At 33.7% G+C, this 72,089-nt stretch overlaps 1 protein-coding gene and 2 pseudogenes across 4 annotated transcripts; 1 reads left to right on the top strand and 2 right to left on the bottom strand.

Moving 5' to 3' along the window:
- The first annotated feature begins 8,968 nt into the window (after positions 1-8,968).
- Positions 8,969-12,773, top strand: LOC130812712 (UDP-galactose/UDP-glucose transporter 3-like). Of its 4 annotated transcripts, none has more exons than XM_057678283.1 (4): positions 8,969-9,244; positions 10,892-10,995; positions 11,146-11,267; positions 12,429-12,773. In XM_057678283.1, the coding sequence occupies exons 2-4, from the start codon at positions 10,894-10,896 to the stop codon at positions 12,592-12,594; spliced, it is 390 nt and encodes a 129-aa protein (XP_057534266.1). In that variant the 5' UTR covers positions 8,969-9,244; positions 10,892-10,893; the 3' UTR covers positions 12,595-12,773. The 4 variants fall into 4 exon arrangements, with proteins under 4 accessions (XP_057534266.1, XP_057534264.1, XP_057534263.1 ...); XM_057678281.1 differs by having other exon boundaries at positions 8,988-9,244; positions 10,051-10,995; XM_057678280.1 differs by having other exon boundaries at positions 8,988-9,244; positions 9,962-10,995.
- A 12,898-nt stretch (positions 12,774-25,671) lies between these two features.
- LOC130812845 (lysine-specific demethylase JMJ26-like) lies at positions 25,672-37,220 on the bottom strand (annotated as a pseudogene).
- Positions 37,221-37,696: 476 nt separating this feature from the next.
- On the bottom strand, positions 37,697-42,934 carry LOC130812844 (lysine-specific demethylase JMJ29-like; annotated as a pseudogene).
- Between the last annotated feature and the right edge of the window lie 29,155 nt (positions 42,935-72,089).

The following is a 72,089-nucleotide window of genomic DNA, read 5'->3' as shown; positions in this document are numbered from 1 at the left end:
ATCTACTAATCAAGTCATGATGTATGATTTAGAATTTTATAAAATGATTTGATCATATATGATTAATGAAAAGAGGATTTCATGTTAAGTAAAAGGTTAGGATTATGTTATGATAAGTAAAGTTAACGGTAAATCGATTTGGGAGTTGATAACCAACTATTTGTAAGATTCAAGTATCCTCAGGTCTAGGGTGTCTAATTGTAATACGAGTTAAGTGTTGAGAAACTTCGTGCACTTTACTTTTAGGACTTTGTATTTTTGATATTTTACCCCCATTTATGGTTTAAATTATAATAGTTAAACCTTTCGTACATTGCAAGATTTTTACAAAGTACGACCTTAGGTGGTCACGTAGAAGTAGAAAAGTTGTTTAAAGAATTACAATAGATAACTGGACATTTCGTGTTGTTACGAGCTCAAGTGATACACTTTTTAAAAGGCACATGTGCTAGATCCATTACTTTTGTAAACATTGAGGAGAGTTGTCTTACTAAGAGAACATATTGAGACCTAGATACTAAGGTGTGTAGTACTGAGATCAGAGATATTAAATAATTAGAGTTCCATGGGCTACCCACACTATCCCTGCCTATTCTTCGAGGTTAGTGAGTTACGAGGTCGTAACTAAGTTTTAAGGGGGGTAGAATGCGATAGAATTTCGCGCGTTTACACGCATTTTTTTTTTCTTCCGTGCTTTCACGCATTTTCGCGTCTATGATAACAACTTATTACAAACTTACATGCCTTTGATTGATTGTTTGAACCAATTTGTGTGATATCTACATGCTTTTGATTGATTTTTTGAATCAATTGGTGTGATATTTACATGCTTTTGATTAGTTGTTTGAGCCAATTTAGGTGATTATAATACTCGAAATGAGATATGTATGAATATTCTGATAGATTGAGTATCCTTTTGTTAATAGTGTCGATGAAGTCACGATCCTTGAGTCAATTCTAGAGCTTAAAATCATCAAAACACCTTCATGAGTTATTAGAAATACAATTTTCATGAATTATACTTTTATTACTCTAGTTTCGGGGAGGAAACTCCTTTTAAGGGAGGTAGTTTGTAACATCCCGAGATTTTCTGACGTCATTAATTAATATTTTAATGACTTTTGGGTATTTTATAATTATATTAAATTAATTTTTAAGTAGTTTTAATATAGTCCTTTCATATACGAATTTAAATATTAACATATATTATATTAAAAATACAATTACGATTTCTAAATAAAGAGGTTCGAATCAAAATAATTATTTTTTTATTAAAATGTGTGAGCAATCGGAGGTGAGTTCTTGATTGGGCCTCGCAAGAAGATGAATCCAGATAAATAAATAAATAAATAAATAGATAAATAACATAAAAGGATGGGTTAGGGTTGTGAGTACTCCTTCCCTCACTCACAAGAATTACGCCGCCCACCCCTCCTTCTCCTCTTTCCCTCTCTAAACTCCCTCTCCCTCACGGCCCAAAAAAAAAAGCAGCTGCCAGCACACCACACCACCGGCAGGCCACCTGCTTTCCTTCTCCTCCACCATGAGTAGCCGCGGCAGACTAAGCCGCCTCCCCCACCAGCAGCTAGGCTGCGTTGTGCAACCAGTGCACAGCAGTTTGGCTGCATTGTGCAGCTTGGGGACAGCAGCTAGGCTGCGTTGAGCCCTTCAACCACCACGACAGCCTCGGTTCACCACCACCACAACCTTCACTTACCCTCTTCACCATTTTTGCTAGTTTTAACATTGTGAGCCATCTCCTCTTTTCTCTAATTTATTTTTCTAGCTTTTAATTGAAGTTTTATTAAGTGTACTGAGTTTGAGGTTGGTTGTGTTAATTTCATTGAATCTTTTTGTGGCTAAGAATTTGATTGATGAATTGAACATGTTTACGACTTAGGGTTTGAAGTGTGATTTGAAATTATGGGTGATGTGTTGGTTTTGTATTAGTTTCTTTGAATCTTAGTATGGGTACTAATTAAATATGTTATCTTTGAACACGAATGACTAGGGTTTGAATTTAGAAATGAAATTACAAATGATGTGTGTTTTATGCTATATTTTGGTGATGATTGATTAAATAAACTTAAAAGTTGTTTTAAGACTTAGTCGATTGGTTATTGTTGTGATAATTAGTAATGGTGATGACTTTAGTCGTGTATGGAAGTGATTTTGGTTGTTAAATTGGGAATAATAGTACTAATATGTTGTGGTTTGATTATTGCGAATTACAAGTACTCTCATTAGATTGTTATTGAAGTCATAATGCATAATGTTAGTAAGCCAAGAGCATAATGTCAACTTATGGTTATTGAAGTCATTAGATGGTTGCTAACGTTACTTGTCGTGTTGTTTTGATTATAGTTCTTCCTAGCTTTGGAGAATGTAACAAATGATATCGCGATTCGATAACTCTAAGATTTGCCTTATCTTTGAATAAGTGTTATATTAAAATTTTAAGGCTTAGTTGTGATTAGTTATTTATGGGTAGCACGAAGTGATATACTCAAAATTTGTTGATAAAAACGAACGATTCACTTATGCTTTGACTTTTAAATTGGTGAAAAGACTTATTTTGTGTTGAGTTAATGATTTTGACTTGTATTGAATGAGTTGTGTACGTGCTAGAGTAATCGAAAAACTCATGTTGAATAGGTGATAGTGGTTACTTTTGTATTTAGTTGGTATGACAAAGTAGTTAAGGGGATTTATTAGTTTTATTCCTAACTTGTATAGGTTTCCAGCTCATAAGAGGAAAAAAGAACCTTAGTTGGGTGAATTTTGTAACTTTTGGTCGTGCAGTGACGCTTACAGGTACGTACACGCAGTAACTAACCCTTATATGCAAATTTCTTTAAGCTATTATTGTTTATTGTGATAATATGTATTGTATGGAAACTATGAGGTACTAGTGAATACACTTTATACGAAGATCTATCGACTAGTTATAGAGAATGAGAGTGTTAGTAGGAGGCGGGGACCACCCCCTTATTTATTTAAGAAAATGATTATGCCTTACTTGGAGTTAGAATGACTCCTTTATAAGTGAATTTCATATTTTGTTGAGTGGCTCAGTGGGTTTTGGCGTGCTGCCATCCCAGGGCGCTCATTAATAGTCGAAAGTGGGAGTTATTCCCATCTGATAAAGTATTAGATTATGATTAGCTGGCGTGACTCAACTAGATTATGTCCGGTTGATTTAGTAGTCCCCTAGGTGAGAGGATCATAGACAGGCGTAGCAGGTATTGGAGCTTCTTTTGCATTGCATTGAATTGGGGGAGAGTGGTGAGGGCGAAGAATAACCTGTGTCATACCATTATCTTTCGATCTTGTAGCTCTTGTTATTTTTGTAAACTTTGGTTGTACATGTTTTGTTATGAGGCCTTGTGTCCTCCCTTGTATATTTGTATTTCCGCTGCGTATTTTATAACTCTTTATGGTTTTAAGGAGTTAAGTCATTTTAATACGCAAGCGTCGACACTGGAACCACGATCCACGCTCGGCATGTCGATTTGAGAAGCCGGCAATGAATCATTCCGCCGTGGTGTGAGATTTTAAAGGCAATGATGCCTTAGATTAGTTTAATGTTTTTATTGTGCTAATTGCTCCACCACATGTTCAATTTTTTAGAAGAGATGCTGCCGAAACTTCCACTCACCTTTTTAAAGTTATTATTTAACGTTTATCTAAATTCTTTTCCTTTTTTCTTTTATGTAACACCCGAATTTCCTCCCGTCCTTTACGGTTTTGGTTTAGGGGTCGGAAATTCAGGGGTGTTACAATACATCGATTATTGACTCAAATATAACAATTATGAAACAAAGCAAAACTATCATGCATTAGTCAAAACATGTTGAGCTTATTTCATTTCAGTTTTGATATTAAAGGTATCAATTATTAACAAGAAAAAAGTAAACTAATAACAACATACAAATCAATGCTTATGAAAGTAAGTTTCTAACTTATCACTATCAGTTATAAAGCATAACACAATTATCATGCATGTAAATATTAAACTTATGAGAATCAATTGTATATCTAAACACAATTATTTCATGTTAAAACCTAAAAAATATGAATAGAATACATATAGTCCTTCCTGAGTGCAAACCACAGCAACTTGTTTTTTCAATCTATTACGTGCTTGTTTCTCTTTAACAACAATCAACTTCTTGGTAGGATCATCGTTCTTCTTAGACTTCTTAGCTATTGATTTTTTCGACGTTCCTTTCTTTTTGGAAACGACAGTTAGAGGCAACACTTCCTCGTGACTCTTTTTTGAAAACTTCATCATTGTTTGAAAAAATCAACAAGAACCTAAAAAATCGCGAAAAATGAACCCTAAAAAACATCTAAAATAAAGATGAACACGAACAAAAAGAAAAAACAAAATCAACATACAAAAACCAAATAAAAAAATAAGAAACAAAATCAACTCGAAAAAGAACAAAATGTGAAAAATAAACAGATAAAAATTCTACAAAAAACGAAGACGATAATATAAAACATAATCTCGACATGCAAAACATAAAAAAAAAAAATCTACAAGAAGAATACTAGTTTACCAGCAATGGAAGAAGATGAGAGAGATGAAGAAAACGAAAATGCAAGAAGGAGAGAATACGAAAAGTTTTAATGAGGGAAGTTATGAAAGAAGGAAAAAACTGAAGGAGATAATGAGGTTACTGAACGAATCGTCAAATCAATCGATTTGAATTTTGATTTAAAAATAAAAAAAAGGAAAAATGGAGCGAAGTAATAGTAGTGCATATCACGCGCGTGAAATTGGGTCGACCCACATATGGTCATAACTTGCGACGGTCTCGTCCAAGTTTTTGTGAAATTATTAAACCTAATAAAAAATTTTAAAAGCTTCAATTGAGCTTTTGATGTAGATCCTAAGCACATTGCGAACCTGGGCAATTTCTTAAAGGGGCGGGGTGGGTCAAGGGTCCATTTGACTCCCGGCCTATTCATATAAAAAAATCTCGTTTTATTAACTAATTATCAAATCAATTAAATCAACAAAAATTCTAACTTGAGATCGTTTTTTGTAAAGACGGCTCTCAAAAGCCCAACCCAAATCTAATTTAAGTTAATTTGAAAAAAAAATGCTGCTGAAATCAAAACGCGCGTGTCAAATGGAATGTGAAAAGTCATATAATATATTTGGGTTTATAAAAACATTTATTTAGGGTTATAACATAATATATTTGGTGTTATACCAGCATATGTTTGGGGGTTAAAACTTCAAATATATTATGTTATAACCCCAAATAAATTATTTTATAACCCCCAAATAAATGTTGATATAACACCAAATGTATTATTTTATAACCCCAAATAAATGTTTTTATAACCTCAAACATATCATGTGACTTTTCACATTCCGCTTGACTCGCGCGCTTTGTTTTTAGCAGTAGTTTTTTTTAAATTAATATAAATTAGATTTGGGCTGGGCTTTTGTAAGCCGGCTTTACGAAAGACGGTCTCTCAAGCGAGAACCTGTTTAATAAATATTTGTTGTATACCCAATATAGTAAATAATTTAAAATTTCAATTATTATATAAATATTCGGAAATTATTCAAGTTCAGTAAAACAAGCACTAGCAGTATAATATACTAGCACTAACGGCCCGTTTGGTTAGTAGTATTAAATGGTGGTAATGGGAATGATTTGTAGTGTAAAATGTAATCAAAAGTTCCATGTCATTACCATTAACACCTGATATAAACTCTCCCAATGGTCATGCATTGAAATTGGTTTTATGAAGAAAATAAGACGATTGAAATTTGACAAGAATAGCCATCAAGGTAGCCAAGAGATTTTTCAGCCAAAATTATACTAGTTTTCATCCCATTACCACCGTCCAATACCACCTATCGAAAGAGCAATAAGTCCACAATGCACACCCAAAAAATGGAACTCTAATTTAAAAAATGGGTGGAATGATGAAATTAAAAAATAAGCACTGTGTAATGTCTAGCAGTATACTAGCATAAAATAGCATTAAAAATAAAGGGATTGATGTTGAGGAGAAAAAAAATGGAAGGAAATAATTGAAGTTGCTGTCTGTGTTTTTTATCTTATTAAGCACTGTGTATAGTGTTGGAACGCTTGGCTTCTCTAAAATTAGCCTTTAACGACACTTTTCAATATAATAGCTTTGACCCTTTAAAAATCTGCTCCGACCCGTTAAATATCTATTAATAAAATGACCCTTTGAAAGCCCCTTAGCGAATTTTGGCAAGTGAGTTGTTACACAATACTTTGCGGATTTTGACTTCCATGACCACCGTCCTACTGTCTTAATCGACCAACACCCTTTGTGGGATCAAGTTAGCGCGCAGTTGGATACCGTAACTCGGCTTTTGGCTCTTCTCGATTCCTTGGCACGGCTCAACAAAGTAGTCGCACCGTCCAACCTATTTAAAGTTTGAGAATAGGTTGAGGGCGTTGCACCCCTGATGCCTCTAATCATTGGCTTTACCTGATAGAACTCGTGAATAAGCTCCAGCTACCCTGAGGGAAACTTCGAAGAGAACCAACTACTAGATGGTTCGATTAATCTTTCGCCCCTATACCCAAGTAAGACAAACGATTTGTACGTTAGTATCGCTTTGGGTCTTCACCAGAGTTTCCTCTGGCTTTCTCCCGCTTCGGCATAGTCCACCATCTTTTAGTTGTTGATAGCTATGCTCTCACTCTAACCCTTCTCAGAAGATCAAGGTCAGTCGGCGGAGCAACCACAAGGAGATCCCGCCAATTAGCTTCCCTGCGTCGTACGGGTTTACTCGCCCATTGACTCGCCCACATGTCAGACTCCCTGGTGCGTGTTTCAAGACAGACCGAATGGAGGCCCACAGGCCAACGTTTGGAGTGCGCAGGTGCTGAGGAAATTACCAAGTGCACATCGTCGACCCCCACCCGCTTCCATTCCGATAATTTCAAGCACTCTTTGACTCTCTTTTCAAAGTCCATTTCATCTTTCCCTCGCGGTACTTATTCGCTATATGTCTCTCACCCGTGTTTAGCCTTGGACAAAATTTATCGCCTGCTAGGATTGCATTTTTAAACAACCCGACTCGGCGTGTAACACCCAGACATTTTCTGTTCTCCATTTTCTTTTTGGCCATCTTCATCACCATCATGCCATTGGATTTTCTTCATCCTTACCAAGTTCAAGTGAGTATCCATATTTGTTTTATGCTTCTTCTCTTTTTATAATTATAATTATAAATGTTTTAGCATTGTGGTTTGTGAATTGAATTATATAAATGTTTTATGTGATGGATTTGTATTATCATGATGTTAGCTTAGGTTACTTTTTTTTGAGTAAAACCTATAACACTTACATTAAATCAAGCTTCACCAAAGCTTGAAGGCTAGTAGGAAAAGGGTCCATGCAAATCTTTTCTTGGACAGAACCTGTATCCTGTCGTGCAATCATGTGGGCTATGGTATTCCCCCTTCTACGAACAAAGCTACAAGTAAAATTGTTAAAACCTAAGAATATACTAAAAGCATAGTCCTATAGAGCATGTGTAGGAGCAATCCCCCTCTCCTTCTTAGCAAAGGCATTCATCACAGACATTGAGTCTCCTTCTAAATGAATATTTTCCACTTCGTATCTTTTTTCCAATTTTAAACCATAGCACGCTGCCGCTAGTTCTGTGGTTTCTACATCCCAATTAGGTGAGAATCTCCGAGTGCCGATGAAAAGGACCACGCTATTGCAGTCCCTAGCAACAACCCCTACCCCTCACTGTAATCTCGTACCAATGTGAGCATCACAATTGATTTTGATCCATCCTTCGTTGGGAACACACCACTTTTGAAAGGAGGGTAAGGTAGGAGATCGATGTACAAACACTTTAAAGGCATACAATTGGTAGTCTTTAATCATATTTGCATTAGCCGTGGAAAGTTGTAATAGGTTACTGAAAAAGCCCAAACCAGCGTAAACAATATAATAATATTGTCTACAAAGCATAGCGGAAGATTATAGAAGTCTAGGCTGAATCGAACCTGTAGCTCGATAGCCGCAGTAAACCAATATCAGAGTATTTAAAACTTTTTACATAATTAAGTAAATATTATTTAAAAGGTATTATAAATTATTACAATTTAATTTACAAATATCTAATTTACATTTTTATTTCAAAAAGAAGTCCTCGCCTCGCACATAACACAAGATACGAGTAGGCATCGTCTCCGCATCAGAGCTAACCTGAAAATTGATCTATCCCCCATAAGGGATAGGCCCCATCAATGACTGTCAACAATTGAATTGTTGAGTAATCCAACAAACTATTATATTTATATACAAGTCATTGTGAGAATAGTAGATTAATTATAGTTATGTAGTCTTATTTGTAGAAAGCTCCGAGCTAGGTGATTTCTAGCTAGTGTGGCCGAGTTTAGGCATTTTTTTTTCAAGGTACGTATGCGCACAAGAATATTTGTGTGTGTAGTATCATGCTAGAATTGTAAAGTATGATTTAATGATGAATTAGTAGCTTGTTTGGTTGATTAGAATTGATGTTGGTTAAGCATGCTACTACAAAAAAGGGAAAAGGGAACATGTATAAAGAGAACTTCTAAATAGAAAAGAGATCTCTTAGACCAAAGAAAACAATGTTTTAACATAGCAGTTCTCTTTGTTAAAAGGGAACATGCATAAAGAGAACTCCTAAATAGAAAAAGAGATCTCTTAGACCAAAGAAAACAATGTTTTAACATGGCAGTTCTCTTTTTTAATCTCTTTGACCCACAACTTGACCAAAGAGAACTCCTTTATTTCCTAGTAGTAAGTTCTCTTAATTTTTCTTAAAAATTTCACACCAAAAAATCGCCAAATTGAAAACAATATGAAAATTTATTTTGTCCCAAAGAATATGAAAATTTTGTTTTTTTTTTTTAAAAACAAGAGAAATTTCGAAAACAGAAGAGTAATAGCCTCACGCCCTCACAGGAACACTCGAATTCCCATTTCCCTCTCAATTCCCTCTCAATTCCCTCTCTTGCTCTCACACTGAACTCCAACCGTTAAAACTCTACACACCTCTTCCTCCACCTTCGTTGCCGCACCCCCGCACCACTCCACCGCCGGCTGCTCCTCCATCACAGACGGACATTCGAACTCGGTGCTGCATTGCTGGCTGCTGCTTCCCTGTGGGCTGTGGGTTGTTCGAATCGAATCGAAGAATCCCTAAAAATCGTAATTTTTGATTTTTTTTAAGGTATTTTCACTCTTTATCCTAGATCCTAATATTAATCTTGTTGGCTTTTGTATTAATCTTGCTGGGTTCATTTTTTTGTGTGGGTGGAATTGTTTAATTTTTGTAATCTGTTGTAAATTTGTTGAGGTAGAAGAAAATTCAACTTTCAGTTTGGTGGGTAGTGTGATTTTGCTTATCTTTGCTTTTTATCTTGGTAAAATGTCCAGTTTGGTGTAGATTGAATTGCTTTATGTTGTGCAATTTTTGTGGGTTCGTGATAATTTGCATGGGGTAACCTGTTTTTGTAGATTGTGTACTGGTTGATTCGATGTCAGATATGTTATGTCAAAGGCAATGATATGTAGTGCAATAGTGCTATTTTTGCAAATAAGATTTGCTTGTTCTTGTACTAATTTGGCTAGGTTAGTCTACATTGAGTTTGATTCAAAATTATGTTGGCAGAGTTTGCAAATTCACATTCCTCAAATCATTTCCCTTCCCCATTTAAACCCATAAACTTAAACTAAAAATACAAAGAAACTAAGATCTTCTGAATTCATTAATCAAACCTATTTAATCTGATCATTGTACTACATTATGGTTTACTGATAACTTCATTGCTTGCTCCATTTTTATTGCTTTCTGTTTGCTGAACATTTCAGTCTCTGATGTCCTAATTGAATTGTGCTACCTTAATTTCATATCATATTAATTAGGATTTGGATTGTTGAATGGCAGTGGAACAGAATACAGTTTTCAATTAGGTTTTTCCTCTGGTATTGTACTTATGTCTAGAATACACTCCTTCTGTTTTGAATGAAAAACAGAAGGTTGGCTAGAACAACTCCAAGGAATGGTTCTTATGCCGTGGATAGAGGCCAATCAATATGATCCAATTATGAACAGCTCACAACACAAGAAAAACCATGAAGAACATAATTGGATCAACACACTTGCTGAACCTACTGACCTTGCTGAACTTACTGACCTTCACATGAAAAATAAGGGAGACTATCTCCAATCTTGAGCAAGCATGAGTATAGACGCATGGCAAGATCAAGGAAGATCAATTGAAAGCTTCCCAACATCAGCCAAGACAGAACAGCAACTACAGAACAAAAACTAAGCAAACAGACAACCCTTGAATACCTTCGACCAGGTGACCTTGCAAGGACTGTCCAGAGCTAACCCTTGCATCTTGAAGGACATGGAAGATAGAAATGGAATCTCACTACATGGACCTTTCTATCAACACCCTAAACTCCTCCTAACAATCACAGGAAGACACCAAGAAAAGAGGTGGAAGGTCACACAGTTGCCCGATGAAACTGTCAGAATTCTGCACCTGAACTTTGCTGACCAGCCCTTCTTTCATGAGTTGTCCAGAGCTGATACTCGTATCCTAGGAAGAACAAAGGCTAGAAATGGAATATTCATACAAGGATCTTTCCATCAAGACCTTAAGTGCCTTTTGCAAATCACAGAAGATACCCAAGAAATGATGCTGAAGGTCGGGTGTTCAGAGGATAGTACAGCTGGATGAATTAAGCATTCTGTTTTCTGATTTTTGTTTTTAAAACGTGCACATGATAGCCACATGATACCCATTCTCGCATCATGTTGATTCTGAAATCACATGTTAATTGTTTTCTACTTTTAAATTTACAGTGATGCTTATGGGAACTCTGGTATATGGCATCAGATACTCATTCTCGGAATATTTGTGCACACTTCTTGTTGCTGGAGGTGTGTCGATTTTTGCACTCTCTAAGGTGAGAATTACACCAAACTTCTAATTGTTGTGAATATCATATCTCTCTCTATTGAATTTGGTATTCTTGGTGGGTTTGTGCAAGTATTGTTAATTTTTATGATACATTTTTTAAATTTGATAAATTCTAACCTGGAATTTTGCTCAATAGACGAGTGCAAAGACCATTAATAAGCTGGCAAGTCCTAATGCACCTCTTGGATATGGGCTTTGTTTCTTGAACCTTGCTTTTGACGGGTTTACCAATGCTACACAGGATTCAATTACAGCAAGGTAATTCTGCAATATTCTCCCCTTTAGTATGCTAGTGCATCTGTATGCAAGTTTGAATGTTGCATGCTTTACAGTGAATTGCTATTAATATCTTGCATATGCTGTCAGTTAAGATGTTCTCGTATTTGTTTTATGGTGATGTCGGAGTGCATTATCTCAACTTTTACAAACGTCGTATGTAGTTAACTCGTCTGGAAAACAGTAACTATCATCTTCTATGTCAAAGGGCTTCAATGATGTAATTTTTAGGAAATAAGATCATTTGGGTAACTTGGTGTCTTGGTCAAGTAGCCTTGCATGATAATAATTACATTGACCAATCTATGTGATTATGATGTTTACAAGCAAGAGTTAAATTTAGAATTACGTCTTTAACCTTTGTTATTACAAGGGTAAGATTGTGATATTCGACCTTTTAATCCCGAACTAGGCGGGAGCCACTTTGCATTTGGGCTAAATAATTACCAAAATATATTAATGGGTACAGAGAACCACAAGTCACCAAACAATACACAAGCTCTAAAACCTTGAAAAAACACTAGTTTAGATGATCCTGCCTCTTAGGAGAAAAGTTTGATCATCTAAACTCTTCATGTGCACTACTGCATACTTTTTCAATATTTTTTCCTCTTGTTTTGTCTAAATTAGTTGATATATTAGAAGTGGGCTGAGAAGTGAGAACTGTATAAAGGAACCAAAGAGCAGTTCAACTGGGATAAGATCAACTCTAGAGCCTCTTCCACGCAAAATAGCTAGGTGTTAACCGTTTGAGTAGATTTAGCTATGGGTTGATGTAGTTGTGGGTAGCTTTCAGATATTTAGCTATCGAATTACTGTATAAATTAATAATGTTCCATAAAAGTAGAAATTATGGTAGCTATTGAAATATATTTTGTTGAAAAAATGTATACTTTTGATTTTGGAATGCTCTAGGTCATAACGTTTTGAAAATAAATATATTTTGTTGATTTTTTTGGGAATATATTATTTGATTATTTATTGAGACAGGTTATGAGGTATTTTATTGTTTCCCAATTTGGGGGTTGTCCTATATACAAAGGAGACTCTGCCGAAATTTTCGCTCAAATTTTTGTTATTTGACACATATTGTTGCAATAAGTTGGGTTAGTAAAATTTTAATGTATTATTAATGTCTTGCAGTTTTCCCCTGGGGCTCCTTCAACTTATTCTCAGGAGAGCATTGATCAAGTTCGAGATTTATGGATTTCTTACGTTGTCAAACATAGGCAACAAAAATCGGAGAAGGAAGCAGAAGATTTGGATGATGTGTTATAAGATCATATCGATGGAAATTATTAAAGATTAGAATTCATGAAGAATTTTGATGACATTTGACTTTTGGAATAAGATAATTGTATAGTTGAATTCTAGTCTAATTATATGATGAACTGGTTTATAATATTTGCTGTTGGTATAGCATGTATGAACGCGTATATTTAATGGTATATATGGATTAGTACAAATTATATCGTAGTGGTATTTGTATTTATTAATATAGGTCTTTTGTCATATAAATGGTGGTTTAAAAATAAAAGGAAATTGCAATTGTACGGCTTTTTTATTAGTAGTTATTGGCAGGGGCAAAGAGAACACCTCCAGTAATTGCTAGTTTTCTTTGGTAAGGGAAACGAGAATACCTCCCTAAAGCAGGTGTTCTCTTTGGTGGGGTGGTAGATTTTTTTACAAGTAGCAAAGAGAACACCTCCATAAGGTGCAAGTTTTCTTTAATGTGAAGAAAAGAGAACACCTATTTGTTCCACATGTTCTCTTTTATTTTACTTAAGAAAACACTAAAAAAGGGGCGTTCTCTTAGGCTAAGAGAACTGTGACATGGAGAACGCTCCTGAAGAGTTCTCTTAGGCATATTTGAGGCGTTCTCTTTGCCCTTTTTTGTAGTAGTAATTGTTATGCAAGCATGTGAATATGTTATTTGAGGCATGATACATGTTGAATACGTATGAATCATAGAAGTATGTTTTATTTTCAAGTATCAAGAAAGCATGTATTTAATAAGCAAGACTTATATATGAGTTAAAGAGCTAAAGATACAATTATTGATCATGATTCGTGAATTTATTTCTCACGCATTTATTATTGGTGTTGAGTCAAGAAGTTAATTTATTTTATTTACTTGTTCATGTGAGGTGATTTCGAGTCAAGGAAGTTTAGTAGTGCATTTTATGCACCAAGGTAGAAATAGTGCAATTTTGTGCACAAAACTAGGCAAGGAACCTGAATTAAAATAAATAGTATGTGCTCACTAATTAATTCAAGAATGAATTGAAAGTACGTGTTGAATGTTGCTATGTTTATTCTTGATTGATTGGTTTGAGTCATCACTGGTAAATCACATAAAGTGTAAGTGGATACGCACCAAAACTCTTGGAACATACATACCTTGAGTATGGACAAATAGGTGGAGTTAAGAGGTTTTATATTTAACCATAGCTTTTACAGGGGTACAGGACGCTGTACTTTCTTTTATTATTAATGCGCTGGAATTCTGTCACAAGTGTGACATAGTAGGTGCCTATTAGGGTAGCTCCCTGATTGGAAGCTCAATAATTAAATAGGCTATTTTCAAGGAAGGAAACACGTTCGATGTGTAATCCAAAATTATTTTTTATAATTAATATTGCTAGTTATGAGTCAAAGGTAAGTTGTCTTGTGAATGTATGACGAGCATGTTTTAATTATTTTATTTTAATGCTAGGATATTCATGTTAGTGTGGTGCATATGAACTCAACTTTGCTGATTTGTACTTTTGTGTTTGTGTTTGTCTTTCCTTTGGATTGGCCCTACTATGACCCATTTATAAGGTGAATAGAGGGTTGAATAAAGAGGAAGTAACAATACTTGAAGCATGATGGGATAGAGTGTAGAGAGTTATTTGTTATATTTCTTAGTTTAATATTTTTGAATTATTGGTTATTGTTTAGGGACTAACAATATTATATTTATTTTTAATTGGTTTTTACCAAGGGCCATGTTTGAATTGGTTCCAACTAGTGACTATTTTATTCTACATTTGTTTTGAGGTTATGAACTAAAGTTTTATTTTTAAAATTTGGTTTTTGTATTTAGACTTTTGCTGTGTGACTTTGAAAATTAGTCTTAGTCTTTATCACGGTGACGGTAATATTTTGGTTATTTCCTAAAAAGGGTTTTATTTAGAGTAAAATGAGTATATTTAAAAGAAGGAAAATTCCAGGGTATTACAAGGTGGTACCTAAGAGCTTTTGTTGAATTTTGCCACTAAAGCCAAAAACTTTTTTTTTAAAAAAAAAGGTCGAAAATTCTTCTCTTTTTTTTAATGGTCCGAATTTTTTTTATCAATCAGGGCCGAATTTTTTTTTTAATAAAATGGGGGTGTCCGAATTTTTTTTATTATGTTTGGACAATTATTTTCAAAAAATAAATTCATTTTATGTATAAAAAAATTGTATGTATGCAGTATGCGAAGGAATTAAGGTATGTAATTATGTGTTAATTGTTTTTGAAAGCATGTGGTGAGATTGGGTTGGAAAAAAAGGGCATATAGGTTAGAATTGTATATCTTCCAATGTGCATATTTATTTATGTAAGATGTTCAAGCATGGTATATGATACTATGTATCTATGTGAAAGCATGTTTATGTGTAATAACCTAAATTGTATGATTGAACAGTAAAAATAAATTTTTGCAAGGAGTTGTATATTGCTTGAAAAAGGAATTTATGCCATTGAGTCATAACCCGAGATACCTTGTAGGATGTTTGATTTACCTAGTAGATTCACTACCACGAGTACTTTAGTAAAGAAGGACTATGAGCATGTGTGGGATTATATTCGCAGGATTATATTCGCAGGATTCACTTTTACTATACTTATAGATCTGATGTGTTTGGAGAGCATCATCTTGACCAACCTGACTATGTCTCTGCCATGATTGTTCAATTTTTGCCTAACTATCCTCCCTATGAAGCTATTAAGAGTCCCTTTCGTGATTTTCATTTGCCTAATGGTGTAGCTAACTATACTAAGTATAAGGACTCTAATGGTCAGTGGGGAGCAAATTGGAGATATTTATACCGTTACATTGCTCACAAAGAATTCATTTACCTTAACCCTCAGTATGCTTCTTATCCTACGCCTTACCATAACTTTAGTGATCCAGCTCCACAACAAAATGCACCTTATTATTCTTCAGAAAACGATGATTCCTTGTCTGAGTCAGAACCTCAGCAAACTTATGAGAGTTGGGGAGCCAATGGAGCAAGATAATGAGTTTGGAGATTCTTCATGTGAAATCATCCCTAATCCAAATCCACTAAGCCTTCCAGTAATCATTAACTTAGAATCTGATGAGTCTGATAAAGATCCTGAGGAAGATCATGATGATGATGATGATGATGATGATGATGATGATGGAAATGATGGTGATAATGGGGAATGATCCTGAGTATAATTCAAAGAAGTACAAGGAGATAAAAGACAAGATTGACAATGTCAACATTTGAAGATTATATACTAACTTTCTTTAGTGTGTTGAGTATTTATTTCATTCTTTATTCATAGTTATAGTTTAATAAAGTATTGCGTGAGTAATAAGTAGCAAAGATACATTTGAGATATTCCAAACATTTCTTTTCATTATTTCAATAAAGTATTAGTATTTCTTATATTTATTTCCATTTTCGAACAACCTTATCAAACGTCATTTATTACCTTTATTTTCTGTAAATGGTATCAAGGGAATGACTCAAAAACATTTTTTTTATGATGTACTAACCTATGTGAAGTGGTTGCATGACAACCAAAACAATATGTTGAATTATTAGTAGGGGAAATGCGTAGTTGCTTGTACCATAATTCAAAATGCCTGCTTGTATGCTTAAATTAAAGTAGCTTGGTTATCGTCTAGTTACAAGAGAGTTGTGACCAACCTAATAGTAGTCATCTCTTTATTCAGGAGGACTAGAATGGCAAGGAGAAACAACAATAACAATGATCTGAATGAGGTAGTAAGGCAATTAGCTACTATAGCTCAACAGTTAGCTAAAAGGAATTGTTGGAACAAGTAGTAATGTGTGTGAATTTTGGAAAAACACCAAAGTCCCAAATTGGTGGGAAATAGAAGTTTCACTCACTTTATAGTATAGAGAGTGAGCTAAAGGGGTGTGGCCCTTGGGCTACCCACATTTTGTGGAGAGGGAAGGACTTACCTCTAAGCCAATCTATCACACACATGCGCGCCGAACGGTTTTACATATACTAAAACATCAGAAATCATTTCATATAAAAAATTATTTTCTCTTCTTCTAAAGTTTCGAGCAGCGTTCATTATTGTTTTCAGTCTCATTTCCGGTAACATTGTTCTTACTGTTTTTTTTTAAAAAAAAATCGTTTATAACAGGAATAACAATAACAATCCTGACCCTGCTAGGGAGTTGTTTAAGAAGATAGCCCAAAGCAAACCTCCTACTTACCAGGGAGAACCTGACCTAAATGTCCTTGAAAATTGGCTGAGAGAGTTGGAAAAATTGTTTGTGGCAGTAGCATGTCTTAATGAATCCAAAGTGAGTAGTGCAGCTTATTACTTAAGGAGTGAAGCATATCTGTGGTGGCAGCAGAATGAACAAGCTGTGAGAGCATTACCTAATTTTGGATGGAATGTGTTCAAGGAGCAAGAAGAAAAAGCTTAATAACCACCTGGGTAATAACTTCCATAATAATAGAAATACAATACCACGAGGGTAAAGCGAATGTAGTCGTAGATGCTTTAAGCCGCAAAGCAACTCATGGAGTGAACGCTTTGGTAGCGGCAGACGTACTTTGTAAGGTAATGAGTAAGTTGAACCTTGAGGTAGTACCACATGGAAAGTTGGAAGGAATGATTAATAATTTGAGTATCCAACCAGCGACATTCGATGAGATTAAGGATAACCAAGTAGGGGATGTGAAATTAGATCGCATAAGGGAGAAGATCAAACAAGGGAAGACCAATGATTTCAGAATCCATGATGATGGGAGTATTCGCTTCAAAGGGAGGTGGTGAGGAGTTGAAGAAGAAGTTGATGGAAGAAGGGCATAATACACCCTATTTAATACATCTAGGAGGAGATAAGCTTTATAAGGACTTGAAAAGGTGTATAGGTGGCCTAAGATGAAAAAGAAAGTAGCAGAGTTTGTAGCTAAGTGTCTAACCTGTTAGAAAGTGAAGATAGAGCATAAGAGACCATAGGGAACAATACAACAGCTCGAAATCCCAACTTGAAAGTGGGATTGCATCTCGATGGATTTTGTCACTAGTTTACCTAAGTCTAAGAATGGGAATGATACCATCTGGATTGTGGTGGATAGACTTACCAAATCGACAATGTTTATACCAATGAAAGAGACATGGAAAATGGAACAACTTGCAAAGGCTTACATCAAGAATGTTGTGAGGCTACATGGAGTTCCTAAGGATATCGTTTCTGATAGGGATTCTAGGTTTCTTTTGAAATTCTAGAAAAGTGTTCAGGAGAACTTTGGTACGACATTGAAGATGAATACAACATTTCACCCTACAACAGATGGACAATCTGAGAGAAATATCCAAACCTTGGAAGATATGTGAAGATCATGTGTTTTAGATTACCAAAATGGATAGGAAGATAGTTGGACTTGGTAGAATTCCCTTACAATAATAGTTACCATGCAAGCATAGGCATGGCACCATTTGAGGCCTTGTATGGAAGAAAGTGTACGTATGATTCCACTATGTTGGAGTGACATTAGTGAGACAATAATTCTAGGTCCTCAATTGATAGAAGAAACAACGAAGCAAGTGAGAAAAATCCTAGCTAAGATTCAAGCTGCTCAAGATTGACAAAAGAGATACGCAGATTTAAAGCGTAGAGAAGGGGAATTTCAAGTTGGTGACAAGGTTTTGCTCAAGGTATCACCAATGAAAGGAGTAATGATATTTGGGAAGAAAGAGAAGTTGAGTCCAAAGTACATTGGACCGTATAGGTTTTTCAAAGAATAGGAAAAGTTGCTTATAGATTGGCATTGCATATGAACCTTAGCAAGGTACATGATGTGTTTCACGTTTCTCAATTAAGAAGGTACATCCCAGACAAGTCGTATATCCTACAAGCTGAAACCATATTACTAAACCAAAGCCTAACCTATGAGGAAAGACCTGTATGACAATCAAGAACTATGCTTATGTACACCACCGAGAACTTCGAGAAACCGATCTTCAACAATCAATGTAACAAGAAGATTTTGTTTGAACTTGATATAAATTCTAGGTGAGACTCTCTTCCTAAAACATCATTTCCTCCCTACAACGGTGCTTGGGAAAATAACTGGAAATATGTTTTGAGATACAAAGAATTACACTAAATTCCGAGCACACGAAAATTAGAACGATGTAAGAGAAACTTAAATGGAAAGAGATACAGAAAATTACAATGAGGATTGCAGTTTCTCGATGTAAAGTGCTCGAGAAGAAAAGAAATCACAAATTACATGTGCCCAATAACACACAAGCCTTCTATATTTATAGAATAGCTCACACCACTTCACGAAGCAAGGTATTACTTCACGAAACGCTAGATTGATTCACGAACTAATGTCGTACTTTAATCAATTCCATTTATCCCAAATAAAACATGGTTAATATAACCATAATAACCGCTGGTAGTAATAAAATAACCGCCAAAAGAATAAACAATGTTGCAAGAACAATCCCACAGACAGCATAGACTCTGCGAGCCGCGTAAAAGGTCGCGGGCCACGCACTTGGTTCTGTGTAGTTTCGCGAGTCGCGGACCTGCTTCTGTTATTTTCTTGCATCTTTACAACAATTTTCTTGCAAACTTACTTTTCTTGCAACCTTGGGATATACTTAATTCATTTATTTAAATTTAATTATTTAATTTAATTTATTAAACTTTTCGATGACCATTATACACTCTAAATTACAACTATTGGTTTATGCTTGGGAATGTATACCGGAAATATGTTTTGAGATACAAAAATTTCACTAAATTCCGAGCACACGGAAATTAGAATGATGTAAGAGAAACTTAAATGGAATAAGATACGTAACATTACAAACGAGGATTGCAAGTTCTCGATGTAAAATGCTAGAGAAGAAAAGAAATCAGAAAATTCATATGTCGAGAATAACACACAAGCCTTCTATATTTATAGAATAGCTTACACCATTTCACGAAGCAATGCATTACTTCACGAAATACAAGATTGATTCACGAACTAATGTCATCTTTCAATCAATCCTTTCATCCCAATAAAACATGGTTAATATAACTATAATAACCGTTGGTAGTTATAAAATAACCAACAAACGAATAAACAACGTCGCAAGAAAATCCCGTAAGACAGCGTGCTCTTTGCGAGCCGCGTAGAAGGACGCGGGCCGCGGACTTAGTCCTGTCCAGTCTCGCGAGCCGCGAGTATTCATGCGATCTACGACTTATTTTTTCTTTAAAACATATTTTTCTTGCAACCTTGGGATATACTTAATTAATTTAATTATTTAATTTTATTAATTAAACTTTCTAATGATCATCATACACTCTAAATTACATCAGGAGTGTTGTTCGTGGCTTTGTTCCAATCTCCATTTTAGTATTGGTAAATTGAATTCAATGTTTGACTTAGAGTTCTTTGCATGTAGAATTTCAATTAATGGCATTTTGGTTCAATAAGGTTATAGAATTTATTAGTTATTTTTGTTTTCATTATTTCATTCTTTTACTAGATTAGGTGGTTGAGAGTAATTTTATTTAGATTTAGTTGAATAATTTTACCGGTGGTTTTAGTTTGATTGTTTATCTCTATATTAGAACTATGATTTATATATATGCCATTGTTAATACTTCAATTCTTAATATGTTAGGCTAGATTTAATAAGGTACGGAGATATATTATACATTGGATTATTGCGTGGTGAGAATAAGAATGTAGTAATTTCACAATACTATGTTTATTTCTTGATTGGATTGGTATTCTGTTTTATTGGTATGAACTGGCAGATTATACTCCCTCCTATTCATAGAGAATGTGACATTTTCTTATTGGGTCAATTCACTGAAAATGTTTCATTTTTTTTGTCATTCTTTTTTACCCCTTTACCCTTACTACAACAACACATAAATATCAATATCCTTTATGGATAAAGAAAGTTTTCCACTCACTTTTAAGTGGTCCCCCATCCCCTTGGTGCAAAAACCAAATATCCCATTCTCTATGAATAGGAGGGAGTATTATATATCGGCCATCTTTAGTATAATTTGTTATTAATTTAATTGCTAGAGTATTACCGTGTGATACGTAATTGTCCGGGTTAGTACTCCTTAGTAGAACTTAGGTGTTTGATAGGTGACTAAAACTTGTCTAATGCCTATGATTATCAACCCTTTAAGTTGCGCGAATCCGAGCTTGTGAGATTTGTGGCTTAAGTTAGTTGCTTCCTAATTACTAATGCTGCTACTTAATCGAGTCTAGAGAGCTTGTTCTAGATTGTTAGTTAGTTAGATAATATTCCAAGAGCTTGTTTGGTTTACTTGCAATTAAGGGAAGCTTTGAATACTAGTTGGTGTTCATTAGTTAACATAAAGATATATGCATGATTTATGTAATTCGATGAACAATCGATATTCCAATGCTATAATTTATCTCCCGATCCCTATTTTGTCATTCTTGATTTTTAATATTTATTATTACTTTTAGTTTTATATCTCCGTACTTAGCTCATTTTCAAGTCCGTAGTTTTATATATTAGATCGTTATAGTCATTTCTCAAATTAGGGGTTTTTGACATACACAAGTAATAATTTGATAATCTAATTCTCTGTGGGATTATATATATATACATGTGATACAATTAGGGTTTCTTTGTAGAATAATAAGTCTAATATATCTAGAATATCCTAGAATAATGATAAGGGTATAATGGACATCCACTAAATACATACATTATATAACATTCTCTCTTGGATGACCATTATCGAATAGTGTGTATCGTTAAAACCTTACTAGGAAAAACCTGATGAGATAAAAACCTAGTAAAGGAAAAAGAGTACAACACTTGCATAATATGCCTTGACATGATGCCTCGTTAAAAACCTTACTAGGAAAACCCAATGTGGGAGAAAACCATGGTTAAGGGAAAAAGAGTGCAGCGCGTATTTTCTCCCCTTGATGAATGCATAACTTGAGATTTTCTAATGTAATGAATCCAATGCCTTAGTAACTTCACACTTGTAGCTGAATAACATTTCTTGATTCTTGATCCTCCCTGATCAAACTTGAATCCTCATTGTAAAGCATCTTCATTTATCCATACTAGTGAGAACAATACCTATGTTGCGTTTACCACTATCTTATATGACTTTTTTGTTTCAAGTTGCCTTACCATCAAACTTGAATCATTTCTTCATTAACTTTACATTGCATGTGTATTTATTATTGCAATTTCCAAAATATGTTCTCTTCTAGAGATCAATATTTCTTTCTTCTCATGTTTCTTATGTGCTGACATATAATAGCCCCAATCAAAAGAATTGGTATACAAGCGTAAATCCTTTGCTTGTAATTCTACTAGGTGGTGATCTTCAATATCTTTGAAGACTTAAATAGTGTATTTGATGAGCTTCTAGTCACTTAATACTTGACAATAATATATAAGTTATTCTGGTGAACTTCTGGTCACCTATTGCTCTTTCGTATATATGAAAATCAAAACCTATTAACTCTTGAAATTTTGATCAACACATATTATTATTGCTCAAGCTCAATGTTATGTGTTGCCATTCAATTCATTTTATATATCTAACATTGAGAGAGTGTCAGCACATTATCAAATGAAACTTCAGGTTTCCATAATGGGTATTTATTGAATACAGATGGCCTAATTTAATTATCACATCTCTGAAATTGAACTCTAGATAGTTTTCTAACACTAGTGATCACTTTATTAAACTTACTTTATGCATGGCCATTACTATGGTGTGATATTAGAACATCAACATGTGTTTCTTTATACAATTGACAAGACAATCAGCTAATATTTTATCCAATAATTGTTCATACTCTGCTTGAGTTTTGACTATAATCTTGATACATGTTAATCTTGTTGGACATTTCATAATCTTCTAGAATCTTTTATATAATCATGGAAAATATGAATTTTACTAAAAGTGATTTCTTCAAGAAATGTAATGTAATTTATCACTTCCTCGAATTTGACATTGTCAATAATGGATCCTTCCCTTTTCGAAGATACTTAATAATCTTTGGAACATATTAATCTATCACGCTTTAGACAAGCTATAGGTTCATCAGCAATTGATGTTGTCCTACTGGACATTAATTTTAATTGGAGCATTTACAACTAGTATATAATCAATGACATTTATTTAAATCCATCTTCAGAATGGTATCATTTCAAAATAAATAATTAACATGTAGCCACTTCTATTAGATAAATCGTTGATATTTAGTTAATGTATGTATCAAACAGACCATCAATATGTTTTGTTACTTATGTGCAACAATTACTTACAATCTCGCCCCTAATCCTTGCATATGGGGGTATGGAATCAATCCAACAACCTTTAAAATCCCTACACATTTTAAATCATAAATTTTATTGGCAATATCATCTATCAAGTAACGTGTTCCTTTTAGCAAAAACATGCTTAGATAAAATTATACTTATAGAACACTTAATCATGTTCCTCTTGCCTAATTACATTCATCTTAAAATAAGCGTTGATCATGTAAAGTTTCCCTCAATGTTATGTTGCATTTATAAACTCATAAACATTATTTCTTAGTCCAATAGTTGATATGTAATCATGTTGTCAATTCTAATTAAGCTTTTCAATGAATTGTAATCACGAAAACATCATGCAAACATGCTTTCTTTCAATCGCATGAACTCTCATTCACTTATGTAGTGAGTAAATCTAGTAATTTATGTATCTTCAATACTCACTTAGAGTTATAACATCATGCAAATATTAGCATCTCACTTATAAGGGTAATTAGAAACAATATAATGCAACATATCATCAAAAAAACCAAATCATACTCATAAATATTAGTTCTTATTATGACGTAAGTATTTTTAAACCTATTATTCATGAAGCCAATGAAATTATAGTGTGATTCAAGTGTAAGTAATATCACTCATAGAAGTACAAATAATATTACAATCATCGTTAAAGTGTTCAACGCGTTACCATAAAAATAATCCACGATGTTTAGTCCATACTCATCATAAACACATAATTTGATCAAAATAACACTTCTTGAGCAGTTAGCTTAGGCATATAATTAAATATGTATATTTGTTAAGAAATTTTCCTCAATTTTTTTCTGCCTTTTTATTCCACTATTGTCTATATATTATCAAGTGATAACAAAATAAATTATCATGATGACGTGTAATAGATAATGTTAGATTATTAATAGTAAACATATCACATAAACATAACAAAATCATGTGATAAAGCTAATTAAGTTTGATAACCCCAAATTCAGCAAATAAAATTATAAATTAGAAAAATTATAATGGCAAAATTCATTTACTATACTTTACATAAAACCAAGAAGTAACCAAATTAATTTATTCAAGAAAACTACGTTATTCTTAAAGTCCACCACAACAAAGCAGATGACTGATCCAACTAGATGTTGTTCTAGTACTTCGTAACGTACTTCTCTGTATGCTTGACACACTAAAAACCGTACATAATTCAAGATACCTTAACTGAATTATTGGAATAGTGCCGACATGCCACAATATTTAACATAACAATTACAAATTGTTAAATAATTCACTGATACTCTATAGAATATAGATATCGGCACAATATTAAAAAAATAAAAATAATAGCAATCATTAGCCAATTAATTCTTACTGCTAACTATATTTAATTACTATGACAATCACAAATCAATAATACGAGTATGATAGTAAATGCGTACCTTACTTTTGAAGTATACTTAACAACACAAAAAACAATTTGGAGTGGAATTTCTCTAATTTGGGGCCCATAATTTCGATTAAGGTCATGGCAATTAGATGCGTAATGCGTTCATATTGCTGACCCCAATTTTCAATACACGTGGGAAGCACTATAAGAAATGATTTTTAGAATAATTGGCATCAATTGCAGCAAATTAGAGAGTCAACAGATTAGATAGTCATCAATTGCTACATAAAAGTATTCTGCCGAACATACTCACCAAGGTGAGTTACACTAACTTTTAATTATAATCAACATTAAGTCAATCCAACATAACAAAACAATACATCATAATAATATAACATGTATAAAAGAGGCACATAACAAATATATTTTGTAAAATTAATGCTTAATAAATTAAAATAAATGAAATTGTGAGGAAACTTCCTTGCTAATCGTATAATAATAAACAAGTTTTTAGGTCCGGGCGATGTCCCAAACTACTACATTATTTCCATGATAGAAATCGTTAATAATATTTAATTTTGATAGAATGATAAGTAATATGGTAATAGCTTAGTGACTAACATGTTAAAATTTAAGCTAAAGGTTAGTTCAAATCTTGTAAGATCCATATTTTTTAGTACTAGGGTAGGCCCATGTGCGCGTTGCACGCAGAGCAACACGCAATAGTACAAGAGTGTGTCTCGACGTTGTGAAATGTGTTGATTTTATTTTCTTAGACGTTTAACTCGATTTAAAATTGGAAGTGTATATATAGCTAATAGATTTTAATAATTGTGTTTAGAAAATACTTTTAGTGATAGATGTTCACAAATTCTTATATATGTGGTTGACATGTGGCCAATCATCATGGAGGTTACTTTGTGAGTATTAAGGTTACTTGGTCAGTATTATAAGGATTACTCAGTCAATAATACACGGGTTACTTGATCAGTGTTATAGGAGTTATTTTATTTTGTTTACAAAAAATCACATAGTGCGGCTAGCCAAACACAAGACGTGCTGATATATTTTAAGTTTAGATTTGTCATTTTAGAGATATATTTTAAATGTGCTCGTGCGTGAATATTTTCGCTCATTGGGTCCAAATTAGGTGGCAATTCTTAAAAGTTAGTCTCATTGACCGATAATAAGGTGACACGTTTCAAACTTTTAGTATTATTTGCAAATCAATTGTAAACCCTAAAAAAATGCCAATTATAACAAATTTGTATAGACACTAACACAAAAGCAAGAGTTACAAAATATGAAAATAAAGAAAAATAAAGCTGAAAAATACAAGGAATTTGAGAAGAATATAAGTGGTGAAGAAAGCTCAGTGTTTTATACCTTAAACTGAAGTTCAATTACATGAACAAAAATGATTTTCGAGCGATTAAGCTAGCTAGGTATTTCCGTAGATTGCCGGAGAATGGAGTTGTTTTATCAGAATCCATGCCCATTCTTCCGCCTCATCACTTAATTTGATTACCCTATAAGAACCAAATGGAAAAAAAAATCAAAATTACAACTAAATAAGTCGTTAAAATCTTTATGGCTCCAATAAGTATAACCTATATATAGTTCAATAACTGATAATTAAATTAACAAAAGTGTGAGACTAAACCCTAGGTATTGAAATTTTCCTTGTTTCTCAACTTGATCTCTTTCTCTTTTCAATATCACAGTCTCTCTCCACTTCGCTTCCTGTTTCACTGCCTCTCTGCCTCTGAAAACTCTTCCTAATTAGTTTCTCCGAGATCGGAATTTGTTTTCAAAAATGAATTTGCTAGACATACAAAGCAGAAAATTAATATAAAAATTGCTATCATAAATGTGTCTAACATGAGAAGGGGGAATTGAAATTTTAATAACGATTACAAAGATATCCACTAATTAAAGTTGCGAATCTTAAAACCTTGCTACAAATATTCACTTGAGTTCAAGCTAACAGTCACCCCTAAAACTATTATCAAAAATTCTAAGTGATTCATACAGTGATATCACCATATCCGGATAATAGTTGTCGCAATACTCAATCAATTGAACATTGTTTTGAAAAGGTACTCTAGTCTGCAAAAGAGTACAAGGTAGATATTTTTCAGCAAATCATGTTCTAATTACATAATCAAATACTTATGTAGTAGTGAAACATACCGATACCGTGCACATGCGATAAAAATGAGAGAAAGAGCCTGACAAAAACTTGATTAAAAAGTCAATTTCCTCACTTGGATTCACTCTTTGTGTTGGTGCAGATGTAACCAAAGTCCTTAGATTTGGATCATTTGACAACTTAGCCCGCCAATTCCGTAAAACCTGTGCATGATCCGGGTTTCTTCCAACAACATTCTTCACGCAATCGACCATCTCTCCAAGTTTGATAATGCTATAAACTCTAGTTTGTTTTGTCCAAAATCTTGGCGAGCACAGGAATTTTGCAATTGAACTAGCCAATGGTTTAAAAAGAAAAATCACAGGTTATTTTATGCGCATTAATTTCACAACATAAAATGAATCATTATAACATTTCACAAATCAGGCTATCATTTTCTTTTACATAACATAAATGCATTAATTTTATAGTTTCACTTGTCATTTCATAAATGTTCTTGCAACAACCAAACCGCTCAATCCATAAATCTAGTATCTAGTATACATATAAATCAGTTTTGTTTGGGAAGTGTAATGCTGGACGACTAGACACAGTCATGCTACTCCTGTTAACAAATGGTAGAGTTTGCTATGACTTACGAATTTGTTAGTTTCTTACAATCAAATAATTCTCAATAATAAATCTAATTATACCATTTATAGCAATGAGGCATTACCACATTAAAAGTCTTTCAAATACAAAGCTTTAAAATAACCAACAACAAATGCGGCAACGAAAGTGAGAAGTCTATTGAAAAAAAATCACAAAAAAGAAAAAAAAAACAAAAAAACAAAAAAACAAAAAAAATAAAAAAACAAAAAAACAAAAAAAAATGTAAGCACTTACAAAATTACAGTCAATAATATTTCTATCTTCAAAAGCAATCCTACTATTGAAATATGTCAACAGATCAACAACATACAATCTCTTATATCTAAACAGCATAAATGAATCATCAAATTAAATATAAACCACACATCATATCTAAGATTAGGATATAATATGTATGTAGTTTATATTATGGACAATAATTATGTATTAAAGAAAGATGTAATATGTAAAATTTTATTTTAATGATGTAAGTTTTATTTATTTTTTTAAAAATACTGTTTTGTTTTATTTCTTTTTTGCAATAATCACGGTTCGATAGACTTTCGCTTAGCATTACTTACTATTATATTCTAATAAACCTATATTTGGAAAAGAACTGTCCTTTTTAAGCACAAACTAATGCATACACACTTTGCACTATTAATTTCCAGCCTTTACGTTTATTTCAACAAAAAGAACAAAGTACTCCTCGTTACAGTGACTTTGAGAGAGTTGAGTGCACCGCCATAATACACCATTGTCCACCACCTCCATCGCCACAGAATCGTCGTCAACTGCTGCAAGATCATCATCCTCTTCCTGTAGTTGCTCCTGAAGGTGTCGGCTTTGTTGCGGGTAACTTTCTCATGCCCCATAGTACCTTATACTAATTGATTTCCGTTGTAGTCTGTTCCTTTTCTCCTAGCTTCACCGTTACTAACTTTAGTTACATATTTAAAAATAAATAAATAAATATATATATATATATATATATATATATATATATATATATATATATATATATATATATATATATATATATATATATATATATATATATATATATATATATATAATTTTTGTATATACAAATCAAAATAGTTCATGGTAAATAAAAATGTTTATATAACAAACAAATAACAAAAAATCCTTAGTCCCAAAATAATTAGGTAAAGAACCGCCTGATATAGAAAAGGGAAATATATATTAGTTGATATACAGAGTCAATAATAACAAACTTTGAGCTTGAAAAAGGAAGTGGAACAGTTACGTGCAAATAGAGGGAGTATGAAATAGTAAACCTTTTTATACACATTATAGGGAATTTCAAATTTTGTATTAATATTGATTGCATGGAGGAACATTCATGCATCATTCAAGGTGCAAATAAATAGATAGATACAGATAAAAATACGTACCACATCAAACATGTGATAGTGAAGCTTGGTGACAGAGTCTCCAGAACCCAATTCTTGAGCACATCCATAAGCAATATAGGCCTTTGGACCCAAGTCTAGCTTCGAAGTTCTTAAAGACCACTTGGCTACTATGTTCAAAACTCCATTCCTAGGATGTGTATACCCCTTAAATGGCAATGCTTTGATAAATTCAGCACTATGACGTGGTAAACGCTGCTCAAATTTATCAATAGCTGGCCAGTCTTTCAACTTCAGTAAGCCAGGCCACTCAGCCCCCTCCAATCGACTTCGTGAATAATCTTTAAAAAATTGGTGAGAGTTGAGTTCAACCTACAGCGAATGGTACCCAATATCGATCACAATTTAAGCAACAGAGAACAAAAAAAGGATTATACAATTGAGAATCACAGCCTTGACAAAAGCAAAAACAATGGAAAAAATAAAACACACTATAAAACCTTAACTTAATGAAAAACAACAAAAAAAAAAAAGAAAAAGAAAAAAAACAAACAAAAGTTAAAATTTTAGAAAAAAAAAAAGTGGCCCTTTGTTATCATCAATGATGGTCAAATAGCTTGCCAAAGTCTTGACTTATGGTGGATTGACTAAAATAGAAAAGACAACTTGGATTGACTTATGGTGGATTCACCTTCAATACCCTATTTCCAACTTCATGAAAAGCACGCCACATGACCATTGGTTCCCAACTTAAACCAGGATTAGTCTCAAGAGTATTCCTGACAATGATTGGTTCTCCTAGGGTCCAATGCCACTGGAAGTGTTTGAGATCTCCATTTTGAATGTCTCCAGCATCTGGGCAATATAAATAATTGTCATTAGAACCTTCTCTGAAAGCACATTTCCGCATGATGCATCCACAGTCAACATCTGAAGCAAGGGATGAACATTCCTCAAGAGCATGGGAAGAATTATCTTGTTCCCGTTGGGACACAGTCTGCTCCGCTTTCTTCAACAATTCTGAGACCCAACCATTTGATAAGATACATTTTAATTCAAGAATTGCACCACCACAACCCTCATATATTGGTGGAGGGCAAGTTATGGCACCATTGTTCTCTGCTTTCCATTCAGATAAAGCCTTATTTTGATCAAGGGGTAACTCAGGAGAAAGGCCGCTAGCTATTCTCTTCACTTGAGCAGGAGCATCTTTGCTCTCTCTGATTGGACATGCGCTCTCTTTCTAGCTGAATCCTCTAAATTGGAAAGAGTGTTGTAGCCTCTAGTAGATTTTTTTGACTGACCACGAGAGTTTTTAGCATGCATAGATTATACATCCCTTTTAAAATATTCCGTTACAGCTTCTCCACAAACCTGCAGCTGTCCAGCACGAACTTCCCGGCAGCAAGTGAGACACAAATCATACATACATTCTGGACAACTTCTGTAAAGATCGACAATCACTAGTGTAAAAAAACGTATTTGCTGCTTATAATTTGCTGCGGTTTTTGTATATACGCAGCAATAAATAGGAAAAAGAATAAGAAAAAAAACAATTAATTGCTGCGGTTATGCTTAGGACTGCAGCAAATAAGTATTTAAAAAAAAATGAAGAAAAAATTTAAAGGCAGACAGACCAGGCTCCGCGCCTCGAGTAATTCTCCGCGGCCCGCGGAGTGCTTCTGACAGCAGCAAATAACACTTACAAAAACCTTAATTGCTCCGGTTATCGTGGCCCGCAGCAAATAACCGTTACATTAATAAATTAGAACCCGCCATTTCAAATTTTTTTTTTCACAAACTCGACTTCTCTTCAATTCATTCTGCGGTTGTTCTCAAAACCCATTGAAAAAACGCTTCATCTTCATCTTCATCTTCATCTGCTTTGTTCCTCTTCTTCATCCTCACAAACGTAACAGCAAAGTTCTTCATCTTTACAAAGTTCTTCATCTTCATCTTCAAAAACGCGGTGACAGTTTCTTCAAAGTCTTCATCTTCTTGGTTCATAAACCCACGAAATTTAATACTTTGGTCTTGTTCATCTTCAAAACCCACGACATTACAGTATTTTTTCTCCTTTTAATTTGTTAAGCATTTAAGTTTTGCAAGATATTCATGAAAAAACTCGAAAGTTATGGCAACCGTTTGTATACTAATTTTGTTTCTCTGTTTTTCGTTGTAGATATATATATATATATATATATATATATATATATATATATATATATATATATATATATATATATATATATATATATATATATATATATATACACACACACACACACGTATGTATGTATGTATATATATATATATATATATATATATATATATATATATATATATATATATATATATGTATATATATATATATATATATATATATATATATATATATATACATACATGTATATATATATGTATATATATATATATATATATATATATATATATATATATATATATATATATATATATATATATATATATATATATATATATATATATATATATATATATATATATATACATACATACGTGTATATATATATATATATATATATATATATATATATATATATATATATATATATATATAGATGTAATTTAGTAGTTCAGTGAATTTTTGTTTGAATTGTTATTTGCAAATGATATGTTTTGCTTTTGCTTGTATGCTAGTTTGTTAAATATTTGTATTATTTGATAAAAATGTGGTTTGTTGTTATAGTTATGTCTTTAACTATTAGAATTAGAATATGATTTTATTTACAATGTAGTGCTTAATAGTGAAGTATGAAGTATAGAATTAGAATATGAAGTATGTATATTTAGGGTTAAATAGATTTTGTATAAATAAGTATATATTTTTTTAGGGTTAAATATGTTGGTTAGAAATAAGTATATATGTTTAAAAGTTGTGTATTAATTTTGTTTTCAATCAATTAATCACACTAATTAGGATGACAAAAGATCGTTCTTGGATGTATAGAAGCATTGAATCGTCGGAATTTATTGATGGCTTATTAGAATTTTGTAGTATTGCGGTTGAACATCAAGTTAGGACGGGGGGAGTTGGTTTTTATTGCCCATGTATCAGTTGTGGCAATGTATCAAAGGTAGATAGTGTTGATATACTTAGGGAGCACATACTTCGACGTGGGTTTAGGCCTCAATATCATGTTTGGGTTTGGCATGGTGAGGAGGGAGTTTACAAAGAGAAAAGTGTTGTTGAGGATGTCAATAATGTGGCCGATGTCAATGAGGATGTAGTAGATCATGTTGATGGGTATGAGACAGATGAAGAGAATGTCGATAAGGATGTGGATCGTGTTGATGAGATGATGGAGGGAGTCGAGGATGAGTTAGGAAAACGTCCTCGTGTTTTTGACTTGTTGACAGAGGCTTCTCAAAAGCCTTTGTACCCTGGATGTACAAAGTTCAACAGCAGTGTCGACAATTTTCAACATTAAGTCAAAGTTCAATTGGAGTGACGCTAGTTTCACAATGTTATTAGAAGCGTTAGGTGAGATGCTTCCTGAGGGAAATGAACTTCCAAAGTCGACATATTATGCCAAAAAGCTCATGTGTCCTTTCGGCTTAGAGTACCAGAAGATTCATGCGTGTCCCGATGATTGTGTGTTGTATCGGAATGAAAACGAGAACTTAGAAGAGTGTCCTACGTGTAGGTTATCGCGCTACAAGCGTAAAGGGGCTCGGGATGCTAAAGGGCCCCCGGCTAAGGTGTTCTGGTATCTTCCAATAATACCTAGATTCAAACGCTTGTTTTCTATAAAGAAAGATGCGTTAAATTTGAGGTGGCATGTAGATAGGGTGAAGAAAGGTCACTTGCTCACACATCCATCTGATTCTCCGGAGTGGAAGAGTATTGATAGGTTGCATAAGACTTTTGGGGATGAGGTTCGTAATTTAAGGCTCAGACTGTGTACGGATGGAATGAACCCATTCGGCAATCTTAGTTCTCAACATAGTACTTGGCCGGTACTTTTAGTGATCTATAATTTGCCACCTTGGTTGTGTATGAAGCGTAAGTACATTATGCTTTCGCTTCTTATCTCGGGTCCTAAACAACCTGGCAATGACATAGATGTATATCTTGCACCTCTCGTTGAGGATTTGAGAAAGATGTGGGATGAAGGCGTTTCAGTGTTTGATGCATATGCTAATAAGGAGTTCACCTATTGCTCTTTCGTATATATGAAAATCAAAACCTATTAACTCTTGAAATTTTGATCAACACATATTATTATTGCTCAAGCTCAATGTTATGTGTTGCCATTCAATTCATTTTATATATCTAACATTGAGAGAGTGTCAGCACATTATCAAATGAAACTTCAGGTTTCCATAATGGGTATTTATTGAATACAGATGGCCTAATTTAATTATCACATCTCTGAAATTGAACTCTAGATAGTTTTCTAACACTAGTGATCACTTTATTAAACTTACTTTATGCATGGCCATTACTATGGTGTGATATTAGAACATCAACATGTGTTTCTTTATACAATTGACAAGACAATCAGCTAATATTTTATCCAATAATTGTTCATACTCTGCTTGAGTTTTGACTATAATCTTGATACATGTTAATCTTGTTGGACATTTCATAATCTTCTAGAATCTTTTATATAATCATGGAAAATATGAATTTTACTAAAAGTGATTTCTTCAAGAAATGTAATGTAATTTATCACTTCCTCGAATTTGACATTGTCAATAATGGATCCTTCCCTTTTCGAAGATACTTAATAATCTTTGGAACATATTAATCTATCACGCTTTAGACAAGCTATAGGTTCATCAGCAATTGATGTTGTCCTACTGGACATTAATTTTAATTGGAGCATTTACAACTAGTATATAATCAATGACATTTATTTAAATCCATCTTCAGAATGGTATCATTTCAAAATAAATAATTAACATGTAGCCACTTCTATTAGATAAATCGTTGATATTTAGTTAATGTATGTATCAAACAGACCATCAATATGTTTTGTTACTTATGTGCAACAATTACTTACAATCTCGCCCCTAATCCTTGCATATGGGGGTATGGAATCAATCCAACAACCTTTAAAATCCCTACACATTTTAAATCATAAATTTTATTGGCAATATCATCTATCAAGTAACGTGTTCCTTTTAGCAAAAACATGCTTAGATAAAATTATACTTATAGAACACTTAATCATGTTCCTCTTGCCTAATTACATTCATCTTAAAATAAGCGTTGATCATGTAAAGTTTCCCTCAATGTTATGTTGCATTTATAAACTCATAAACATTATTTCTTAGTCCAATAGTTGATATGTAATCATGTTGTCAATTCTAATTAAGCTTTTCAATGAATTGTAATCACGAAAACATCATGCAAACATGCTTTCTTTCAATCGCATGAACTCTCATTCACTTATGTAGTGAGTAAATCTAGTAATTTATGTATCTTCAATACTCACTTAGAGTTATAACATCATGCAAATATTAGCATCTCACTTATAAGGGTAATTAGAAACAATATAATGCAACATATCATCAAAAAAACCAAATCATACTCATAAATATTAGTTCTTATTATGACGTAAGTATTTTTAAACCTATTATTCATGAAGCCAATGAAATTATAGTGTGATTCAAGTGTAAGTAATATCACTCATAGAAGTACAAATAATATTACAATCATCGTTAAAGTGTTCAACGCGTTACCATAAAAATAATCCACGATGTTTAGTCCATACTCATCATAAACACATAATTTGATCAAAATAACACTTCTTGAGCAGTTAGCTTAGGCATATAATTAAATATGTATATTTGTTAAGAAATTTTCCTCAATTTTTTTCTGCCTTTTTATTCCACTATTGTCTATATATTATCAAGTGATAACAAAATAAATTATCATGATGACGTGTAATAGATAATGTTAGATTATTAATAGTAAACATATCACATAAACATAACAAAATCATGTGATAAAGCTAATTAAGTTTGATAACCCCAAATTCAGCAAATAAAATTATAAATTAGAAAAATTATAATGGCAAAATTCATTTACTATACTTTACATAAAACCAAGAAGTAACCAAATTAATTTATTCAAGAAAACTACGTTATTCTTAAAGTCCACCACAACAAAGCAGATGACTGATCCAACTAGATGTTGTTCTAGTACTTCGTAACGTACTTCTCTGTATGCTTGACACACTAAAAACCGTACATAATTCAAGATACCTTAACTGAATTATTGGAATAGTGCCGACATGCCACAATATTTAACATAACAATTACAAATTGTTAAATAATTCACTGATACTCTATAGAATATAGATATCGGCACAATATTAAAAAAATAAAAATAATAGCAATCATTAGCCAATTAATTCTTACTGCTAACTATATTTAATTACTATGACAATCACAAATCAATAATACGAGTATGATAGTAAATGCGTACCTTACTTTTGAAGTATACTTAACAACACAAAAAACAATTTGGAGTGGAATTTCTCTAATTTGGGGCCCATAATTTCGATTAAGGTCATGGCAATTAGATGCGTAATGCGTTCATATTGCTGACCCCAATTTTCAATACACGTGGGAAGCACTATAAGAAATGATTTTTAGAATAATTGGCATCAATTGCAGCAAATTAGAGAGTCAACAGATTAGATAGTCATCAATTGCTACATAAAAGTATTCTGCCGAACATACTCACCAAGGTGAGTTACACTAACTTTTAATTATAATCAACATTAAGTCAATCCAACATAACAAAACAATACATCATAATAATATAACATGTATAAAAGAGGCACATAACAAATATATTTTGTAAAATTAATGCTTAATAAATTAAAATAAATGAAATTGTGAGGAAACTTCCTTGCTAATCGTATAATAATAAACAAGTTTTTAGGTCCGGGCGATGTCCCAAACTACTACATTATTTCCATGATAGAAATCGTTAATAATATTTAATTTTGATAGAATGATAAGTAATATGGTAATAGCTTAGTGACTAACATGTTAAAATTTAAGCTAAAGGTTAGTTCAAATCTTGTAAGATCCATATTTTTTAGTACTAGGGTAGGCCCATGTGCGCGTTGCACGCAGAGCAACACGCAATAGTACAAGAGTGTGTCTCGACGTTGTGAAATGTGTTGATTTTATTTTCTTAGACGTTTAACTCGATTTAAAATTGGAAGTGTATATATAGCTAATAGATTTTAATAATTGTGTTTAGAAAATACTTTTAGTGATAGATGTTCACAAATTCTTATATATGTGGTTGACATGTGGCCAATCATCATGGAGGTTACTTTGTGAGTATTAAGGTTACTTGGTCAGTATTATAAGGATTACTCAGTCAATAATACACGGGTTACTTGATCAGTGTTATAGGAGTTATTTTATTTTGTTTACAAAAAATCACATAGTGCGGCTAGCCAAACACAAGACGTGCTGATATATTTTAAGTTTAGATTTGTCATTTTAGAGATATATTTTAAATGTGCTCGTGCGTGAATATTTTCGCTCATTGGGTCCAAATTAGGTGGCAATTCTTAAAAGTTAGTCTCATTGACCGATAATAAGGTGACACGTTTCAAACTTTTAGTATTATTTGCAAATCAATTGTAAACCCTAAAAAAATGCCAATTATAACAAATTTGTATAGACACTAACACAAAAGCAAGAGTTACAAAATATGAAAATAAAGAAAAATAAAGCTGAAAAATACAAGGAATTTGAGAAGAATATAAGTGGTGAAGAAAGCTCAGTGTTTTATACCTTAAACTGAAGTTCAATTACATGAACAAAAATGATTTTCGAGCGATTAAGCTAGCTAGGTATTTCCGTAGATTGCCGGAGAATGGAGTTGTTTTATCAGAATCCATGCCCATTCTTCCGCCTCATCACTTAATTTGATTACCCTATAAGAACCAAATGGAAAAAAAAATCAAAATTACAACTAAATAAGTCGTTAAAATCTTTATGGCTCCAATAAGTATAACCTATATATAGTTCAATAACTGATAATTAAATTAACAAAAGTGTGAGACTAAACCCTAGGTATTGAAATTTTCCTTGTTTCTCAACTTGATCTCTTTCTCTTTTCAATATCACAGTCTCTCTCCACTTCGCTTCCTGTTTCACTGCCTCTCTGCCTCTGAAAACTCTTCCTAATTAGTTTCTCCGAGATCGGAATTTGTTTTCAAAAATGAATTTGCTAGACATACAAAGCAGAAAATTAATATAAAAATTGCTATCATAAATGTGTCTAACATGAGAAGGGGGAATTGAAATTTTAATAACGATTACAAAGATATCCACTAATTAAAGTTGCGAATCTTAAAACCTTGCTACAAATATTCACTTGAGTTCAAGCTAACAGTCACCCCTAAAACTATTATCAAAAATTCTAAGTGATTCATACAGTGATATCACCATATCCGGATAATAGTTGTCGCAATACTCAATCAATTGAACATTGTTTTGAAAAGGTACTCTAGTCTGCAAAAGAGTACAAGGTAGATATTTTTCAGCAAATCATGTTCTAATTACATAATCAAATACTTATGTAGTAGTGAAACATACCGATACCGTGCACATGCGATAAAAATGAGAGAAAGAGCCTGACAAAAACTTGATTAAAAAGTCAATTTCCTCACTTGGATTCACTCTTTGTGTTGGTGCAGATGTAACCAAAGTCCTTAGATTTGGATCATTTGACAACTTAGCCCGCCAATTCCGTAAAACCTGTGCATGATCCGGGTTTCTTCCAACAACATTCTTCACGCAATCGACCATCTCTCCAAGTTTGATAATGCTATAAACTCTAGTTTGTTTTGTCCAAAATCTTGGCGAGCACAGGAATTTTGCAATTGAACTAGCCAATGGTTTAAAAAGAAAAATCACAGGTTATTTTATGCGCATTAATTTCACAACATAAAATGAATCATTATAACATTTCACAAATCAGGCTATCATTTTCTTTTACATAACATAAATGCATTAATTTTATAGTTTCACTTGTCATTTCATAAATGTTCTTGCAACAACCAAACCGCTCAATCCATAAATCTAGTATCTAGTATACATATAAATCAGTTTTGTTTGGGAAGTGTAATGCTGGACGACTAGACACAGTCATGCTACTCCTGTTAACAAATGGTAGAGTTTGCTATGACTTACGAATTTGTTAGTTTCTTACAATCAAATAATTCTCAATAATAAATCTAATTATACCATTTATAGCAATGAGGCATTACCACATTAAAAGTCTTTCAAATACAAAGCTTTAAAATAACCAACAACAAATGCGGCAACGAAAGTGAGAAGTCTATTGAAAAAAAATCACAAAAAAGAAAAAAAAAAACAAAAAAACAAAAAAACAAAAAAAATAAAAAAACAAAAAAACAAAAAAAAATGTAAGCACTTACAAAATTACAGTCAATAATATTTCTATCTTCAAAAGCAATCCTACTATTGAAATATGTCAACAGATCAACAACATACAATCTCTTATATCTAAACAGCATAAATGAATCATCAAATTAAATATAAACCACACATCATATCTAAGATTAGGATATAATATGTATGTAGTTTATATTATGGACAATAATTATGTATTAAAGAAAGATGTAATATGTAAAATTTTATTTTAATGATGTAAGTTTTATTTATTTTTTTAAAAATACTGTTTTGTTTTATTTCTTTTTTGCAATAATCACGGTTCGATAGACTTTCGCTTAGCATTACTTACTATTATATTCTAATAAACCTATATTTGGAAAAGAACTGTCCTTTTTAAGCACAAACTAATGCATACACACTTTGCACTATTAATTTCCAGCCTTTACGTTTATTTCAACAAAAAGAACAAAGTACTCCTCGTTACAGTGACTTTGAGAGAGTTGAGTGCACCGCCATAATACACCATTGTCCACCACCTCCATCGCCACAGAATCGTCGTCAACTGCTGCAAGATCATCATCCTCTTCCTGTAGTTGCTCCTGAAGGTGTCGGCTTTGTTGCGGGTAACTTTCTCATGCCCCATAGTACCTTATACTAATTGATTTCCGTTGTAGTCTGTTCCTTTTCTCCTAGCTTCACCGTTACTAACTTTAGTTACATATTTAAAAATAAATAAATAAATATATATATATATATATATATATATATATATATATATATATATATATATATATATATATATATATATATATATATATATATATATATATATATATATATATATAATTTTTGTATATACAAATCAAAATAGTTCATGGTAAATAAAAATGTTTATATAACAAACAAATAACAAAAAATCCTTAGTCCCAAAATAATTAGGTAAAGAACCGCCTGATATAGAAAAGGGAAATATATATTAGTTGATATACAGAGTCAATAATAACAAACTTTGAGCTTGAAAAAGGAAGTGGAACAGTTACGTGCAAATAGAGGGAGTATGAAATAGTAAACCTTTTTATACACATTATAGGGAATTTCAAATTTTGTATTAATATTGATTGCATGGAGGAACATTCATGCATCATTCAAGGTGCAAATAAATAGATAGATACAGATAAAAATACGTACCACATCAAACATGTGATAGTGAAGCTTGGTGACAGAGTCTCCAGAACCCAATTCTTGAGCACATCCATAAGCAATATAGGCCTTTGGACCCAAGTCTAGCTTCGAAGTTCTTAAAGACCACTTGGCTACTATGTTCAAAACTCCATTCCTAGGATGTGTATACCCCTTAAATGGCAATGCTTTGATAAATTCAGCACTATGACGTGGTAAACGCTGCTCAAATTTATCAATAGCTGGCCAGTCTTTCAACTTCAGTAAGCCAGGCCACTCAGCCCCCTCCAATCGACTTCGTGAATAATCTTTAAAAAATTGGTGAGAGTTGAGTTCAACCTACAGCGAATGGTACCCAATATCGATCACAATTTAAGCAACAGAGAACAAAAAAAGGATTATACAATTGAGAATCACAGCCTTGACAAAAGCAAAAACAATGGAAAAAATAAAACACACTATAAAACCTTAACTTAATGAAAAACAACAAAAAAAAAAAAGAAAAAGAAAAAAAACAAACAAAAGTTAAAATTTTAGAAAAAAAAAAAGTGGCCCTTTGTTATCATCAATGATGGTCAAATAGCTTGCCAAAGTCTTGACTTATGGTGGATTGACTAAAATAGAAAAGACAACTTGGATTGACTTATGGTGGATTCACCTTCAATACCCTATTTCCAACTTCATGAAAAGCACGCCACATGACCATTGGTTCCCAACTTAAACCAGGATTAGTCTCAAGAGTATTCCTGACAATGATTGGTTCTCCTAGGGTCCAATGCCACTGGAAGTGTTTGAGATCTCCATTTTGAATGTCTCCAGCATCTGGGCAATATAAATAATTGTCATTAGAACCTTCTCTGAAAGCACATTTCCGCATGATGCATCCACAGTCAACATCTGAAGCAAGGGATGAACATTCCTCAAGAGCATGGGAAGAATTATCTTGTTCCCGTTGGGACACAGTCTGCTCCGCTTTCTTCAACAATTCTGAGACCCAACCATTTGATAAGATACATTTTAATTCAAGAATTGCACCACCACAACCCTCATATATTGGTGGAGGGCAAGTTATGGCACCATTGTTCTCTGCTTTCCATTCAGATAAAGCCTTATTTTGATCAAGGGGTAACTCAGGAGAAAGGCCGCTAGCTATTCTCTTCACTTGAGCAGGAGCATCTTTGCTCTCTCTGATTGGACATGCGCTCTCTTTCTAGCTGAATCCTCTAAATTGGAAAGAGTGTTGTAGCCTCTAGTAGATTTTTTTGACTGACCACGAGAGTTTTTAGCATGCATAGATTATACATCCCTTTTAAAATATTCCGTTACAGCTTCTCCACAAACCTGCAGCTGTCCAGCACGAACTTCCCGGCAGCAAGTGAGACACAAATCATACATACATTCTGGACAACTTCTGTAAAGATCGACAATCACTAGTGTAAAAAAACGTATTTGCTGCTTATAATTTGCTGCGGTTTTTGTATATACGCAGCAATAAATAGGAAAAAGAATAAGAAAAAAAACAATTAATTGCTGCGGTTATGCTTAGGACTGCAGCAAATAAGTATTTAAAAAAAAATGAAGAAAAAATTTAAAGGCAGACAGACCAGGCTCCGCGCCTCGAGTAATTCTCCGCGGCCCGCGGAGTGCTTCTGACAGCAGCAAATAACACTTACAAAAACCTTAATTGCTCCGGTTATCGTGGCCCGCAGCAAATAACCGTTACATTAATAAATTAGAACCCGCCATTTCAAATTTTTTTTTTCACAAACTCGACTTCTCTTCAATTCATTCTGCGGTTGTTCTCAAAACCCATTGAAAAAATGCTTCATCTTCATCTTCATCTTCATCTGCTTTGTTCCTCTTCTTCATCCTCACAAACGTAACAGCAAAGTTCTTCATCTTTACAAAGTTCTTCATCTTCATCTTCAAAAACGCGGTGACAGTTTCTTCAAAGTCTTCATCTTCTTGGTTCATAAACCCACGAAATTTAATACTTTGGTCTTGTTCATCTTCAAAACCCACGACATTACAGTATTTTTTCTCCTTTTAATTTGTTAAGCATTTAAGTTTTGCAAGATATTCATGAAAAAACTCGAAAGTTATGGCAACCGTTTGTATACTAATTTTGTTTCTCTGTTTTTCGTTGTAGATATATATATATATATATATATATATATATATATATATATATATATATATATATATATATATATATATATATATATATATATATATATATATATATATATATATACACACACACACACACGTATGTATGTATGTATATATATATATATATATATATATATATATATATATATATATATATATATATATATATATATATATATATATATATATATGTATATATATATATATATATATATATATATATATATATATACATACATGTATATATATATGTATATATATATATATATATATATATATATATATATATATATATATATATATATATATATATATATATATATATATATATATATATATATATATATATATATATATATATATATATATATATATACATACATACGTGTATATATATATATATATATATATATATATATATATATATATATATATATATATATATATATATATATATATATATATATATATAGATGTAATTTAGTAGTTCAGTGAATTTTTGTTTGAATTGTTATTTGCAAATGATATGTTTTGCTTTTGCTTGTATGCTAGTTTGTTAAATATTTGTATTATTTGATAAAAATGTGGTTTGTTGTTATAGTTATGTCTTTAACTATTAGAATTAGAATATGATTTTATTTACAATGTAGTGCTTAATAGTGAAGTATGAAGTATAGAATTAGAATATGAAGTATGTATATTTAGGGTTAAATAGATTTTGTATAAATAAGTATATATTTTTTTAGGGTTAAATATGTTGGTTAGAAATAAGTATATATGTTTAAAAGTTGTGTATTAATTTTGTTTTCAATCAATTAATCACACTAATTAGGATGACAAAAGATCGTTCTTGGATGTATAGAAGCATTGAATCGTCGGAATTTATTGATGGCTTATTAGAATTTTGTAGTATTGCGGTTGAACATCAAGTTAGGACGGGGGGAGTTGGTTTTTATTGCCCATGTATCAGTTGTGGCAATGTATCAAAGGTAGATAGTGTTGACATAACGTACTTCTCTGTATGCTTAACACACTAAAAACCGTACATAATTCAAGATACCTTAACTGATTTATTGGAATAGTGCCGACATGCCACAATATTTAACATAACAATTACAAATTGTTAAATAATTCACTGATACTCTATAGAATATAGATATCGGTACAATATTAAAAAAAATAAAAATAATAACAATTATTAGCCAATTAATTCTTACTGCTAACTATATTTAATTACCATGACAATCAAAAATCAATAATACTGAGTATGATAGTAAATGCGTACCTTACTTTTGAAGTGTACTTTAACAACAAATGATTTTTAGGATAATTGGCATCATTTGCAGCAAATTAGATAGTCATCAGATTAGAAGATGTTTTAGGCAATGAGTTGAACAATCTATACGGATTGTCTCTTCTCTTATTGGACAAATTGTGTTTTTCACAATCTATACGGCAATTAGTTGAACAATCCATCAATTTGTAGGATGTTCCTTGCTAATAGTATACCAAGATCTCAATAGCAACCGTTTTCGATTATAATTAAATTTTAATCTTAATCGATCGCTTAGAGCTTTGGTGCTGATCACGTGTTATAAAATTAAAGAGAAAGAGGAAAAGTAGGGAAGAGAGTAGATCGATATTCTTAATACTGAATGATGTGGGTGTACATATGTATATATACATGTGATACAATTAGGGTTTCCTTGTAGAATAACAAGTCTAGTATATCTAGAATATCCTAGAATAATCATAAGGGTATAATGGATATCCACTAAATAAATATAATATATAACACCGTCAATTTTTTATTTACTTTTTTGACAAATTATCTTATGAAGTTTTTAATTCATTACTTGTACACTATTTAACTACTTTATATATACATGCATATATATATATATATATATATATATATATATATATATATATATATATATATATATATATATATATATATATATATATATATATACTAGTAGAAAAAACCTCGTTTGCTGCGGTTTTTTTGCCATTATTTGCTGCGGTTTTGGCCCCCAGCAATAGTGATAGCAGCAAGATGTCCTACTTTAAATGCTGCGGTTCAAAACCGCAGCAAATAAGGGCATTATTTGCTACGGTCATGGGCTAAAACCGCAGCAAATAATGGGTGTTATTTGCTGCGGTCAGGGGGAAAAACCGCAGCAATAAGTGTGTCATTATTTGCTGCGGTCAGGCTTAAAACCGCAATAAGTCTCTTTTTTTTTTTGTTCTTTTTCCGTTTAATCCTTATAATAATGCAATAATATTACAATGTAATAACAGTGATTAATCCAATGATAATCACAGATAATAGACATTAATCTCTTTGTAATAATAAACTCTCGCTCGTATATATATATATATATAATATAATATGTACGTACATATATATATATATACATTAAATAAACTATAAAAAATAATCAATAGTAATTACAATTTATCAAGGACAAATATTAGCAAGATACACGGCAATCTTGTCTTTTAATTCGCGCATCTCTTCACTTCTCAAAGCGCGTGTTTCCCTCGGAATGTCGTTTAAAACCTATATTATAATATTAAAATAAAAGCTATATATATTAATATAGAAACATTAGATTTTACCAATAATATATTTAATTAAGAACGTAACAAATACTTACGGCATCTATATTTTCGACTCCAAATTCCTACACGGAATTTATAATAACGTCCATAAACTTCAGCGCGTAGTAGCCGCAGTCAACGGAAGAAGGAGGTTGTTGAAATCACTAAGAAAAAATAGAAGTTAGTGTCAAAAACGGTTAAAAACGCATAAAATCGCAACTTAACACATAAATTCTAGAATATGACTATGATTTTCAATTCTAACAACTTCTACACAATAATATATACCAAATAGTGTTGTGTGCCAAGTTTCGTGCAAAACAAACAAAGTTTGAGCTACTTTACGCGCGGAATTGACAAAAACGCTTAAAAACGCATAAAATCGCAACTTAACTTCTAATTTCTAGCATATGACTATTATTATCAATTCTAACCATTTCAACACAATAATATATGCCAAATAGTGTTGTGTGCCAAGTTTCGTGCATAACAAACCATGTTTGACCTACTTTACGCGCGAAATTGACAAAAACGCTTAAAACGCATAAAATCGCAACTTAACTTCTAATTTCTAGCAGATGACTATTATTATCAATTCTAACCATTTCAACACAATAATATATGCCAAATAGTGTTGTGTGCCAAGTTTCGTGCATAACAAACCATGTTTGACCTACTTTACGCGCGAAATTGACAAAAACGCTTAAAAACGCATAAAATCGCAACTTAACTTCTAATTTCTAGCATATGACTATTATTATCAATTCTAACCATTTCAACACAATAATATATGCCAAATAGTGTTGTGTGCCAAGTTTCGTGCATAACAAACCATGTTTGACCTAATTTACTCGCGAAATTGACAAATAAAAACGCGAAATTGACAGCATCAAACTAGTGACCAGACCACCTTGCACGACACGTGGAGACCAAACCTATGCATCCAGGACCTAGGCTAAAGTGGAAATGGAATCTTGGTACTTGGATCTAGCTATCAAGGTCCTAAAACCATTCTAACAATCCCCGTGGACTCCTAGAAGCTGAGCCGAAGGAGGGCTGGTCGACAGTTTGCTAGATCAGAATTTTGTTTAAGTGTTTGTGGTTGTTTCGTGTTCTTTTCATGATCATTTGACCAAACCTATACAAAACCCATAAAATCGAATTTGTGTACCTTTCTTGCTATCCATTTTGGAAATGTGGCTCTGGATGTAGATCCCATTTGTCCACGCACTCTTTTCATTGCGCTGAAACGCATGGGAAAAGTAATACCATTTATATATATATATAACACTTAATTAAATCAAATTGGTAAAATAATTAATATTACGTACGCATTCAACAATGCTTTGAATCTTGTGTTGCGAGGTAGGCTGTTAGGTTTTTGTAATGAGTCGAAGACGTGCACGGTGTTCGTTAAAGGACATATGATCAAAAGTATCCAATGCAAACTACAAACACAAATTAAAAATCAACAAATTAGAGATTAGGTGACTTTAAAAATCAAAAGATAAGTTCAATTTCAAAAATAAAACTTACTCTTCCCAATATGGAGCCAGAATGAATGTGTGTTTACATGCAAGGGAATTAGTCAAAGCAGTCTCAATGTATGCTCTGACGACATCTGGATCATTTCTACATTTACTACCCGAAATCGTCTCCGGACAAAACCATCCAATTTTTATTGGAGGTTCGCAAGAATTTACCTCCTCGTAAACCGCACTAAACTCACAAATAAGAGAATTTTGTTCGTAATTCGGTCATTAAAACAATTAAACAACAATGCCTAACTTGTAAGATAATGAACATCACCTCATGTAGACATGGAAAAGAGCTACGTTCAGCATCTCTCCTCTCAAAAATTGCCCGATGTCACTAGGACCAATAATTACATACGGGTCTTCTGAAAAGCAGTATTGCTCCTTCAGCAGGGGCAACATGATTGGGTCCTCCTCACTTATGCGAGATGCACAATAATGCAGCCATTTGCAATCTTGAGAGAGATCTTTTAGCTCCTCATCAGTCAAAATTGGAGTGTTTGGCATCGACTTTGACCCAGTCGACACCTTTGTTGAGGAACCGACCTCTCTACAAGATCCCTTTGGACTCTTTTGCTATTTCAATTTATAAAATTAAATTAGTGTGAGCATGCAATTTAAAAAATAAAAATAAATAAGGTACAAATGATTCTTACCATGTTAGTGAATCGGACCCAAGCATATGGCCATGTGATGAAACTACCTAGGGCATCTGATAGTTTCTCAAGGCTCCATGCTGGCATTGGAATTGGGAGTGAGAAATCTTCAAACCCCTTTACAATAGTCTCCACGGCCACACTGATGTGGCCACTTGTAACAGGCACTGAATGCACTGTTTGGCCCTCTTTATTTGGCTGTGCCATACCATATGCAACCTCAGTTAAGTCGCCATCACTAGCAACACCTAACTGAGGCAGCAAAAGAGAACAAGGAGTCGCCTCCTGAAAATTGTGTCGTTTAGTATAATAAGCATCATAATAAAATTTTAATTACGCGTTGCAATTTAAATTAATAAGTGCTTATATATTTAAAAACTATGTACCTGTAGCACTGGCACCGGAGTTGGCTCCGGATTTTGAGCAACGGGGGTATTAGTAAAGAGCTGGGGTGCTACGGGGGTAATGGGCTCGGGTGTTGGCTCGACCAAAGCGTTAGAATCCCCATGTTGACTTCCCTGATCATCGACAATCAGGTTTGCCAAGTCCACAATGGGTGCACCCATCTTTTGCAACACGGTGGCCAACTTCGCGAGAACATCCTTCGTAATCTCCGCTCGGAGGGTTGCTGCTTCTTCCCGCAGTGCCGTTCGGGATTGAGTAGCAACACACTCTTTGCCGAATGCCTTCTGTAACCCCACGTGGACGCCTCCTTTTCCGACTACCCGCCCACTGTGGTCTTTCCCTAAGACCATATGCAATGCGTCAACATTGCCTTTTGGGGTGAACTCCCCCGTAGCTTCTTTTTCCTTCCAGCCCATCTGTTCAAATAAAAAGTGACATATATAGTAATTAGTATAAGTACATCAAAGCCAAAGAATACAAAACAAATGAAGAATATACCTAATAATTTCAAAACTCACCACAGCATCAGCAACCTTCTTCGTTCCTGGATCATTAATGGTAAATTTACCACTTGCATCTCGGGAATGAAGCCCACAATACCAATCACGCACCCGATCTCCAGCAAGAGTATGTACGGATGCGGAGGTAGTCGTAGATGAGGGTGTGGATGAACTTTGATTGGGGTATAAACCCGCATCCACCCACTCTTTTCGGACCTCATCGTACGTTTTCTGGCCTAAGCGATGGTAAAACTTCCTTTTGCTTGCAGAATCTGAAGCTTTACCACGCTTTTCCTAATTAATCAATAGAAATCGAATGTCATGTATTAGTTTAATGACTGAATCAAAAGAAGTAAATTCAAATTGGTAAACTATAATATAATATGAAATACTTACAACTTCTATGGGAGTTGTTCTTTTGGCAACAAAGGTCTCCCAATCCCTCTTCGATATGTGACCCCATATTTCGTAGGGCATCTTCGAAGGTGCTTGCTCTCCACCTTCGTTTCCCGTTTTGACCTTTTTGGTCGTACGGGCACAGGTCTTCGTAATCCAGCCAGTTACTAGCTTGGATTTGAAATCTCTGAATCTTTCAGCAACAGCTGAAAGAAACACATTCTTCTTGTCCTCATCGCTCTCGACGTGGAAAAGATTCTACAAAAAAAATTTATATTTGTTACTGTCAATTAAATTAATTTTAAAATGAAACTAAATGAGTAAAAATAGTAAAGTTGCTTACCACAGTATCATTCCATAGAGAGTTTTTCAAACCCTCTGGAACCTCGTTCCATGCGTGCAATATGGAAATCTTGCGGATACATAGGCCCACTTGTTTTCCATATTGCCTACGCCATTTTCCGCAGGGTTGACCCAATGCATTGTATTCCAAATGCATTGGTTCCGTGACTTTGAGGTTTTTCGTAGGACCTCGCCCTTTTCTTTTCTTACTGGTAGTGGGAGCATCCATTGGTGGGACGTCTTCAGTCTCAAAATCATTGTCTAGAGGTGGAGCGTCTTCAGCCATACGCTCGAATCTCACAATTTGGTCCTCTTCACTGTCGTAACTACGATGCTCATTATCCGAGGTCTCAATCTCGGGGACAATTTCGTCTCTGAATAGATGCATTATATATCAGTACCTGAAAGAGTATGAATAGAAATATATTAGAACATAAGCTAAGTAATATTAAGAATATGACTATGATTTACAATTCTAATACGTACGTTCAACACAATAATATATAACAAATAAGTGTTCTGTGCAAAGTTTCATGCAAAACAAACCAAGTGCCAAAAAAAATTTTAAAAGCTTTAAATTCATACCTTGTGAATCACTTAATTCAAATGTATTCCTTCCGTGTGATCTACACGCATATAACCAACATCTACATCATCTACATCATCTTGATCCACTGATATTGGATTGATAAAGGGAGGGGAGTCTTCAAAAGCTTCATATTCTTCCTCATCCTCAACATCACCTATACCAAGAATGCTTCTTTTTCCCGGTACAACAATAGACCATTTTTTATCAGACGAGTCTACAATGTAGAATACTTGCTTGGCTTGTGTGGCTAGTATGAATGACTCCTCACTATCACGCAAACGAGCTAAGTCTAAAAGAGTGAATCCACAAGGGTCGTCATTTTTTATGCATCGTCGATTATTATCTACCCACTTACATTTGAAAAGACCAATATTGAAAGTAGAGTAGTCAAGCTCCCATATTTCATATACCCGCCCGTAGTATACCAATTTAGCATCAACCGGCGCTTGATCCTTCGCACTCGCGTAAAATGTAGATGACGCCAAAATAGAAACCCCACTATTCTGTAGATACGATGACTTCTTGTCTTGACCCTCAGTCCAAAATGTGAAGCCATTGACATCGTAACCCTCATATTTGTTGACATCATCACGAGGACCAAAAGCTAACCACTTAACAATTTCGGATACACCCTTGAGTTCTTCGCATATTACTCGATTATGAAACCAATTAATAAACGTCTTGTTATGCAACTGCATCAATGCCCTATCCCCTTTAGAAGGATGTTTTGCGCGCAATATATCAAAATGCTCACTCAAAAAAGGATGAACTTCCGGAATATGATGCAACACATACAAGTGTGCTTGTAGAAGGCTTTCTCGAGGAGGTGTGACCGATTTGGAGCCAATTGTTACTTTTCCCTCAAGCCTTCCTTCATGTCTAGAGGTGGGAAGTCCAATAGGCTTTGCCATGGCCAAATACTCGGCTATAAAGTTACTAATCTCATCGCTCACAGTGCCTTGAATCATACTCCCCTCGGGTTGTGCTGGATTCCTCACCTTGTTTTGTAAAACACCCATGTGTCTTTCAAAAGGATAACACCACCTTAAAAAAACTGGACCCAAAATTTTGATCTCACGAACGAGATGGACAATAAGATGAACCATTATGTCAAAGAAAGAAGGTGGAAAATACATCTCAAACTTGCATAAAGTTACAATCACGTCGAGTTGAAGTGCATCAAGTTTAAAGGGATCAAGAACTTTACTACAAATTGTGTTGAAGAACGAACATAGCTCGGTAATAGCATATCTCACATGTTTTGGCAGTATTCCACGGATTGCAATTGGTAAGAACACTTGCATCATTACATGGCAATCGTGAGATTTCATGCTTCCCAACTTCAGCTCACCATTTAGGCTAACAAATCTCTTCATGTTGGATGAGTACCCAAACGGAACCCTAATGCCATACAAACACTCACAAAATGTCCGCTTCTCTGCTTTGGACAATGTGTAGCAAGCTGGAGGCAAATAAACTTTGTCATTAAGCATCTTCTTCTTACTGCCACCAACTTCATCATCAGCTCTATTTCTTTTCTTACTCACCTTAACATGTGCCCACAACTCCGGACGAAGACCCTTACATTCAAACCAATCTCGCACGGCCCTAACATCTTTTGTCTTACCCGGAATGTTCATGAGAGTCCCGAGTATGGCATCGCATACATTTTTCTCTATATGCATAATGTCAAGACAATGCCTAACCTGTAGATCTCTCCAATATGGAAGCTTCCAAAAGATTGATTCTTTTTTCCATAATCGGCCTTCACCTCCTTGCACTTGCCCCGTTTTACCAAATACAGTCTCAACTCCCTTAACCTGTTCATAAACCTCATAACCGGTCAACGGTCGACGAGCTACACGGTCCTCAACCTCCCCATTGAACAACTTCTTCTTCTTACGATATTGGTGGTCTCGTGGGAGGAACTTTCGATGGTGCATGAATACGTGTTTGCACTTAGGAATCCACGTGGATTCCATGTCATCGATACATATCGGGCATGCTTTCTTCCCTTTTTTCTTATACCTCGATAAGTTGCCATATGCCGGAAAATCATTAACGGTGCATAAAAGCATTGCACGCAAGGTGAACTCCTCATTAGCATATGCATCAAACACTGAAACGCCTTTATCCCACATCTTTCTCAAATCCTCAACGAGAGGTGCAAGATACACATCTATGTCATTGCCAGGTTGTTTAGGACCCGAGATAAGAAGCGAAAGCATTATGTACTTACGCTTCATACACAACCAAGGTGGCAAATTATAGATCACTAAAAGTACCGGCCAAGTACTATGTTGAGAACTAAGATTGCCGAACGGGTTCATTCCATCCGTACACAGTCCGAGCCTTAAATTACGAACCTCATCCCCAAAAGTCTTATGCAACCTATCAATACTCTTCCACTCCGGAGAATCAGATGGATGTGTGAGCAAGTGACCTTTCTTCACCCTATCTGCATGCCACCTCAAATTTAACGCATCTTTCTTTATAGACAACAAGCGCTTGAATCTAGGTATTATTGGAAGATACCACAATACCTTAGCCGGGGGCCCTTTAGCATCCCGAGCCCCTTTACGCTTGTAGCGCGATAACCCACACCTAGGACACTCTTCTAAGTTCTCGTTTTCATTCCGATACAACACACAATCATTCGGACACGCATGAATCTTCTGGTACTCTAAGCCGAAAGGACACATGAGCTTTTTGGCATAATATGTCGACTTTGGAAGTTCATTTTCCTCAGGAAGCAACTCACCTAACGCTTCTAATAACATTGTGAAACTAGCGTCACTCCAATTGAACTTTGACTTAATGTTGAAAATTGTCAACACTGCTGTTAGTTTGGTGAACTTTGTACATCCAGGGTACAAAGGCTTTTGAGAAGCCTCTGTCAACAAGTCAAAAACACGAGGACGTTTTCCTAACTCATCCTCGACTCCCTCCATCATCTCATCAACACGATCCACATCCTCATCGACATTCTCTTCATCTGTCTCATACCCATCAACATGATCTACTACATCCTCATTGACATCGGCCACATTATTGACGTCCTCAACAACACTTTTCTCTTTGTAAACTCCCTCCTCACCATGCCAAACCCAAACATGATATTGAGGCCTAAACCCACGTCGAAGTATGTGCTCCCTAAGGATATCAACACTATCTACCTTTGATACATTGCCACAACTGACACATGGGCAATAAAAACCAACTCCCCCCGTCCTAACTTGATGTTCAACCGCAATACTACAAAATTCTAAAACGCCATGAATAAATTCCGACGATTCAATGCTTCCATACATCCAAGAACGATCGTTTGTCATCCTAATTAGTGTGATTAATTGATTCAAAACAAAATTAATACACAACTTTTTTTTATTAATGTCATATTAAGTCAAACATGATATTTATTAATTTATTATAAAAAAAAATAAAATAAAAAAAAAAAACCAAAGCCATATTAAGTCAAGGGTCACTGTTACATTTATAAAAACCCCAAAACCAAATAAAAATCCTTTTCATTTCTTGTGGCACATTCTTTTTCTTTTCTTTTCTTTTTTTTTTTATATCTTTAACTAACTATTATTTAAAAACAAATTTCCTTTTCATTTCTCATGCCCATTTATATTTTTTTCAACAAGATTGGATAAACGATATTTTATATGCAATTAAATCTTTGAAAACTTCTTTTTTTTTGTCAAATTTAGATATTTACAAACCCACGTACATCTTCATTTTTTATTTTAATTTTTTAGTTTTCTTTGTTTTGATCATCATCTAGATTAGATTGAACTAATATATAATCTAATCAATGAAATAATAAGTGTAAAACAATCACATGCGACCAGCAACAAGAACAAAGCAAATGCGACCAGCAACAAGAACAGAAGCAACAATGAGATATTTCAATGCTTATTGAAATTAAAAAGAGAAATAATACCTTAATTCGTGAGTTTTGAAGATGAACAAGCAAATGCCTTTGGTTTCAAACAACGGTTTTGAAGAATGCGCACACAGTAGAACAAGCAAATGCACGAAACAAGCAAACGTTTGTGAACATAGTAGAACAAGCAAACTTTTGATTTCTGGGTTTGTGAATGACAATGAAGATGAACACGTACAGTTGAACAAGCAAACGTTTGTTCTGGGTTTGTGAATGAAAATAAAGATGAACACGTACAGTAGAACAAGCAAACGTTTGATTGAGAGAACAAAGCAGCAGTAGAACAGCAGTAGCAAACGTACAGTTCTGGGTTTTTGGTTTTCAATGGGTTCGTTTCAGAGAACAAAAGGCAGTTTAATCGTTTTGTATGAAGGGTTTTGTGAAGGGTTTATTGTGAAAAAGAAACTGATGATTATGGCGGGTTTTCTTAAAATTCCAAAGCTCATTTGCTGCGGTTCAAAGGAAACCGGAGCAATTAAGTTATTTTCCCGGTTTATTTGCTGCGGTTCATGAAAAACCGGAGCAATTAAGGAAATAATGAAGCGCTATTTGCTGCGGTTTGGCCTTAACCGGAGCAATTAATTTGTTTTGAATAATATTTGTTGCGGTCCACTAGTTAACCGCAGCAATTAAAGGGGTTTTTTTTTCCTTATTCATTCTCCTCTTTATTGCTGCGAATATGAAAAAACCGCAGCAAATAATGAGCAGCAAATACAATTTTTTCCACTAGTGATATATATATATATATATATATATATATATATATATATATATATATATATATATATATATATATATATATATATATATATATATATATATATATATATATATATATATATATATATATATATATATACTTCTTCCATTAAATATTAGTTGCAACAAATAAATATTTTATGACTTACAAATAATACTCATTGTTACAAATTATAATTAACGGATAAAGTATATGTATAGGGACTTAGGGTTGGAAGAAGGGTTCTTATGGTGAAAAATATAGATACATTGACCTTGTCTTATAAATACATTAGAAATACATTGTATACACATTAATAATACATTGCAAATACATTAACTTCTTTCCTTTTGTTTTGGGTGGAAAATAAAAGAAGGAAGTTACTGAAGGGGAAAACAGAAGAGGGTCAGAAGAATCAAATACATTAACTTCTTTCATTTTTTCTTTTGGGGTGCAAAATGAAAGAAGGAACTGAAGGGGAAAAGAGAAATGGGTCAGAAGAATTTGATAGAATTAACCAATTACTAACGTTGAAACAGAAGAGAAGAGGAGAGTTGAAAAGGACAAGCGTCGGATGCTGAGTAGGGAGGAGAGAGAAAGGGGGGTTAAATGGTAAATGCATTCATCATGTCTTACGCAGTTACGCCCATTACTAAACACAAAGCTCAATTCTTGTGCTCAATGAAGGAAAATTAAAATCCCCCAAAACCTACAATGGTCCCCACATCGGTATATCTTACATCGTGAGTAAGTTTTACACTTTGAGTACATTAAGATGTATAATGGTACCCACATTACTTTTACAATAATGAATTGCAAGTTGAACCAAAAGATATTTGCAATGATGTTATTTGCTAAATGTATAACCAAATTCACAAAGCATTGAACTTAATAATCTAAAATCTGGAAATTTAATTCGTATAATAATAAACAAGTTTTTAGGCCCGGGCGATGTCCCAAATTATTACATTATTTCCATGATAGAAATCATTGATAATATTTAATTTTGATAGAATGACAAGTAATATGTTAATAGCTTAGTGACTAACATGTTAAAAGTTAAGCTAAAGGTTAGTTCAAATCTTGTAAGATCCACATTTTTTAGTACTAGGTTAGGCCCATGTGCGCGTTGCACGCAGAGCAACACGCAATAGTACAAGAGTGCGTCTCGATGTTGTGAAATGTGTTGATTTTATTTGCTTAGACATTTAGCTCGATTTAAAATCGGAATTGTATATATAGCTAATAGATTTTTATAATTGTTTTTAAAAAGTACTTTTAGTGATAGATCTTCACAAATTCTTATATATGTGGTTGGCGTGTGGCCAATCATCATGGAGGTTACTTTGTGAGTATTAAGCTTACTTGGTCAGTATTATAAGGATTACTCAGTCAATGATACATGGGTTACTTGATCAGTGTTATAGGAGTTATTTTATTTTGTTTACAAAAATATCACATAGTGCGGCTAGCCAAACTCAAGACGTGTTGATATATTTTAAGTTTAGATTTATCATTTTAGAGATATATTTTAAATGTGCTCGTGCGTGAATATTTTCGCTCATTGGGTCCAAATTAAGTGGAAATTCTTAAAAGTTAGTCTCATTGACCGATAATAAGGTGACACGTTTCAAACTTTTAGTATTATTTGCAAATCAATTGTAAACCCAAAAAAAATGTCAATTATAACAAAATTGTATAGACACTAACACAAAAGAAAGAGTTAAAAAATGAAAATAAAGAACAATAAAGCTGAAAATTACAAGGAATTTGAGAAGAATATAAGTGGAGAAGAAAGCTCAGTGTTTTATACCTTAAACTGAAGTTCAATTACTTGAACAAAAATGATTTTCGAGTGATTAAGCTAGCTTGGTATTTCCGTAGATTGCCGGAAAATGGAGTTGTTTTATCAGAATCCATGCCTATTCTTCCGCCTCATCATTTAATTTGATTACCCTATAAGAACCAAATGGAAAAAAAATCAAAATTACAACTAAATAGGTCGTTAAAATCTGTATGGCTCCAATAACTATAACCTATATATAGTTTAATAACTGATAGTTAAATTAACAAAAGTGTGAGACTAAACCCTAGGTATTGAAATTTTCCTAGTTTCTCAACTTAATCTCTTTCTCCTTTCAACATCACAGTCTCTTTCCACTTCGCTTCCTGTTTCACTGCCTTTCTGCCTCTGAAAACTCTTCCTAATTGGTTTCTCCAAGATCGGCATTTGCTTTCAAAAATGATTTTGCTAGACATACAAAGCAGAAAATTAATATAAAAATTTCTATCATAAATGTGTCTAACATGAGAAGGAGGAATTGAAATTTTAATAACGATTATGTTGGACCTCTTGAGTTTTGATGATGACTACACTTTAGCAAATATGTGTTTAGAGATTTTGTGCAGGTCGATATCCGATTAATTGTGATCGTTGATAGTACCTATGGCTTAGTTCATGGGAATATACATGTCAAAAGGTTTCAAGAGATGTTAGAAGAGTATATCACGTGGGATGTAAAATGGAGACAGGAAGTCTACTGTTCCCAGGTTTGATGTTCTAGCAAGTTGGAATTTGGAGACAGCGCAGTGTTCCCAAACTGAAGTCAATTTACGTTAGCTAATAAATTCTATCTTTTTTTTTAGTTAATGTATTTAAATTAATTGGTTGCATTAGTTTATTAAAGTTAATTGGCAAAAAGAATTTCTAAAATTCCTCACGTGTGGGTTTCAAGATTAATTCCTTATTTTTAGGAGATAAAATTGGATCTACTAAAAAGTAGGAACAGCAGTTAGGTCTTAATTATTTTTGGATTTTCTGAAATATAATAAAAATAATCTTTTCCTAAAAATAGTAAAAATAACCATTTTCTAAGAATTAGTCAAAAGATAACCGTTTTTAGAATTAGTCAAAAGATAACCATTTTACCAAAACCGTTTTCTAAATATAGCATGAAGTTCCAGCCATTAATTTGGGGAACAGGAATTACTACTGAAGAAATTGCTACTTTAGGGAACAGCGGTTATTAAGGAACAGTGGTTATCAGGGTATAGCGGTTACTGATTGCCTTAACCGTTTGTTTGATTTATTCAAAGGCTGAAGTATTAACCGTTTTGTGATTCATTCAGCATCATTCATTGATCCATGACTAAGGATAATGGGTTGGAATATTTTTCTATTTTTAGAAATTTATTTTATTATAAATAAGCTAACTAGCTCGGTTTTTCAAAAAAAAAAATAAACGCATGCTTTGAGAGAAAAATAATCTTTGCGTTTGATTTTGAAATTCTACAAGTAATATTTTTGTGTTTTTAAATTGCCAATTAATTCATAATATTTACTTGTGCAACTCTTTGATTTATTTTAGAGAATTTCTATGATTTTTGTAAGGGATTTTGAGAGTTTATGTAATTAGACTCGAGTGAGTCTAAGGGGGAAGTTAGATAGCTTTTAGTGAAGCTAGAGAGGATTAGCTTATTGTAAAGCTAAGTTTGTTGCTTTGAGTAAAGCAATTAGAGAGTGAAGAGTTGGCCTAGTTGTTTCGCTTCGAGTGAAGTAAGGTGTTTATTGTAATTGTAACTAATTGCCTTAAACATAGTGAAGTTGTTAGAAATCCCAAGTGGTCGTGGTTTTTCCTTTTGTTTAGGCCCAAAAGGTTTCCACGTAAAATCGTGTGTCTCTCTTATTATTTTGCTCTTAGTTTAAGCTTTATTTATTTTGAATAATTCCGCAAAAACAGGGCACAATCGCTTAAACTTGCAACAACAACAATTCACCCCCCCTCTTGTTGTTGTTCCCGTTCCTAATTGAATCAACAATTGGTATCAGAGCCATGTTCCCAGAAGATCAGGAAACCCTGAGGGCAGATTCTGGTGTTCCCGAAAAATGTCAATTATGAACGAGCGAATGGAAGAAGGGTATTCAACTCAAAGACCGCCAATGTTCGATGGAAAATTCTATACATACTGGAAGAATAGGATGGAGATCTTCATCAAAGCGGAAAATTATCAAGTTTGGAGAGTCATAGAAATCGGAGATTTTGAGGTAACCACTACTAACTCCAACAATGAAATTGTTCCCAAACCTATAACCGAATATGAAAAAGAAGATTTTCAGAAAATGGAATTAAATGCTCTTGCTATAAAATTACTTCATTGTGGTCTTGGACCAAACGAGCATAATAGAATTATGGGGTGCAAATCCGCTAAGCAAATTTGGGACCTGCTTGCTGTTACCCATGAGGGAACAAGTGAAGTAAAACGGTCCATTGATTTGTTAATGTCTAAATACGAGAGATTTGTTATGGAGCCAAGAGAAAGTATCCAAGAGATGTTCACTAGGTTCACCAACATAACAAACGAGCTTGTCTCTCTTGGAAGAATAATTCCCACTGATGAACAAGTAAGGAAGATTCTTAGGAGCCTTCCTTAAGATGAGCGCTGGAGGGCCAAGGTTACTGCTATACAAGAGTCCAAAGATTTTACAAAGTTTAATCTAGAGGAGCTGGCTGGTTCCCTAATGACACATGAATTGCATTTGGGAACAGCAGACAGTTCTAGGAACAAGGGACTGGCTCTGGCAGCGGGGGAACAGGACGAATCAGAATGTGATGAGGAAGAGGCTGCTTTATTGGTACGAAAATTCAAGAAGTTCTTCAGGAACAGCAGGTATGCAAATCAAAGAAACAACAAAGAAAGAAGAACAAAAAATCTTGAATGCCACAAATGTGGAAGTACCGAACACTTCATCAAGGATTGCCCAACATGGAAGAATGAAAAGGGCAAGGGAAAGACAAGAGATTCAAGAAGACCATTGAACAAAGAGAATCTTAACAAGACTGACTTTCGTAAGGCCATGATTGCTGCATGGGGAGAAACTGAAAGTGAGAATGAAACTATTGTTCCCGAAGAAGAGGAGACAGCTAACCTATGTCTCATGGCTACACATAAAGGCAAGGAGAAGCAGGTAAATATTTCTAATTCATTTTCTAACCATTCATTCAATCCAAGTAAAAATGAATTAAAAGAGTTGTTAAAAGAGGCACAAGTTAAACTTGAAAATTGCAATGATAAGTGTCTCAAGTTAGAAAAGGAACTTAAGGTAAGCAAAGACCATGTCTCATACATAAACACCTTTAGACATGATGTCCAAAACAGATTTTTCGGTTTGTTGGACCAAAATATAATACTAAAGGAAAATATGGAGAGACTTAAGAAGGAAAATGTTATTCTTAACATTGAGCTATCGCAATACAAATTATTAGGCTTAAATGAGGAATTGATAGATGCATCTACTAATGATTTATGCAATGATTTTCAATATTTAAAAATGAATTCGGAATCCAACCGTAACAACAATAACAATCTTGAATTAAATTCAAGAGAAAAAGGGAAAATCAAAATAACTCCCAAATGGATTCTAGATGCTAAAAGTAAGAAATCACAAGGCCTAAAATATTTTAAGAATAACAAAAGTAAGAAAGCTTACGTTGATCTTCCTAGAGACAGGTACTGTACCTTCTGTGGAAAAGCTGGCCATCTGAAGGAACAGTGCACCAAAAGGGAACAGTATACTGTCTCTAACAGAAACTATGTCGATAACATTCAAATTGATAAATATGATTCATGTAAGATCGACAAGGAACCCAAGTAAGTCTGGGTTCCTATAATTAACAATTAATTATCTTACAGGTCCAAGTGAGGGGGAACAGCTCATGGTATCTCGACAGTGGGTGTTCCAAGCATATGACGGGTGACAAATCTAAATTTCTCTCACTTGAAGCCTATGATGGGGGAACAGTAACCTTCGGTGACAATATGAAGGGTGAGATAATCGCCAAAGGAAAGGTTGGAAGGTCATGTTCCCACGCCATTGATAATGTATTTTTAGTCGAGAATTTGAAACACAACTTACTCAGCATTTCTCAATTTTGTGATAAGGGTAACTCTGTAAACTTTACTTCTGAAAAGTGCGTTATTTCTAGGAATGACACTGGAGACATCATTCTTGAGGGAAACAGAAAAGGGAACACTTATGTAGTGGACCTGGACACTGTTCCCAAAGCTAGTCTAACGTGTCTAAGTGTTATAGAAGATGACCCACTTCTTTGGCATAAGCGTCTAGGTCATGCTAGTTATTCATTGATTAATACATTAAGATCTAAAGACCTAGTTAGAGGACTACCAGCTATAAAATTCCTTAAGGATGAAATATGTGATCCTTGTGCCAAAGGAAAACAAGTTAGGTCATCTTTTAAACCAAAGAATGTTGTGACCACCTCAAAAACGCTTGAATTATTACATATGGATTTGTGTGGACCTATGAGAATACAAAGCCGTAGTGGCAAGAGATATGTGTTTGTTATTGTTGATGATTATAGTAGATTTACATGGACTTTATTTCTAGTTAGTAAAGATGAAGCCTTTAATGAGTTTGTTTCTTTCGCTAACAAAATACAAAAATCTACCAATAATCAAATTGTTCACATAAGGTCAGATCATGGTAAAGAATTTGAAAATTCAAGTTTTATGAGTTATTGCAATGAACATGGAATAAGTCACAATTTTTCCGCCCCTAGAACACCACAACAAAATGGTGTTGTAGAAAGGAAAAATAGAACTTTAGAAGAAATGGCTAGAACTATGTTAATTGCTAGTGGTTTACCTAGAAATTTTTGGGCCGAGGCTGTTAATACTGCATGTTATATTTTAAATAGAGTATTGATAAGACCAATCACTTCTAAGACACCCTATGAACTGTTTAAAGGTGTTAAACCAAATATTGCCTATTTTCGTGTGTTTGGATGCAAATGTTTTGTACATGTTAATGGAAAACGGAATATAGGTAAATTTGATGAAAGAAGTGATGAAGCAGTATTTCTTGGCTACTCATCTCAAAGTAAGGCATATAGAGTCTATAACAAAAGAACAATGGGTGTGGAAGAATCCGTTCACATAATTTTCGATGAAACTAACTTTTTGTCAAGTGAACAGGATACAAATAATTTTAAGATAGGTCTTGCAAATCTAGAGGAAGATGATGAAGAATTGAAAGTGCATGATCAAGAAACAGCTGGTGAACAGCCGGTTCCAACAGAAGCAGAAAGTACTGATCAAGTTCAGGAACTGCCAGAACATCAGGAACAGTAGACTGTTCCCAATCCAGCTGTTCCCACAGATGAGCAGAACAATCCAGTAGCTGAACAGAATGTTAATCAAGCTGATGAACCAGAACATGCTACTGTTCCCACAAGAGATTTTGTGCCAAAACCTTGGAGATATCAAAAATACCATCCTCTTGATTTGATTATAAGTGATTTGAATAAAGGAACACAAACTCGATCTCAAATGAGAAATTTTTGTGCACATTTTGCGTTCCTATCATCACTTGAACCCAAAAATCACGAAGAAGCTCTAAAGGATTCGGAATGGGTCATAGCCATGCAAGATGAATTGAACGAATTTGAAAGGAACAAAGTATGGCATTTAGAACCCAAACCAAAACACAAGAAGGTAATTGGTTTGAAATGGGTATTTCGGAACAAATTAGATGAGCATGGAATAATTGTAAGAAACAAAGCAAGGCTAGTGGTCAAAGGGTACAATCAACAAGAAGGCATTGATTATACTGAGACATTTGCTCCAGTAGCAAGGTTAGAAGCTATTAGAATTTTAATTTCTTTTGCTGCATTTATAAACTTTAAATTATATCAAATGGATGTGAAATGTGCTTTCTTGAATGGTTTTCTTGATGAAGAAGTTTTTGTTGAACAACCGCCTGGCTTTGAGAATACCTCGTGTCTTGATCATGTCTATAAGCTTGATAAAGCTCTTTATGGGTTGAAACAAGCTCCAAGGCAATGGTATGAAAGACTATCAAAGTTTTTGATCCAAAATGACTTTATTAGAGGTAAAATTGATAAAACCTTATTCTTTAAGAATAAAGGTTCCAATATATTAGTTGTTCAAATATATGTTGATGATATTATTTTTGGTGCCTCAAATGAATTGCTATGTAAAGAATTTGCTAACCTTATGAGCACTGAATTTGAAATGAGCATGATGGGAGAATTAAATTTCTTTCTTGGTTTTCAAATTAAACAAACTGCTAATGGTATCTTTATTCATCAACAAAAATATATAAAAGAACTTCTTAAGAAATATGGCTTGAATAACGCTAAAACCAACCATACACCCATGGCTACTAATGTAAGATTAGATGAAGATACAAATGGAACAAATATTGACCAAACTATGTATAGAGGCATGATTGGATCTTTATTATATCTAACTGCTAGTAGACCCGATATTGCATTTAGTGTTGGTCTATGTGCGAGATTTCAATCTAACCCTAAAGAATCACATCTAACTGCAGTGAAACGTATTTTGAGATATCTAAAGGGAACAGATGATTTATCATTATTTTATCCTAAAAGTGATGTCTTTGATTTGAAAGGCTTTAGTGATGCAGATTATGCAGGAGATCTTGTTAATAGAAAAAGCACGTCAGGTATGGTACAATTTCTTGGCTCATGTTTAGTTTCGTGGAGTTCCAAGAAACAAAACACTGTTGCATTATCAACTGCTGAAGCTGAGTACGTAGCAGCAGCAGCTTGCTGTTCCCAAATGATATGGATAAAGCAGCAGCTAAGAGACTTTGGTATTAAGTATGCATGTGTTCCTATTTATTGCGATAATACCAGTGCCATATGCATATCCAAAGATCCAGTGCATCACTCACGAGTAAAGCACATCCATATTAGGCATCATTTTCTTAAGGATAATGTTGAAAATAAAAATATTATTGTTAAGCATGTAAACACTAACGAGCAAATAGCAGATATCATGACCAAACCGCTTCCAAGGGAACAGCATGAGAAAATGAGATTGGAACTTGGCATGATCAAGCTGCATTAAAGGAAGTGTCATATATGATTCTTAGAGACAAAATAAAAATTGAAAATGATCAATCAACCACAATAAACTTGATTCAAAGATCAATTATCGAAAGGATCAGGTACGCATTTTTTAAAGGTATATACTTTGAATGTTCTTATGATTGCATGATTATTTTGATCAAACGGTAGTAGCATAATATTATCATTTTCTTATTATATATATGATTCCAGCAATTTTTTTTAAGGAAGTAGGAGTTGAATCATCATCATCCTTCACTCGTCTTGTTCCACTTTCACAACGTCATTTCATACCCAGTATACTTACTCCCTCACGTTACATCGTTCATCATCACTACCTTTTCTTTCTCACTCAACCCTAAACCGTCAGTTTTCTCATTTCTCTTGCTCTTCTCTCTCAAAACCTCCATGAAGATCAAGAATCGGCATCCTAAAATGAAACAACCTGTACCTCTTCAAGTCATCTACCCATCTTCTCACACCCCTAAGCCTGAGTCTTCATCAAAAGAACAGGAGGGAACCCCCATCTCTCCGGAAACACATGCAGGCAGTAAGAGAACAAGAGGATCCAAGACACCTCTAACACGTTCTGTCAAGAAAATCAAGGTAACCCACTACTTGAATGCTGAGGAACTATCTAAAGAAATGTCAGTTGGCTTTGGCCTCGACAAAGAGTGGTATGAGACTACAAACTTTCCTCAATTTCACAAAATTCTACTAACTCAACATTGGGAATCACTCATGGGCGATTACTGCTGCAATCCCATTTACCCAGAAATTATGCGTGAGTTCATCTCTAATTTTTCTATTCATGATGGAGTTTGTTCTAGTTCAATTAAAGAAATTGAAATTGAATTTGATAGTTTGACGTTAGGAGAGTGGCTAGGAGTGCCAGCCACTGGTTTTGATGTTTACTATGTTGGGTCTAAAATTGCGTTTTCTGGAATAGATGAAAAGGATGTTTGGAGATGTTTAGGTGTTAGGCAAAAGAAAGGTAAAGTGAGTCACAATGTTTTGTCTCCCTTACACAAGTTACTGTACAACATTGCTCGAAGGTTTATTTTACCACGAAATTCAAAACGTAGTGAGGTAAGTCTTCGAGATGCGACCTTGATTTACTGTATGGTGAACAATATAAAGATCAATTTTCCTTCCTTGATGATTTCGCATTTAAATGATTGTATAGCCAAAAGATGTATGGTAGGCTATGGTGGTTTGTTGTCCTGGATTTTCTCCAAATTTGATGTTCCACTTGGTGATTATAATTTTCCAATGGGTCCCAGTAACATGATAGGTGCAAAATGTTTGAGCAATTTGCGCCTTCAATTAAATGAGGAAGGGATCCTTGAACATGCTGTGGAACAGGTTGAGATTGATTCTAATGATGATGAGGAACAGGAGGTAGAGGAGAAGGAAAAGGAGGGACAGGAGGAAGAGGAAGAAGTTGAAAAGGAGGAACAGGAGAAGGAAGGAGCTGGAGTTAAGGAACAGGAGGTTGTTCCTACTGATAAGGAGGAAGAAGACAAGGGGATGGGACCTGAAGTTACTCTTGATGATGACTCTAGGGCTGAACCCAGTCATTTTCCCTCACCAAAGCCAACCACTCCACCATCCCATCATTTCCCATCACCACCACCATCACCAACACCAAGATCACCACCACCTGTTCACCCTTTTCAAAAACAAAGCTTTGATCAGACAACCATTCCTACTGCTCCTTTATACTCTATTCTCCTTAAGCTTGATGATTTGCAGGATCGCTTCTTCAAATTTCAAGATGAAATTCGTGTTTTCTTAGCCTCATTAGCTGACCAGATGACTCAAATGGAGGCTCGTCTTGGTGCTAAATTGGACACCGTGGAGGTGGAAACAGAATATATTGATGAAGATGCTCCTGCTTCCTAGTTCTCCTTTAATATCTTTTATGTTTCATTGCTACTATCTCTGTCACCAAACAATTTCTTTGCCTTTAGTACCAGCTGGGGTACACATCTTAAACATTGTTAACTTTGATGAACCTTTTTACATATGTTACTAACTGTTAGGTTTAATTAGTCATTGCTTATCATGTTTGCATTCATTGCTTATGCTCTTTTAATCTGTGTATCCTTATTCTCTCTTTGACTATAACTATATGTTTAGTGCTGTGGTTTGATTGCTTATCTTCTTTTTGAATGATGTCAAAAGGGGGAATATTTGGCACAAACTTAAATAATGCTTGAACATGTTTGAGATCTAGTTAAATCTATTATGTTGGACTTATGGATTAAATCTGGTTTGTTTCTGATGTTTGTGTTGTTAGTTGTTTGTTGTTACTCATTGACACTGAAACTAGGTTTCTCATTGCATTCATTGACACTGAAACTAGGTTTCTCATTGCATTAAGGTTTAAGATACTGATTTCTGGTTTTGTTTAGTTGTTTCTAATTTTTTTTTGGTTTATGCTAATTTCTTTTAGCTCTGATTATGGATGATTATGGATTAAATCTGCATTTTTTTTCATTGTTTGATTTTATGCTGAAATAATATAAAGTTGTTGTTTTGATTATTTCTAGAGTAACTTGTATCATGATATTTAGTTAAGAAGAGTTGTTTTGATCTCTAACATACTCTTCAACATTGGTTTACTATATTTTGTTTTTTTAAGTTTGTTTGAAAGTTTGTCATCATCAAAAAGGGGGAATTTGTTGGACCTCTTGAGTTTTGATGATGACTACACTTTAGCAAATATGTGTTTAGAGATTTTGTGCAGGTCGATATCCGATTAATTGTGATCGTTGATAGTACCTATGGCTTAGTTCATGGGAATATACATGTCAAAAGGTTTCAAGAGATGTTAGAAGAGTATATCACGTGGGATGTAAAATGGAGACAGGAAGTCTACTGTTCCCAGGTTTGATGTTCTAGCAAGTTGGAATTTGGAGACAGCGCAGTGTTCCCAAACTGAAGTCAATTTACGTTAGCTAATAAATTCTATCTTTTTTTTTAGTTAATGTATTTAAATTAATTGGTTGCATTAGTTTATTAAAGTTAATTGGCAAAAAGAATTTCTAAAATTCCTCACGTGTGGGTTTCAAGATTAATTCCTTATTTTTAGGAGATAAACTTGGATCTACTAAAAAGTAGGAACAGCAGTTAGGTCTTAATTATTTTTGGATTTTCTGAAATATAATAAAAATAATCTTTTCCTAAAAATAGTAAAAATAACCATTTTCTAAGAATTAGTCAAAAGATAACCGTTTTTAGAATTAGTCAAAAGATAACCATTTTACCAAAACCGTTTTCTAAATATAGCATGAAGTTCCAGCCATTAATTTGGGGAACAGGAATTACTACTGAAGAAATTGCTACTTTAGGGAACAGCGGTTATTAAGGAACAGTGGTTATCAGGGTATAGCGGTTACTGATTGCCTTAACCGTTTGTTTGATTTATTCAAAGGCTGAAGTATTAACCGTTTTGTGATTCATTCAGCATCATTCATTGATCCATGACTAAGGATAATGGGTTGGAATATTTTTCTATTTTTAGAAATTTATTTTATTATAAATAAGCTAACTAGCTCGGTTTTTCAAAAAAAAAAATAAACGCATGCTTTGAGAGAAAAATAATCTTTGCGTTTGATTTTGAAATTCTACAAGTAATATTTTTGTGTTTTTAAATTGCCAATTAATTCATAATATTTACTTGTGCAACTCTTTGATTTATTTTAGAGAATTTCTATGATTTTTGTAAGGGATTTTGAGAGTTTATGTAATTAGAATCGAGTGAGTCTAAGGGGGAAGTTAGATAGCTTTTAGTGAAGCTAGAGAGGATTAGCTTATTGTAAAGCTAAGTTTGTTGCTTTGAGTAAAGCAATTAGAGAGTGAAGAGTTGGCCTAGTTGTTTCGCTTCGAGTGAAGTAAGGTGTTTATTGTAATTGTAACTAATTGCCTTAAACATAGTGAAGTTGTTAGAAATCCCAAGTGGTCGTGGTTTTTCCTTTTGTTTAGGCCCAAAAGGTTTCCACGTAAAATCGTGTGTCTCTCTTATTATTTTGCTCTTAGTTTAAGCTTTATTTATTTTGAATAATTCCGCAAAAACAGGGCACAATCGCTTAAACTTGCAACAACAACAATTCACCCCCCCTCTTGTTGCTGTTCCCGTTCCTAATTGAATCAACAGATTACAAAGATATCCACTAATTAAAGTTGTGAATCTTAAAACCTTGCTACAAATATACAATTGAGTTCAAGCTAACAGTCACCCCTAAAACTATTATCAAAAATTCCAAGTGATTCATACAGTGATATCATCATATCCGGATAATAGTTGTCGCAATACTCAATCAATTGAACATTATTTTAAAAAGGTACTCCAGTCTGCAAAAGAGTACAAGCTAGATATTTTTCAGCAAATCATGGTCTAATTACATAATCAACTACTTACGTAGTAGTGAAACATACCGGTACCCTGCACATGCGATAAAAATAAGAGAAAGAGCATGACAAAAAATAGATTAAACAGTCGATTTCCTCACTTGGATTCACTCTTTGTGTTGGTGCAGATGTAAAAGTCCTTAGATTTGGATCATTTGACAACTTAGCCCGCCAATTCCGTAAAACCTGTGCATTATCCGGGTTTCTTGAAACAACATTCTTCATGCAATCGACCATCTTTCCAAGTTTGATAATGCTATAAATTCTAGTTTGTTTTGTCCAAAATCTTGGCGAGCACAGGAATTTTGCAATTGAACTAGCCAATGGTTTAAAAAGAAAAATCATAGGTTATTTTATGCGCATTAATTTCATAACATAAAATGAATCATTATAACATTTCACAAATCAGGCTATCTTTTTCTTTTACCTAACATAAATTCATTATGTTTATTATTTAATATACGAAATAATTAAAAACACAAAACATATTCAAAGTTAATACATGTCTCTTTTGTGTGCGTCACTAAATAGTTTATAAGCTTCCCTAATTGAAAAAGACCCTATGATTTCATAATCTCTATTCCCTAGTGGTCTCTAGCTACCACTTTCACTGAACCACTCTACCATTCACCTTAACCGAACCTGAACCACCTCCTAAGTCCTAACCCTAACCAAACCGAACCCACCCCACCTAACCCTAGCCAAACCGAACCCACTCCACCTGCCCCGAAAAACCCACCACCCTAACCCGAACCCGTATCCCCTCCCCACCACCCTAACCCACCACGATTAAAAAACCAAAAAACGCACCAGCCACTACATCCACCAAACGCGGCACTTGCCTCCACATCCACCAAACACGGCACCAGCCGTCACATCCACACCCACCACAGCAACAACCGAAAAAAAAAAATTAAAGATTCAAAAAACATACCTTAGTAACCGAATTGGCTTTGAATGCTTGAATTTGGTTTAAATAGGCCAAATTTGACCATGAAAAGACTTTTCATGGTCGAATTTGACCAAAAAAAACCATGAGGGACATAGAGGAAGAGAAAACAGCGCCATCACACCATCACACCACCGGCTAGAAAACATCGCGAAAGGAAGAAAACTGAGGAAAGAGAAGGGGCGTAGAGGAGTGTAGAGGAAGATCGAGGAGGAGATGGAAAGAGAAAGAGAAACTGAAGAAAGAGGAGGAAAGAGAAAAGAAGAGGAAAGAGAATCCGGGGACAAAAAGAGGCGGAAGAAAGAGAAAGAGACGAGAAAAGATAATCCGGGATTTTTTTATTTAACTAAATATTCCGAGGGAATTTCCCTATTTAAGAGTTACGAGTCTAATGACTATTATCTTTAAATTTTTTTAATAAATATTAATTTACACTATGGGGTCGGCCTAGTTTTTAAAATGATAACTCACTTGTTATCACATTTAAAGGAGTAAATTAAATACGAATGATGCATGAACTTTGAAAAATAATACTTTATACGAAGTATTAAAGTTTACCCCTTAACAAGCTTTTCTGTTAAAGTGCGAGTTATCAATATAGTTTCATCATTGTTGATGAGTTGACAATCTATCCAGATTTGATTCAGTAAGCTTCTCAAATCCGTCCAAGTCTTCTTTCCACCATCTATACACACAAATAAATTAGCATATTTGATAAATGGATTACAACACTTAATTAAAAAGAAAAGTGAGGTGCTGAGTTACACCAATGCAATTACCTTGTATAATTGATTCTACAACCGCTAACACACGATAAGGCTCATTGTTCCTTATATAGATGGTATTCTTGCCCAAAAATAAATTGATTCCAGAGCAACAACCATGCATGACAATAAACCCAAAATCTCTACATATTTTATTTATAAAATGTTAATAAGATAATAAAAAAAAGAAGGAAATCATTTGAAAAAATAAGTTTACAAAAAGTAATACATACTGGATAATTAATTTTAACATACCAGTCATTTGAATAGGGATTCCATTATAATCAAAATACACCAAGCTTGGGCGATTATTGTTTATCCAAGTAGCCAAGGTTGTTCCAGAAATGTGGTGAGCTAAAATATATTTTGTCCCAGCTACAGCCGGAGGAAAACAATCCACAAACCCAGAAGGAGCGTTTTTGTGAATAGCTACAAATATCTTATTGGCTATAATTGATTCATGTTCAACCATGTAAAAGCCCGGATAAGGAGTATTGTTGTCCATAACTACATTGCCAGAATACTCAGTGGTAAACTTCATTTTTCCCTTAACAAAACAAAATTTTCGTTATGTTATTATTGGTCTTTAGAGCATCATCATCATCATCTCACTCATCAAGTAGAATCCAAGTGTGAAATTTGTACTATTATGTTTCTAATGGTAAAATATATTTTACTTCATTCGTTCTAGCTAAAACTTCTTTATTTTGACTTTTTTTAAATAAAAAAATAAAATTATAAGACAGTTATTGTAAGAATAAAAAATTTTACACATGCAAGAAAAATGGATATAACTCATATTATTTTCACTTAAACAAAATCAAATAAAAATTATAATTACCTTGGAATTACACATGGCTCAATTGTATAATTTATCTCTGTCTATACTAGCTTTACTAGATGAAAGATTTGAAGAATAACAATGAAAGAGATAATGAGGTATGAGAAATACTCTATAAGGTACTCCCTCCGTCCCTATGATTTTGCACCCATTAGATTTTGGGTGATATTTAGTGGAAAGTGAATTTGGTTGGAGAATAAGACAAAAAACAAGCGGATAATAGAAATGAGTGGTTAAGATGGAGAGAGAAAGTAAGTTTATGGATGAGATTTAAAGAAAGAAAGTGGGGTTATTGCCAAAAAAAAAATGATGCAAAATGAGTAAGACAAACTAAAAACAAAGAGGTGCAAATTGAGAGGGACAGAGAGAGTAGTATATATATATAAATGAATGTAAAGAAAAACACACTACGTAAAATTGGGTGTATGTCATGAAAAAAGAGGATGCATGCAAATATCTTTTTGTTCTCCCTACAATAGTGCATGAAAATTAGGGCTGAACAGGGTTTGGTCTAAACCGTAAACCAAACCGGACCAAACCGTAATTTAAGTATTTGGTCTGGTCTACGGTCTGAATGGTCTGGTCCGGTTTTTTTTTTCTTTTAAACGGTTTACGGTCCGGTCCCGGTTTTTAAATTTGTAGACCAAACCGAACCAATAAACCGTAATAAACTCTAATATTAGGGATTAGGGCAAACATTTTCTTCCTAGTTCTCCTGCTGCCGTAAATTAGAAAAGGCAAAAGCTGCCCAGCATCCTCTCTTCTTCTTCCTCGCATCCTGCCCAGTGCCCAGCAGCCCAGGTCTGAGACGCCATCGACTCTTCTTCTTCCTCGCATCCTGCCCAGTGCCCAGCAGCCCAGGTCTGAGACGCCATCGACTCTTCTTCTTCCTCGCTTCCTTCAACTCTTCAAGTTTCAACCCATCGACGCTCTGCTTCTGTGGTTCTTCGAGGCTTCGACGCTCCTCCTCCAATCTTCATTCTCCAATCTCACCATTCACCACGGAATCAAGTGTAGAATCTCGTAATGTAAGTATATTGGTTGATTTTTTGATTTTTTAGGGTTCTTTTTATCAATTTTTGTTTAAATTCGAATTAGGGTTCTAAATATTTCTAAATATACAGTTTTCAATGCACAGTTATGGACGAATGGATTGCTTAATTTTCAGTTGAATGTTAAATGAAATAATCTCAACTTCCTTCAAAAAGATTGCTTAATCTTCATTCTGTTTGATTGCAGTATTGAAATTTGGAAGAATCAACATTTTGTTGGATTGTTTAATTGGTTATGGACGAACTAGGGTTCTAAATTTATGCATTGAAATTTATGTGATTGATTATGTGAAATTTATGCGATTTAGAGCATTTTGAGAGTAATTTGATTGGAAAAACTGTTAGGGTTTATGTTTAGGGTCTATGTTTGATTGTTTTTGGATATGATTTGCATCTGGGTGTTTGTTTTTGATATTAAATTTCATGTTAATGAATTGAATCATATAACTTGCCACTTGCATTGCATTAGAACATATAACTTCTTTTGATTCAACACTTGTATTTCCTTGTTTGCTCAACAGGCTTATGAGTTGATTATACTGTTCCACTGTCAACTTGGTGTCAATATGGCTTGATTCTTGTTTATTGACAGCATCAGTAGACAAATTGCATTGTGCAGTGTTCACCTTGGTATCTTGTTTTGTTTTGAAGTGGTTTATCGTTTAATATGTTGAATGTTAATATGTTGGTATTATCGTTTGTTTAGAGATTTGATGATGTATTTTGTATTTTTGTTTAGAGATTATCGTTTATCTTAAATTCTCACTCAATTAAAAAAAAAAAAAAAAAAAAAAAAAAAAAAAAAAAACCGTAGACCAGACTAGACCAGACCGTTCTAGAACGGTCTGATCTGGTCCGGTCTGGTCTCTTGACTGGTGTGGTTTGGTCTGAAAAATTTCCAGACCGGAATTTCTAGTCTGGTCTGATTTTTCTGTCAAACCAGACCAGACCGGACCGTGTGCAGCCCTAATGAAAATACCCATCAATTCTCCATAATAACCAAAAGGTAATTATTGGCTTCTCCAAATACCCATTAGTTAAATACAATTAAATTTTGATTCTCCATAAAATGATAGCATAAAAATATCCATTGGTTAAATACAATGATGCATGAAAATACCATTGGTTCTCCTTCTCTCTCCTTTGTCTTGTCAATTAAAAGCAACGTGATCTGCAATTTAGAGTACTGCAACTGTGAGCTTTGAACATGGCATTTATACTTCCTCATAACCAATAATGAAACATGTGAATGTAGACTTTAGCATACCTATACTGACTTGGGCTGGTGTATGTATAGAGGGAGAGGCTGTCCCTCAGAAGTTGCATGATAAGAGACTTGTTCTTTTAAGATTCTTCACCTATATTATCTAGCTCTGCAATGTGGCTTCTTTAAATGCCTGTCAATAATTATAAAACGTAGTGAATTAACGGAGTAATAAGATACTCTACTACATGGAAAGCCAAACTGTCAAATTGAAAGTATTAATATATAACCAATGTAAGGCAACATCTAGGAATTTGATTAAATAATCAGGCATACACAAGCTAAGCTAAAATACTGGATATACGGTTCTCAAGACCCAATCTGATGGTATGAGTTGGTGGCAAATCTGTATGAGCAATTTCCTGGAAGATGAATTAAAAAATAAAATAAAATAATATGTCAAATAATAAACTCAATAATCTACTTGCTACTTAAAATATACGTCTAAGCCAAAGCCACAATGTTAAAAAAATATCTTCCGAATTGCAGAGAACGATATCAGATTGAAATACATGAGAGATTAGCTACAAGAAAGCTAGACTGGATACTTCATATTTCTATCTTCAAAAGCAATCCTACTATTGAAATGTGTCAACAGAACCACAACATACAATCTCTCATATCTAAACAGCATAAATGCATCATCAATTTAAATATAAACCACATGTCATATCTCCACAAACCCCTTGTTTCTATACCACCATAGGTAGTCCTTCAGAGCAAGTTGCAAACTAAGCATTGATTTAGCAAGCTAAGCATAAAAATAAACAAGTAATCCATTAATCGAATATAAAATTGTAATTCTCCTTACAAATACTTCATAATAGAAGATTATTAAATCAATTATATAGTTTTACTTGTCATTTCATAAATGTTCGTGCAACAACCAAACTGCACAATCGATAAGCCTAGTATCTAGTATACATATAAATCAGTTCTTTTTGGGAAGTGTAATGCTGGACGACAGGACACACTCATGCTACTCCT

This window comes from Amaranthus tricolor, chromosome 5 (assembly GCF_026212465.1).
Source record: "Amaranthus tricolor cultivar Red isolate AtriRed21 chromosome 5, ASM2621246v1, whole genome shotgun sequence".
NCBI classification, from domain to species: domain Eukaryota; kingdom Viridiplantae; phylum Streptophyta; class Magnoliopsida; order Caryophyllales; family Amaranthaceae; genus Amaranthus; species Amaranthus tricolor.
Note: the sequence above shows the minus strand (reverse complement) of the source record. Positions and strands in the feature narration are given on the sequence as shown.

Bases quoted from the DNA above. Each gene is read 5' to 3' on its own strand.
- LOC130812712 (XM_057678283.1), top strand. From the start codon at position 10,894: ATGCTTATGGGAACTCTGGTATATGGCATCAGATACTCATTCTCGGAA. The intron at 10,996-11,145 runs GTGAGAATTACA...TTTGCTCAATAG, and splicing joins CGATTTTTGCACTCTCTAAG to ACGAGTGCAAAGACCATTAA. The intron at 11,268-12,428 runs GTAATTCTGCAA...AATGTCTTGCAG, and splicing joins CAGGATTCAATTACAGCAAG to TTTTCCCCTGGGGCTCCTTC.